This window comes from Nyctibius grandis, chromosome 19 (assembly GCF_013368605.1).
Source record: "Nyctibius grandis isolate bNycGra1 chromosome 19, bNycGra1.pri, whole genome shotgun sequence".
Lineage (NCBI taxonomy): Eukaryota > Metazoa > Chordata > Aves > Nyctibiiformes > Nyctibiidae > Nyctibius > Nyctibius grandis.
Window position 1 is genome coordinate 1,724,267 of NC_090676.1, and position 68,113 is coordinate 1,792,379.

A 68,113-nucleotide genomic window follows, 5' to 3' on the forward strand; every position below is an offset into this window, starting at 1 on the left:
GGCCATGGTCCATCCTGGGGGAGACAAACTTTCTCCAGGGGAGGTTCAGGTTGGACATTAGGAAGCATTTCTTCTCAGCAAGGGTCATTAGCCATTGGAAGGGGCTGCCCAGGGAGGTGGTGGAGTCACCATCTCTGGAGGGGTTTAAGAAAAGCCTGGACATGGCACTTAGTGCCCTGGTGTAGTTGCCATGGTGGTGTCAGGGCAATGGTTGGACTCGATGATCCCAGAGGGCTCTTCCAACCTGATGGATTCTGTGATTCTGGGATTCTCTGGTTGCTGCCAGGCATGGAGGGACCCTGGGAGCAGCCGGGGCGGAGGATGGGGTTAGCAGCAGCGGGGTAAGAGGTTGGAGAGGGCCCGGCACCGCAGTGCTGCCTCAGCCCTGCCAGCATCCTCGGCAGGGGGCAGGGAGCAGGCGCAGGCAGCATCTCCTGCCCGCTGCTCCGTGCTGGTGACGGGGACAGAAAGGGCCAACCCCAGCGCGGGCTCCCAGCCCTCGCCAAGGCGGTGCACACCCCGGTGCCTAAACCTGCTCCTTCAGGGCCAGAGCCCCTTCCTCGGCGGTGCCACCCGGCTCCGAGCTCGTGACCTGGTCCTGGATCTTAAAATACAGCGCGTCGTCGAAGCAGAGCCGCTCGGGCGGCCGGGCCAGGCAGGGCAGCCGCAGCACGGCGCCGGCAAGCAGCCCCGTGAGCAGCGAGCCACCGATGGCCACCGCCAGCCCCGCCGCCTGGCACAGCGCCTGCCTGCCTGCCCTGCGGTCCCCCCACCGTCCCCCTGCCACCTCGCTGGCATTGCCTCCGACGGGGGACACCTGGGAGAAGCGGGACCCCGAGGTGTCCTCGGGTGCCACCAGGATGGCCACGGCGCTGGCTGCGGCGCCGAGGATGCCGGGCAAGCCGTGGAGGTTGTGGATGCCGCACTGGTCGTGGAGCGTGAGCTTCCTGGCCAGGAGCGGGGTGAGGAACCTGAAGCCGAGGACGCACGCCACGGCCGAGAGGCTGCCCAGGGCAAGAGCGGCCACCGGCGGCACGGCCATGTCAGCCACCACACCGATGGCCACCCCGCCGGCCAGGCTGCCGTTCTGCAGGTGGCCGGGGCTGAGCTTGCTGTCCCTCTCCAGCAGGCTGGAGGCCACCACGGTGGTCACGGCACTGGCACTCATGGCCAGGAGGGTGTTCAGGATGGCGCGACGCTGGGCATCTCCTGGTTGGCAGAGGATGGCCACGAAGCTGGGCCAGAAAACCCAGAGGATGAGCATCCCCACGAGGGACAGGAGGTCGGAGCGGGGTGTTGGGGTCTCCTTGGGGTGCACCGGCCACTGCGCTGCCCCGAACAGAGCCTTGGACACGCTGAGGCCAAAATAGCAGGAGAAGACGTGGATTGTGATGGTGCCCCCCACATCAAGGACACCCAGACGGGTGACGATGGCCCACTCGCTGGCGAGGTAGATGGGGACTTCACAGGCGGCCATGACGAGGAGCTGGCAGGGGCTGGTCCTCCCCAGGACGGCTCCCACGGAGATGAGCACTGTCACGGCGGTGAACTCGGCCGTGAGGAGGTTGTGGAGGTCCAGGTGGACCTGGCCGTGGTGGAGGTGGTGGAGCAAGCCCTGCAGCACCAGCGCCCATTGCGTGGAGAAGTTGAGGAGGAGGAAGTTGTGGGCGAGGGCGCTGAGCCCGTAGCGGGGCAGGAACGCCAGCAAGAGCCCCAGCCCCACCACCAGCATCACCTGGATGTCCTGGAAGAGGGGGAAGATGCCGTAGAGCTGGTTGACCATCAAGTTGGCATCCTCCGCCTGCGCCGAGGGCTTGTTGTAGGTGACAAAGAGGGCGAAGAAGAGGAGCAGGGCTCCCTGGAAGAGCCCCAGGGAGAGGGGCAGGGGGCGGTGGGGGCTGGCAGGGGGTGGCACGGCCATCCCAGGGTGGACAGGAGGGGACGGTGACCGGTGGGGCGGCTGGGTGTGGGGCGGCAGCCTGGCAGCGACCGCGGGGTGAGCTCTGCTCGCTCCTACGTCAGGATTTAATGGCCACGGTTAATTTTTAACCAAAGATATACGTTTATGTGCTGGAAAAGGAGGTTTCTCCCCTGCCTTGTTCAAACACAACGCCCATAAATTACCCGTGTGCTCTTGTTTGGCCGCCATAAAATGAGAGGGTTTGAGATTTTTGAAGGGAAACAAGAAAAACCTGCCATGGGGCAGAGCGGGGAGGAGGATGATCTATGAGGAGCCGGCCAAGGATGCGGGTACCACAGCACGCACCCCCATCTCACCCATCCCCATCCCAGGAGCGATGCTGGGAGCTCAGACCCCTCCAGTTCCCGGTCTGGCTCTGCCACATCCCACCCAGGGATGGCTCCAGCACCGCCACCACCACCCCACGCTGCGGGATGATGCACGTTTTGCTCAGCAACTGCCCGGATTGTTGCGAAGCGCCATAAAACTCCGAAATCGGGGCCGAAAAGCTCGTTTTCTCACAGGTTTGCGTTGGCTTGAATGGCTGGAAATTCATTAACAATTAGCGCGCGAGAAAAACAAAGCCCAGAGCAGCCAAGCAGCTACCCCGAAGTTTCTGGGTTGCTGCTTAGTGTGACATTTTGCCAGTGAATGTCTGGAAAAAAAAAAAAAATATTAAAAAAAAAAAAATATATGAGAACCACAAGAACAAAAGGCAGAAGGGTTGGTAAATATTTGTTCCAGAGAGAAGATATTTTTGTGCTGTCCCTGATCTCAACACCCCTGCCGCGGGCGCTGGCTCCGCGCCGCTCTTCGTCATTGTTACTGGAGGATGAGGCAGGCGAGGGCGCAAAATGGGAAACAATTGTTGAATAATCTGCGCGAGGCTCCTCTGCCAAACCCTCCCCGGCCATTTTTCAACCCAAAGATGCTGGAAATGGGGGCAACGTTAGAGGAGGAGGAGGTGCTTTGAAGACAGCGCCTTTGGGAGCTGAGGAGGGGTTGTGTTGAGCCCAAGGCATGGCCAACGGGTGGTGAGAGCTGCGGGGGGTTGTGGGATGGGACCAGGGATGCTTTGCCTGCCGTAATACGTCCCTGCGGCACGGCTGGTGGTGCTAACGGCAGCAGATGCTCCCATGGGGATCCCTCGCCCAAGGAAATGTGGGACTGGGGTCCCTGCGGTGCCGTACGGCTCTCTGCGGTGTCCCTGGGGTGGCTGGGGATGGGGTGGGGTGGGATGGGATGTGGTGGGATGGGTGAGATGGGATGGGGTGGGATGGAATGGGATGGATGGGATGGGGTGGGATGGATGAGGTGGTGTGGGATGGATGGGGTAGGATGGGATAGGATGGGATGGGATGGGGTGGGATGGATGGGATGGGGTGGGATGGGGTAGGATGCGGTGGGATGGATGGGATGGGATGGGGTGGGATGGATGTGATGGGATGGGATGGATGGCATGAGTGGGCAGGATGCTCCCATTGCTCCTTCCCATGCCCACACCGGTGGCAGAGCCCGACCCACCGCCTGCAGCTGCTGCTGCTCCACTGGGGCAGTGGGGATGAGGGACAAGGGGACGCAGGCGAAGCCTCCCCCACCCCTTGCTGGTATAAAAAAGGCCAAGCAAGGCGATTTTTCTTTGGTTGGCGGCAGGTGAGGTCAAACCCCCGGGTGATGCTTGGAGCTGGCAGCGCTCCTGAACCAGAGGAGCTGGGCTGCTCTTAAAGAGTTGGGGGAAGCGTTTTGGCCCTGGCTGAGCAAGGGAGCTGCAGGGGAGCAAGGGCAGAGCTCACCCCGGCATGCCGGGCACCGGGGTGCTGCGCGCTCGCTCCCCTCCTGCTCCCCTGCAGCAGCTCAGCCCTCACCTTCCTGCTTCGGTCTGGGGCCTTTTTAAGGTGAGGCTAAATAAAATACTGAAGGAAAAAGCTTTTGAACAAGTCTTTTAAAAAACCAGAGTGGTCTGAAGACTGCAAAGTTACGGCTCAGTGCCTCCTGCGAGGAGGAGGAGGAGGATGGAGGAGACGTGTTCTCCTGGAGCATCCCGGTGCTGCCAGAGCTGCTGGAGAGGACAAGCATCACGTCGGGAGGTTTGGGATGTAAGAGCCCTCCTGGATCTGGCTGTCACCTCTGGCAAGGCGGGGGGGTGTGGGGACACCGGGAGGTCAGGGTGCCCTCACCGGTCTGGGGACGGGGCTGTTTTGGGAGGTGACACGGCTCCTTATCTTGGCTGGCAGGTGACAGGGAGTCGCAGGCTCAGCGGGACATCCTTGGCCACATGCTCTTTTTCCACCTGGAAATCTTGCCCTGGCAGCACTCGGGATGCTGACCCAGGCTCCCAGAGGGGCAGAAGCCAACGGAGGGGCTCCCCCATGACCTGCAGCCCCTCGCATCCCTCCCACCAGCATCCCCGGGGCTGCTGCATCCAACGTGGGCCTGGGCTGTGCCGGCACACGCGGAGACCGGGGCCAACCACCACCGCGCTCCTTTACCGAGCCGTTGGGTACCACCATCCCTTGAGGAAACAGCCATCCCGTTTAGCCTCCTCGCTTCCCAAACCAGACGAGGTGCAAACAGCAGCGATGCCCAAACGCTCCCCAGGCCAAAGACCCCGCTGCAGAGAGGGGGGAAACCCCGCCGGGGCACAGATTATAAAATAACCTTTATGGCACCCATAAAAGAAGGTCGAAGTTTCGAGAGGTCGCTGGGAAGGTGAAAGTCCCCCCCCAGCCCCGGAGCATCCCCAGGGGTGACAAATGATTAACCCCACGGTGCAGGGTGTACCGGTGGGGAGGACCCGGCATGGGGCAGGGGGAAGGTCCAGTCCCTCCAGTAACATTTTCCAGGCACGGAGATTTTTCTTTCGGCACCGAAGGAGCGGGGATGGAGGAAGCATCTGGCTAGGGACCGGGCGGTGGGGAGGGGACCGTTGAATTCCACCCCCCGCATCCCCCTTTCACTGTGTGGGCAGTTGTTTTATGGCAGGAGGGCTGGGGAACCATTTTAGCATGATCCACACTGAGACTGCTCGAGGAGTTCCCCGCTGAGGGCTGGATACAAAGAAAAGCTGAATTAACCGAGGGTCATATAAGGCAACAGGATCTGACAGATCCGAGCCAATATATGCTGGCAAGAGCCAGTCCATGGCACTGTGAGAAAACACTCCTGCAAATTTAACAAATCCCCATGGTCTAGAAAGTCATGTACAAGAAATTACTAATGAAGGGATCTAGTCATATCTGGATTTCCAGACGTTGGTCATGCTCCCACCGCGTTCTGCAGGCCATATAAGTACATGGATCTGCATGCCGGGCGCTGGAGAGCAGCAGGATTGTTCCGATCGTCTTGTCTGACCTCCTGCGTCAGCCGAGGGCTCCCGGCGAGCAGGGGATGCTCAGCCCGGCCGGGCGGCAGCGGCCGGATCCCGCGGCTGCGCCGGGCTGGGGTTGGCCGGAGAAGGTTTGGGAACGCCGTGGTGGCACTGGAGGGGTGTGGGTGCCCCCGCGCCGTGGCGATGTGCTGGTGCCTGGGGATGGGTGCTGGGGAGCCGCTGCCGGGCAGGGGGGAGCAGGAGCTCCGGCTTCATCCCCGCGGGGCTGCGAGGCACGGAGCGGTGCGGGGGGACCACCAACGGCACCCCCGGCATCACTCTCCTCCCCACCACCTCATCCTGAGCCTGGAGCACCCCAAAAATCACCATTCCCTAAAGATCCATCCCCACCCAGCTACGCCTGGATCCCACTGTAGGTCCTACACAAACACCCGCGTCGTGTCTAAGCGAGCTGGCAGCGAGTGGTTTAAAAGCCCCCGGTCCTGCTCTGACCCCAGTTGCTGTCAGGCAGTGGGTGGGGGGGTCAGCCCCCCTCCACCTCCAGCTCCTCTCGCAGCCGGGTCCTACCGGGGAGGGGGCCACAAAGGCGACCAGACGTCACCGCGGCATCACGCGCTCCGAGCATCCTTCTCCATCTTGTTAGCACATTGTGTAACACAACATGTGGAGGCGCAGGGACCGCACACGCATGCACTCCCCGGCAGCCCAACCGGGGGGAAAAGGAGGAGGAGAGAGGGGGGGAAAAAAGAAAAAGAAAAAAAAAAAAAAGGAAGCAATTTAAGCTTTGAATCTTTCTCTTTAAAATGTTCTCATGGCTTCATTAGAACTCGCAGCCACAGAGGCTTTGAAGAGCATGGTATAAGGAGTGAAACATCTGGAAAAATTAGGATTAATGAAAACATAATTCCCAAGACTAAAGGAAAGATTAATCCTGCGTTACCACTTGTGTGTTCCACAGCTTTTCCCCAGCTCGTAACGCTGAACTTATTAAATCGCCCTGAGCTGAGTTTTCCTTTTTCTCTCTCCCTCCCCTATTGAGCCCGATGGAAGCGCCTGATGCCAAATGTAACGATAACCAACTGTGCCGCCCGCCCCGCGCCCAGCCGGGCACCCACGGCGGGAGGGGGGGCCTTGGGTGGGGGTCCCGTGGGGTGGGGGGTCCTGTGGGTGCTGGCGGGGGGGGGGCTCTGCGCTGGGTGATGGGTGCCCCAGCAGGGCGGCACCTGCTCCCATGTGTGCTCCTGAGCAGGATGGGACCCGATGGGCTCGTGAGGTGGGGGGATGCTGGGGGGTTAAAGGAGAAATAAGGAATAAACCGCCCTGCTCCGCTGTCAAATGCTGGCTGGGCTGGGAGCGAAGCGGGCCCGAGGTGCTGGCGTCTCTGGGTGGCATTTCTGCAAGCACGAGGCTTGTCCTGGTGCTGTACCATGCCATGCCATGCCGTGCCATGCTGAGCCATGCTGTGCATGCCATGCTGTGCTGTGCCATGCCATGCTTAGACATGCTGTGTCGTGCTGTGCTGTGCTGTGCCATGCCGTGCCATGCTGTGCCATGCTGTGCTGTGCTGTGCCATGCCATGCCATGCCATGTCATGCTGCTCTGTGCCCACGCTGGCACCACCCTCTGCTCCAGAAGCAGCTGCCTTTTGTTGCTATGGGGCCGGGCTCTGAGCAAGGCACTGGGACATGCCAGCCCTGTGCCAGCTCGCTGCGCTGGGCTCTGGGCTGCGGTGCCAGAGAGTACCGGGGGCTCGCACCGGCTGTGCCAACCCCCTGCCCCGGGGGCTCGGGCTGCTCTGCAGCAGAGCTCGGCCAGCTGGGGAAGGTGCTGTTGGGTGACAGACCCTTTGGTCGTGTAAAATACCCCAGTGAATTGTTATTGACTCAGGGCAGCGAGCGGTACGTGAGGAGCATGAGGAGCAGGCGAGCGCCAGCGTTAGGTTTGGGGGCCACTGCAGCCCCCACGGGGACCGGGGTGCTCCGGAGGGTCCAAGGAGCCACATGGGATGGGGACGCGGAGCAGCACCCGCCCTGCGAGTCCCTGCTGGGGTATGGGTGGGCTCTTGCCAGCTGGGTGCTCCCCAAGACCTCGCTGGGGGGAACCAGAGGTGGTCTGTACCCCCTCCGTGCCTGCTGCTCCTGCTGTGGCCAGCGCTGCAGCCGGCCAGGGCCAAAGGCGTTTGCCCTATGGATGGGGGGAAAGGGCTTGTTTGCCCCATACAGGGAGGGAAAAGGGCTCATTTGCCCCATGCACAGAGTGACAAGGGCTTGTTTGCCCCATGCATGGGGAGAAAAGACTCGTTTGCCCCATACAGGGAGGGAAAAGGGCTCATTTGCCCCACGCATGGGGAGAAAGAACTCTTTTGCCCCATGCACGGAGGAAAAGGGCCTGTTTGCCCCACACACAGGGCAAAGAAGGGGGCAATTTGCCCCAGTCACCCCCCTGTAGAAGAAGAGGCTCCCAGGGGACTCAGAGGGACCCAGCTCCCTCCTTCCCACGCTGCCGCCCCGCTCCCGCTTGTTTTCCAGAGAGGAAACCGGCAACCCTGCTACATTTTTTTTCATATATTTATTTTTTAATATTTTTCCTTTTTTTCCCCCCGTGCATGTGCGGCAGGGCCCAGCTGGGGGGGCAGCGGGGCCGGGTGCCGGCGGGGCGGCGCGGGAGGTGCCCGTCACTCCTGGGGGGACAATGCCGGCGACGGGCTCACGGCCGTATTGTGTGAGCGAGGAGGAGATGGATGAAGGTCACATCCTGCCTCTCTTCCGATGCCCGGCACCAGGAAAAAGCTGCGCTTTGTAAATAGAAAAATAAACAACAAACTCTTCCCCCCATTTACCACCTTTCCCCCCACCCCGAAGAAAACAACAACAGCCCCGGCGGTATCGCAGCCACCTGCTCGGGGAAGTGATTTTTCATATAGGCAGGAAACGGGGGGTCTAATTAAATCTGGGGTCAAGAACATAAAGGGAGAACGGGGTTTATTTAGGAGCCGTCGAGCGGGGCCGGAGGGGCGGGAGGGGGATGCTCGGCAGGGCACGTGGCTCCATGGGACAGTGTTTTGGGGGGGCTGAGGGGGGCCAAGGGGTATTTTGGCCCTGGGGTGGGTTGCAGGGCATCGTTTTCCTCCCACTATCGGGTCACCCTTGGTCCCCTCCTCCTGGTGCTGCAGTGGCAGCTCGGTCCTCGCTGGGGCAGGGATGCGCTGGGGGAGTCCCCACCGTCCCCCCCTGTCCCCTGTGGGTGGAGAAAGGAGCCCGGGGAGCGTCACGCTCAGACCTACAAGAGTGTCCCCAGCCTTCAGCGAGATCATATGAGGTTCCTGTTTCACAAGACGGAGGATGGCATTTCCATTGTGCTCGCCGGGGATGTGTTGCAATGGGGCAGCCGCTTCCATCCTTTGTCCTCCTCCCCGCAGAGGAGGAGTCTCAGCCTCTGCCAGGGTGACCCGTCACACCCTGCCCCCCCCCAGCCACCAAATTCAGCTCCGCTGGCTGTGGCAGCTCTCCCTGGCGGGTCCCGGCCGTGGGCATCCAGCTCCGAAGGTGCCTCCTTGCTGCCATCACAGCGGGTGCCCTCGGCCGGGGGGTCGCCGCCGGGCACAGAGACACACCACGAAGGCGATGCCCATCTCAAGCCGCTCCCAGCGCTGACCCCGGGGTGCCCCGGCCGCCTCCGCTGCCCGCTGCAGGGCTCCTGCCTAATTTTCACAACCAATTAACAAATGAGGGACTGACCCCACCAAAGACCAACTGCGGATCGCTGGGCGCTGGCGGCAGCCCCGGGATGATGCCACCACGGCCCCACTCCTGCCCGCAGCGGGCAGCTGCAGAAACCTTTGCCTTTGGGTTGAGTGCTCCCAGCCCGGCCCCGCTTTCTATTCCCCAACTCACTGAACATCAAGTCACACAGCATTGTCACAAAAAGTAATTAAAACCCAACAAAAAGGCGAGCAGCAGCGGGGAGAGCTGCATGGGAGGAAGCTGGGCTGGCCGTAACCCTTCACGGGCAGGCGGTGTGGTGTGCGGGGCTGTGGGGTGGGCAGGGGACCGGCATCCTGCATCCCGACGGGGAAGGGGATGTGACGGGCTCGAGGTGTCCCACACTGCAGGCAGGATGGGGACTGGTTGCCCATGGGCAAGGGGAGGACTCATGTCCTGGGGGTTTATAAACCAACGGGATTCTCGCCCAGGCTTTAGGGATGCTGGAGTGCCCCGGTCCCCAAGTCCGTGATGAAGGATGGGACATGCAACCTGGGGACCACCCAGCCCAGGGGCTGCCCAGCCTGCAGCAAGGTGTCAGGTCCCTTCTGCCACCCACAAAGGGATGCAGGTGCCACCCCCTGCACCCGGTGGGCGTCCCCTCCCCGCCACCAGCATCCCACCGCGGAGCGGGGTACCAGGGGCGGCGGTACGGGGACAAGGACGCGTCCCCAGCCGCGGGCCTCGCTCCAGCTGGGCGCTGTTTTGTAAGGACTCCTGGGCCTCTGCGGCGCAGAGATAAGCCCAAGAATTCGCCGTCGGTTCCAAATATCCCGTCCGCTTCCTCCCGCCGTCCTCGCCGCCGCTCCAGCCCGCTTGTCTCATTTCCGCAGCACCGTGCTGGGGGGGAGCATCCTGTTTTCCCCCCAGCCCCGGGGCGGCGGCGGGGGGCTGCGGGGCGCAGGAGGAAGGGCAGGACAATGGGCGCAGGCAGGGACGGGCAGCTGCCCACCTCCGGGCTGGGGGGTTTCTTCGGTGGCCCGGGATGGGGCTGGGAGGGAGGGGGCAGGCGGGGGGCAGCGGGGCTGGCAGGTGGCAGAGGGGGGAACGTGGGTCCTGGGCTGAGCTGAGATTGCGGACGGGATTTCTTTCCTTTCCTTTTATTATTTCTCTTTTTTTCTTGAAGGGTTTTGCTGTAAATCAACCCAAGCTCCCTCCCGAGCGTCCTTTCTGCGCCGCGGTGGGTGACACCAGCTGGAGGAGCCCCCCCACCCCATCCTGGGCTTCACCCCAGCGTGAGAACAGGATGGAGCCGGGTACCACCGACACAGTGGGGCAAAGCCCTGGGTGGGGGGATCCTGCCCTCCCCAGAGAGATGAACCCCCCCCTAGACACACTTTTTAGGGTCCCCCCAGTAAAACCACCCACCGCACCCCCCCAGGCGCTGCGTGGGAGAGCAGCATCCCACCTCCCAGGGCCGTGCGGCGGGGCGGGGGGCCGGGGTGCTGCTCCCCCATCCCGAACCGCAGCCGCAGGAGGAGAGGGCTCCGCTTTGGGTCTTGGCTCGCTCGGGGCCCAACATCCTCCCGCCGCGGGTGGGACGGGCCGGTGGGCAGCCCCGCGACCCCCTGCTTTCGGGGAGGGGGGGAAGGCTCTTGCCCCCCGGCTCCCGGGCCGAGTGTGAGTGTTTACTCGGTGCCTTTCTCACCGCTCGCAGCGTGGCAGGAGTTATTCAAAGGCGGGCGGAAGCGAGCGCAGCAACTGAAACAACAATGAAAAGGAAACGGAGCTCGAAAAATTCTCCGTTCATAAATCAAGTGAACTGCAGGTGATCCCCGGGCAGGAGCGAGCCGAGGAAAAGCCACGGCTCGGCGCGGCCGGCGGCCGGGCAGACCCCAGCCCCATGGGCAGGGATGGAGGGGGCACACGGCTGGGATGCGCTGGGGTGTTCTGGGTGATGCTGGGGTTGGCGTTCTTGTCCCCAGGGCTGCACGGTGGGGACGTTGGGGCAGGTGAGGTGGAGGCATCGCTGGGTTATTTTTTATTATATATATATATATATATAAGCAAATTTGGGTGAGAGGGGTGACGCTGCGCTGGGTGGAGCTGCTTTCCGTGGCAGGGCTGGTGTCGTATGTACATGCACACGCACACATATGTACACACACACACACACGCCAGGGAATCGCACAGGAGTGCAGCCAGCCCGGGGATGGGGCACAGAGCCCGTGTCACAGCCGTGCTGTGGCTCCTTGGGGCGGGCAGAGCGGGGCCATGGGGTTATTGGGGTGCTCGAGGGGGTGCAGAGCAGCCCCCCGGCTCCCTCCTCACTTCCCGCTTGCCTTTTGGGGTGAAACACCCCCCTTTTGAAGCAGCTGAGCCAATGGTGTGTGGGCACACGTGGCTCCAGCCGTGGCCGTGCCGCGGGAGATGCTGGGGTTAACGGGAGCCGGTCCAGGGCTCTCGGTGGCTTTGGGCCACAGCTCCTCGCTGGGATCTCGTAAAGGCTTTTTCCTCCTTAGGAAAAGGAGCTGCCGTCTTGGGACAGGCTCCTCGGCGCTGGCAGCAGCCCCATGTGGGCAGCGGGTGGGCATGGTCAGAAAACATCTACTCCCCCCCACCGGGTCCTGCAGCATCTCGCTGTGCCTGAGATGGGGACCAGTTTGGACAAACCCAGGTGTCCCCTCCTCGCTGTCCCCTCTCTGCCAGCCCTGGTGAGCTGAGACTCAACCTTGGGGACACCGAAAAGGCGCTCATGGCTTTGGGCCCGGTGGATGGCCCCAAGGACCAGGCTGGTGACAACAGGCTGAGCCTTACAGCAGAGGAAAGGATCTTGTCGTGGTCCCCACCCTGGGAAAGCCAGGCAGGATTGCATGTCCCCCTCTGCCACCATCCATTCCCCCCTTCCGTGGTTCCCCTGTCATCTTCTCTTTCAGCAGAGCTGGAAAACCAGGAGACCACCGTAAATAAATCCTGTGTCTTTAAGCCGTTTTGTACAGTACAAGAAAACGCACTCGTTGAATTACAGCTTTTTAATCAAATACATGTAACCATGTCACTTAAAGTGCTCGCGAAAAGCAGGGGGAAAAGAAAAAAAAAGCCCAACACAATTGGAAGAGCACGATATTAAAACCAGCTGCCTGCTTACCCCCACCACAGTTAATAGTTTTTGAATGTTCTGAATGAGAGAGAAACCAGAGCCAAGCTCCACTTTCATGTCCATCTTTCTGATCAAGCCCTGTCAGACGGGGGGAGCCGGGCAGCCTGGCACAGCGGCGGGGGACGCGGGAGAGCTGCGCTCGCCTCTCCTGACGCTTCTCCCATCCTCTGGGGCTTTCTCCCCGCAGGGATGGGGATGTGGGAGCCTGGGGTCTTCCTGCAGCCAGAGCAGCGCAGCCCGGCTGGGAGCCAGCCTGGAGATGCGAGCACAGGTTGCCCAAGCCCCGCGGCGGCGAGGGATGCTGCCCGGGGACATCGCCATCGCGTTGCGTCCCCACCGCTGACTCCAACCCAACGCTGCCTCCTGATGCTTCCTCCTGCAATTCAGCATCGCCGCTGCCGCAGCTTGTCCCCCGCGGGTGCCGAGGCGCCGCGGTGCCCGCAGCATCCCTTCCTGCCCCATGCCACGTCCCCATGCCCCGTCCCCTCAGGGCACACATGCCGGGACCACCTTGACGTCTACCTCCAGCCTCGCTGGCCACCGACCCCCCCCCGGCACAGCCTGCCAACCACCCCGAGCTGTGCGGTCCCCCCGTAACATGGACCAAGGCTCATTAAGTGTGAGGCAGAGACCACCAAATATGTCAAAACACACTTAAAATTTATTGTTTCATACCATACGTTTGAGTCTCTTGAATGCCGGCCAGTGTTTCTCTCTCTCCGCGATGGGGCCTATCTGCTGTCACCGACGCTTCGCGTACATGTAGACCCCGCTTGCTTTCTGTCTTTTTTTTTGCCCCCCCCGCTTCTTTCTTTAAATGAAAAATACAAACAATTGATGGAAAATGTACATTTGTTCCATATGGGATGGTCGGAGCGTGGAGAGGAGCCAGGAGAGTCATTTTTAGGCAGACTCCTCTCTCCAGCGGATGGCTGGATGGCTTCCCAGAACGGCCCCGCGCGGCCTGGCCTGACTCTCCTGACGAGCCTCAGACAGTCTGTGACGCTCCTGCGCTGGTGGGGGGGGATGTGATTCAGCTCCCTGCTGGGCTCACCCCCCCGGGGGCTGCTGAGCCCGAGAGGAGGGAAAGGTTTCCACCGAGACCCCTGCAACGTCCCAGAAGGGCTGAGGTTGGATGTGTGGGACGTGATGGGGAGACTTGCTTTGCACGGAAGGTTGAATTAAGTTGGTTGGGTTGGTTTAGGTAGGCTAAGTTGAGTTGGTTGCGTAGTGTTGGGATAGGTTAGATGTTGTGTCGGGTAAGGTTGGTTAGGCTGGGTTAGGTTCGTTGCATTGGGTTGGTTAAGGTAGGTTGGATTGTCTTTGGTTGGGTTAGGTTGCCTTTGGTTGGGTTGGGTTGTCCTTGGTTGTGTTGGGTTGGGTTGTCCTTGGTTGGGTTGGGTTGTCCTTGGTTGGGTTGGGTTGCCTTTGGTTAGGTTGGCTTATTTTGGGTTGTGTTGGGTTGGATTAGGCTGCGTTGTGTTGGTTGTGTTGCGTTGAGTTGGGTTGTGTTGGATTGAGTTAGGTGACCTCTGGAGAGCACTTCCAAACTTTCCCATGATCCTTTGGGCTGTGAGTGCATCTCAGCATTGCTGGCTCAGCCCAGAAGAGAAGCACAAAGTGGTTCTGAGGGATGCCTGTGGGGGTCAGCTTGGCTGAGTGCCACTGGGGACATCAAGCCCCCACACTCCCCCAGGACTCATGCAATGAGGACCAAACCTGCCTCCCTTATGATCTGGAGGGAACCCCAGTATAATGTTGGGTGAGCGGATGGGTGACGTGGGGCCAGGGGCTGGTGGTGGCCCCAAGGAGCGGGGAGGAATGGGAGGGCTGGTGGGGCAATGCTGGGAGCTGGGGGACCACAGCCAGAGCTCCACCGGTGATGGAGAGGCTGAACCTCACAGCAAGGGAAATGCTAAACCCACCAAGCTCCAGGCTGCACAGCCTGCCCAGGGCACACGAGGGACTCCTTCTGCCTTATTTTCTTTTTCTTTCACAAAACCTGTCACATTTACCACCCCACGGCCCCAGATCCCTGACAGGAGCCGCCCTCCTCTGCCTGGGGCATCGCAGCCATCATCACCCCGCACTTCTCTGCCGCGGAGGAAGCGGGGCCTTTCCTGTCCTGCGAGGAGCGGCAAGATTTTCAAACATTTCCTTTCCCAAACTGGGCCGTGAAAAAGAAAGTTGGGGAAGGTTTGGGCCCTTCTCTCCTGCTCAGGCAGGAAAGGTCGCGCTGGGAACATTTGAAACCTCCCTTTGCATTTCAACCTTTCCCCTTCGCTTAACCTCTCCGACACGGAACGCTGTTACATCTCGGAACACTTTGCTTCCCATCTAAAAAAACCTGGAAACTTTTCTTTTTTTTCCCCCAATTTCTCGAGTCAGGAAATGTTTTGGAGCCGTTTCCCACAAATAGGTTTGGTTTTGATAAATCTTCATTATTTTTTTTCTTTTCGATGGAAGAGGGAAAAAAAAAAATCCCATCCATGGCTGTAGAGCAGCTGCCTGGTGCCGCGGGTGGGGGACCAGCACCGGCAGCGGCTTCCCGTTCCCACCGCTGTCCCCACCGCAGGGACGTGTGGCCGTGAGCGCCCACGACACGTGGCCCCAGAGGCTTTAATTCCCCCTGGGATGGGTTCATTGAGTCTGCACGTCCATGGGCATGTGTCGGTGTTCCTTCCTCTCCGGTGTGCTTGGGGCCAGGGCGGCTTGGGTCTCGCTGCAACTGGTCCCACTCGCCCCAACTGGTCCCGCTCACCCCAATGGGTCCCGCTCGCCCCAACTGGTCCCACTCACCCTAACTGGTCCTGCTCACCCCAACTGGTCCCACTCACCCCAACGGGTCCCACTCGCCCCCCGGCTCTGCCACGGCTTCAGCCCCGGAGCCGCGGCTCGCTGGGCCGGGCCGGCTGGCACATGCTGTTTTAATATTTGGGTGATGTCATCGAGCACTCTATAACGCCGTAAAAAACCCAGAACATCTATAAACCTGACGAGTGAACCTCCAGCAGAACACACACACACACAGATGCACACGCATGGACACACGTGCATGCACATGGATGTGCACACACACACGTGCATGCAGACAGATGCCCACACACGTGCACGCACACGGATGCACGCACACGGATACACACACACATGGATGCACACATACAGACATGATGCACATGCAACTGCACACATGTATACACACATGTGTGTACAGACAGATGCACACGTGGATGCACATGCAGATACACAAAAAGGGACACACACACGTACATACACGTGCAGAGGTGCACACACGTGGTTACACACATGCACACACACACTGAGATGCGTGCATACAGCTACCCAGGGATGCACACACACGTGCACACACACAAATGCGTGCACACATGGTTACACACAGGGATGCACATGCACACCGATGCACGCATGCTACACACAAACGTGTGCACGCACACACACGCTTGCACACAGATAGGCTGGTGTGCACACACATGGATGCACACACAGATGAGCACACATGGATGTGCACACACGGATGTGCACACACGGATACACACACATGGATACACACACACAGATGCACACACACAGATGCGCCCCTGCCCGGGGGGATCTGCTGCCCCACATCCCTGGGGACACGGAGCAGATGCCACCAGCCCACGAAGCCCAGGCGGGGCCGGGCGATGCCTCCCCGCACCCCTGCCCCTGCAGCCCCCGGGCGAGGCGCCAGGATGGGCCTGTCAGGTTTTACGTGGACCTGTCAAATACCTTCTCCATATTCCTGCCGTAACGACCTGCTAAGAGCCCCTCTCTCCTCCTCCCCGGCCCAAACCCACCAGGCCCCGAGCTTTGGAGAGATTAAGTCATAAAAATCGGAAGGGGCTGCGCGGTAACAGCCCCGGCCTGAGCCATAACGGCAGTGAGATCATCCCCAAACTATTCCAGCCCCGTCCATTTCCAGTCCCCCGTCACACCTGAGCCACTGGCACGCGGCGAAATGAACCGCTGGTGGATGGTTTCCTGGGGAAAGGGGGTGATGGGAAGGATAAAAAGGCTCTCCCGGTGCGCAGGGCTGGGCCCGGTCCCTGAGGGGTGCAGGATGTGTCCCGGCCTGCAGCGGGACCGCGGGCATGGCTTGAGCCCATCCCATCCCCGGCTGGGTTTTCCACCCTGTGGTTGGCACTAACCAGCCCCGAGCTGAGCAAACCCACGGGGACAAATGGCCAAAGCCAAGTGAAACTGGAACAGAGAGGATTTAGCACCAAATCGAACGCAGCTTATTAGCGGCGTGGTTAAAGCTCGTCAAGGAGCCCGCGGCCCTCACAGCGTCTGCCCTGACGGAGCAGGACTGGCCCTGGTGCTGACCTGGGTTTGGGGAGGGCCAAACCCTGTCCTGGCCACGGCTAAATTGTGACGCTGCAGCTCTGACCCCGCGGGAAGGTGCCTGCCCAAACCACCACTGGCTCCGTACCAGCCGCACACTGCCTGCTCGGAAGCCAGGCTGGAGGAACGGCCCCGGTTTGGGGCACTTCTTGATTAATTTAACATCAAAAAAAGCGAGTTTAGGTGAAAAAGGCTGTGCGAACCACCGAGCGATGGGGCAGGCCGCATCCCCCGGGGTCTGGCATGGGTCTTTCTGCCCACCGTTATCTGACCCACTCCTGTTTTCTTCCTCTCTCCTTTTCCTTCTTCCTCCTTTCCCCACGACCTGGGGTAGGGCTGACCAGCGGGACGGGGCAGCCGCGCATTGTTCCCGGCCCCGATTGCGATTAGGCTTTATTATTAATAAAAACACCCCGGGCTGAGTTCGGCAGGAGGGTTGGCAGGGCCCTGCCTGCTTTTGTGTTGAAGCAAACCGGGGCTCTGCTGGCAAACGCCGCGTTGGAGCGATGAGCGCCCGGGGGGCTGAAATCTGGCGCTGGGGCTCGGTGACCCATGGGGCTTGGTGACCCAGTCCCGGGGACGCTGGGCACAGCAGGTCCCTGTAAATCACCCCAGCACCAGGGTGATTTTGCAGCGATGCAGCAGCCGTGGTCCCAACACGATGGTGCATTCGTGGGTGGGAGCGACCACCCACCACCCTGTGGTTCTCAGTCTGGGTACCCTCGGTACCTGCGGCAGCGTCCTCGGGCACGAAGCGGGAGACCCCCGCTCCCCACCCAGCCCCACGGCAGAGCTATGTTTGAACCAGTTTGCAGAGTGGGTGCTTTGGGAAAGCTCCTGCTGCACCGGTGAGCACCCAAAACTGTGGCACGCCGGACCCAAATTGCTCCAGCGTGAGGAACCGCAGTCAAAAAACCACCCCGAGGCTTTCTAGCCGTCCTCTGATATCAGAGGCGAGCTGGCACGGGCTGAGCCGTGGGGAAAGAAGGGAATTTCTGCTCCAGAAAAATGACTTCACGTTTCCTCCGTGATGCGATCCACTGCCGGCTGCCCCGGCCCCGCGGGGCGGCCGGGCAAGGGCCGGCGTGCGCGTCGCTGCTTCGAGCCGCGGGAAGTGATCGCATCCTCGCCTGGAAGGTACCTGGAAGCTGTGGGCTGGAAAATAAGTCAGGGTTTTATTTCCCCCCCCTCTCCTTCATCTCCTTCCTCCCCAGGTCGCTCCGGGGAGCGGAGCCTAGAGCCGGCTGCTTCCTTTCATAGTCATCGGCGGCGGCACAGGATGCTTCTCATTTGGTGTTGTGTTTGTTTGCTGCGGCGTGGGTTCTGGCACCCGCCGGGCGCCCGCCAGCCCTCCCGTGTAGGTAGTGAGGTCATTTTTCCATGTATTCCCCCTTTTTACATACTGTATATGGAAAGACAATGAAGCGCCTTCCTGGCGTTTCACGGGAACGCGCTGCCAGCCCCCAAAGTGGTCCCGTTTATTAGCGCTTCGCATTAAACAACAACAAAAAAGTGAGTCAGGATTTAGTCCTGTTAACACTAATGTGACTTTAATTTAGGAGAAGCTCGAAAATTAATGTCATTTGTTAAATATCCATTTCCCCTAAAAGGCAATTCTTTGCCAACAACAACAGCAAAAAAACTCTTCTTCTAATTGAGGGGTTTTTTTTTAAATACCCTTTTTTGGCGATATCAGCCTGGTTTAAATCACTCGGCGTTCAAGGAACGGATGCCACCGGGGTTTTATGCAACAGATTGTCATTTCTTCATTTCAAATTGAACAAAATAACACTGTAAATCATAAAGTGATTCACAGGAGGGGGGTGAAGCTCCGGCAAAGCACCGGGGCACGGTGAGGGCTCGCGGGGCAGGGCAGGAGCCGGGAAGGAGCCGGCGAGGGCCGGGAGGTGGAAGGGCTTCGGCACATGGGCTTTTCTTCCAACTCCGAGGACTAGAGCGAAGGCGTCAGAGCAGCCAGGCTCTATTTTTGGGGGGATTTCACGGGAAAACGGGGTGAACCATGGGGACCATGCACCGATGCGCCGGCAAAATAATAACCACACCAAGGCTCGTTTCGGAGGAGGATATCACATGTTTTATTAGATTTTTAATCTGAGAACAGCTGCTTTTCCCGCAGAGCACATCTCCGGGCGGCGCGGTGCCGTGGGGTGGCCACCAGCACCCCATCCTGGTGCCGGCGCTGCCGGAGCCGCCGTCCCGCGCTGAGCCGAGCCGAGCCGCGCTCGCAGAGCCCGAGGCGGCTGCCGGGGCGGGCGGGCGGCAGCCTGGAAATTAATACATTTGCCAGGTTGTCAAAACATTAATCAACGGATACAGAAATCTGGAAATGGTTGGGACAACATGTATTTGCGGAAAATATGTGTTCACACAACAAGCACACAAGATGGGAACAATTATATGAAGATGTTTTAATAATTAACCAGTATAAAACAGTTTGCTCTCCATACAGTTCTAGACAATAAAAGTGTTTGCAGTCATATTTTTCTTTTGTACAAAATTCCAGTCAATTGTTCCACAATATTTACTTTGTCATTCCCTTTTCACAAAATATCTCCTTCCCTCCCCCTTTTCTTTTTTTTTTTTTTTTTTAAATCCAGCTTTGCTACATAAATGCTTTAGATCTCATGGATATCCCTTGATTTATTTTTAAAAAGTCTAATAAAAAAAAAAAACACCCCGAAAAGACATTAAATACCATTTTATATATAAAAATGCTTAGTAAAAATATAGTTTTGTTGCCCAATTAAAATATATTGCTGAGAATACAGTAAAAACTGTCCTAAAGCCCACCCCGAACGGGCGCCGACTCTTGAACGGCCCCGGCAAAGTCTTCCTAAAAGTTTTCCACCGCTCCCACAAGTTCGCCTGCCCTTGGGTTAAATACTGGGGGCAGGTCGCCTCGGCTGGTCCCGGTGGTGGTTGTTTCAGGCAGGATTTACTGGAGATGGTGTAAAAATGCCCCTTGGAGCTGGTGGGAGCTACAGCTCTGCCCTGCCGAGGGCTGGAGCGGGGAGCGCGGCGGGCTGGTGCTCGGGGGAGGCGGCTAGCTGTGGTATATAGGTATACGGTATATCAGTGAGTTCAGCACGGTTTTTCTCTAAAAAAACAAAAAAAAATACCAAAACAAACCAAAAAAACCCCAAAGAAAGCAATGCATTTAATGAGATACTCTAAATATTATGGAGCTCGTGGTTAAAGGAGGATGGCTTTTTGGTTTTTAGAGGAGAGTCGGGGCTCTCCCTGTGAGAGCATCGGGCGGCGGGGCCAAGCTAACCGGTGATGCAGGGGCTATAGTAAACGGCGCTGCTGGCATCCGACAAGGCGGATATCAAGCTGCTCTCCTCGCAGGAGATGCTCCTAGGAGTCACTTTGGACAGGGAGACATGGTAAGGGAGTCCCGAGGCTTCGGGACGAGTCCTGCTCATGTTCAAATACTGGTCAAACTCGTTGCGGTCAACGTCTGTCCACAGCTCGGTTTGGTTCAAGTGCTCCACGCTCTCCATGTGGTGGGCTTCGGGCGGGGGCGAGAGCTGGCCCAGGTGGGCGGAAAGCCCGTTCTGAGTTCCCGAGCACATCTGGTTGTAGTATATGCTGGAAGGATGGGGAGTCCTCATGGCGTCGGCCAAGTGCGACGGGGTCTGCGCGTAGGGCACGGCCACGTCCCGCCCCATGCACTTCTCCTGGGGAAACTCCATCTGGTGATGGTGGTGGTAGCCGCGAAAGGGCATCATGTTGCAGTCATCCTGCATGTGAGGAGGGAAAAATGCCGGCTCGGTCTGTTCCAAGACATCCAAGGGAGACATCTCAGGAGTTGGCAAGCCATAGTTTTCAATATCCGACCCCATGGAGTGGAGTTCTCTGAAGTGGTTGAGTGGGGGAGGCTGGGGGTGGCCCGGCTGGCTGCCGCCATGGTGACTCATGCTGAAGTTGTCACTGCAAGGCTGGGAAAGGTTATGCAGGAGGATATTGGGTTCCATCCTCTTGATTTTCTTGGCTTGCTTCTTTCTCCTTGGGCGGTACTTGTAGTTGGGGTGATCCTGGAGATGCTGGATTCGCAGCCGCTCTGCCTCTTCCACGAAGGGACGCTTGTCGCTGGCGCTCAGCGCTTTCCACGACTGGCCTGGAAGGGGAAAGCGAAGCTCTGTGACACCGGCTCGGCCACCTGGCACTGGCCGGGGTGCGGGGGCACCTGGGGAGAGGGAGCCCTTGGGGTGGGAAGGGCTCCCTCAGCCGGTTTGGCGCCTGACCATGGTCCTGGTGCTGGCACAAGGAGGGGCTGGGGGATGGCAGCCCAAGCAGCGCTGTCCCAGCAGCAGGCTCGGGCTGTGCCCAGCGCTTTGGCGCAGTGGGGGAATGGGGGTGCAAAGCCCCGGGGGAGCTGCAGGAACCCCTCTGCCAGGGCAGGGGATTCTGCCTCCCGCTGCCCCTCAGCACAGCCTGGTCCCCGGGGTGCCTGCTTCCCTGCACCCTGCATCCCAGCCCCGCTCCTCCGCAGCCCCGTGTCTCCGCATCCTGCTGCCCCGTCCGGCCATATCCTGCTTCCCGTAGTCCCGCATCCTGCAACTCCATCTACCCATATCCTGCTTCCCGTGTTCCCACATCCCGCATCCTACAGTCATGTATCCCGCATTCTGCAGCCCTGTGTTCCCGTATCGTGCGTACCCCACAGCCCTGTACCTCTGCATCCCACAGCCCTGTTTCCCTGCATCTTGCATCCATGTAGCTTTGGATCCTCACATCCCACAACCCACAGCCCCGTATTCCCACATCTTCTCATACCATATCCCACAGCCCTGTAGCGCTGCACCCCACAGCCCTTGATCCCACAGCCCTGCATCCTTGCAGCCTGCAGCCGGCATCCCTTGGTCCCATATCCTTACAGCCTGCATCCCGCAGCCCTGTACCCTTGCAGCCTGGCTAGCACAGCCCTGTATCCTTGCATCCCGTGTCCCGCTGCCTCATACCCTTGCAGTGTCCATCCCAATGCCCTGTACCCCTTCATCCCGCACTCCCAGCCCTGTATCCCTGCATCCCAACACCCCATACCCCTGCAGTATATATCCCCAGCCCTGTAACTCCGCATCCCGCTGCCCCATACCCCTGCATCCCACATCTCCAGTCCTCTAACTCTGCATCCTGCTGCCCTGGACTCCTGCATCCCACAACCCCAGCTCCATATCCCTGCATCCTGCTGCCCTACACTCTTGCAACCCACACCCCCAGCCCCATAACCCCATATCCCTACATCTCCAGCCCCTTATCCCCGCATGTCTGCATCCCCAGCTCTGCACCCCCAAAATCCCCATCTCCATACTACTGCATCCCACAGCCCTACACTCTTGCAGCCCACATCCCCAACCCTACACCCCCGCAGCCCCAGCCCCATACCTCCGCATCCTTGCATCCCCAGCTCCGTACCACAACATCCCACAGCCCTGCTCTCTTGCAGCCCACATCCCCAGCCCTGTACCCCCGCATCCCCAGCCCCGTACTCCGCATCCACAGCCCCATACTCCCGCATCCCCGCACCCCCAGCCCCGTAGCCCTGCACCCCCAGCCCCGTACCCCCGCATCCCCGCATCCCCAACCCCATACCCCCGTACCCCCGCACCCCCAGCCCCGCAGCCCTCCTCCCGCAGCCCGTCCCGCTCACCCAGCATCTTGCTGAGCACGGCGTTGTGCAGGTCGGGGTTCTGCTGCGCCAGCCGCTTGCGCTCATCCTTCGCCCAGACCATGAAGGCGTTCATGGGCCGGCGGATGCGGGAGTCCTCGCCCGCCTTGCCCTCGGGGCGGCCGGCCGGGGGGCTGTATCCATAGCCCGGCTCGGGGCTGGGCGTGCGGCTGGGGGCCGCGCCGGGGGCCGCGCCGGGGCCGGCGCCGAAGGCGAAGCCGGGCTCGGGGCTGGGCGTGCGGCTGGCGGGGGAGGCGGCTCCCGGGGGGCGCGGGTAGGCGAGCCCGGGCTCAGCGGCCGGCACGGCGGCGGTGACCCATGAACAGTCGCCCCGGGGTTGCGATATCTCCTCTCGGCAGTAGTTAGACTCAGATATATTCATTCCAGCTGGACAGCACTTTGTGTCCGACCCGACCGGGTGCCGGAGAGAGAACCGGGTCCCGCCGCGTCCCACCGGGTCCAGCAGCCGCCGAGCAGCCCCGCCGCTCGCCTGCGCTTCGGGGGGATTTGGGCTCGGCTCGCTTGCTTTGGGTTTCGTTTCTTTCTTTTTTTTTTTTTTCTGTTTTCTTTTCTTTTTTTTTCCCCCTTTTCCCCCCAAAAAAAACTTTTGGGATGATGCTGGGCTGGAAAGGGCAAAATATAGCCGGGCTGGACCAATCAGCGGGACGGAGGGGAGGAGGAGGAGGAGGAGGACGAGAGGGAGAGGAGGAGGAGGAGGAGATGATGATGAGGGGGAGGAGGAGGAGACGAGGGGGAGGAGGAGGAGATGAGGGGGAGGAGGAAGGGGGGCGTCCCCAGGCACCCGCAGGAGCAGCCACCCGGGGAGGGCCGGGTCGGGACCGGTGTGGACGCTGCTGCCCAGTTCCCTTCCTTCCAAGGAGGAGGGTTATTAATTTTTTCTCTGCCCTCTTTCTCTTTCTTTCTTTCTTTGCAAGTCCCTTCTCTGGCTCCTTGCGCTCTGCCCGCGCCTCCCGCAGCCCCACTGGGAAGCGTTGGGATCTCGCTGCCCGGCTGCCTGTTCGCAGGCGCACAGGGATGCTTGGGGCTCTGTGTTTATTTGTCTTATGCCTTATTTCGTGTGTGTGTTTTGGCCAGCGTTCCCCGGCCGGGCTCGGGAGCAGCCCCGGGCCGAAGGCAGGGGCGAGCCCCCTTCCCACTGCGATTTTCTGGTGGGAATTTCAGTGCCGGAGGGAGAAACATCTCCTTGCTTTTAAGTGCCGTTCACATGAAAAGAAACGTATTTCCAGCCTAGGGACGGTTGAGGAACGGTGGGTTCACCGGCAGCTGGGTGACCGTGGCCAAAACCTGCGTCCCGAGCTGCGCCGCTGGGGCTGGCACGGCCGCGCCATGGCCGCACACGCCGTGGGCACGGCAGCACATCCATGGCATGCTGCCGTCGGAGAAGCAGCGTGTCCCTCACCGCCAGGTCACTGCTCGGCTCGCCCGGCTGCCCTCCAGCCGAGGTTTGCAGTGCCAAGAGTCAGGCGAGGTGGTCGGAAGGTCCTTCCTGCCCTTGGCACGGAGGAGTTATGAACTGTGGGACCCGTTTGCAAGCCAGGAGATCTGCTTGCACACTGTCCCTTCTCCCTGACAGCCCCTGGGCTACCGGGGTGACATGTGAAATGCCTCAGCTCCGGGTATCTGCCTCCAAGCCCCTCCGGCTGCAGACATGCCCGAGACCCCCAGCCTGAGATGTGAACCTCAGCGTTAGGAAGACTTGGGGCACCGGGTTGCGCAAGAGCCCAGCTCCCAGCCTCCTCGCAGCGGTGGGGTGTTGCATGCCATGGTTTCTGTGTGTCTGGAAGTGATTTGAAAAAGCCGATCTGCTGTTAACCCTAAACCAAACAAAGGCTTAAAAAAAAAAAAACCCCAATTTTAAAAAAATCTTGTCTCACTCATTCTTCAGTCACCAGCCAGGAGCGACAGAGGTTTCGGGCTAGATTTCATTTGCGTTCCTGGAGCCTCTTATTAATATTTTGCAAGAGCACATCAGTACCAGTCCACGGGAGAGCCCGTACGGCTGCAAGGGGCCTCCTCTCCGCTCTCCTCCGTCCTGCCCCGGCTGTACAGCCCAGGAAGGTGCCGGAGCATCGCCGTGCCAGAAGAGCAGCCACGTGCCGCCATCCAGTGACGAGCCCCCGGGCCGCCGGAGGCTTTGGCTTTTTGCCCCTGTCCTGGGAGCAGCAAGGGGGGAGCTGGGGGCCCCCCCAGCCCAGGGCCTGTGGCTGCTTGTGGGGTGAAGCGAGCAGCCTTCAGGGCAGTCAGACTGGGCAACCGCTGGGGACATCCCCCGGCCGCTGATCCTGACCCTTGTCCCAGCCTTCGGCCGAGCAGGCGGCGCTTTCATAGACTCATAGAATCATTTCCCTGGTCACATCCACCCCGCGGCCTCCCACGTGGCCCCAGCAGCATCCTCGGCCTCCGGACGGGCTCAGGGCTGCCCTGGAGCTGTGGTTGGACCTGGTGCCACCACCAGGCATTTGGGATGTGGTGGGGATGAGCTGCAGCAGGGTGGGAGGGAGGAAGCTCAGGTCTTCCCAGGGCTGGAAACGGTGCTAAGAGCCAGGGTAAACCCTCCTGGGGGAGGCAGATGCCTTGTGCCTGCTGCCCTTGCTCTGTGCAACCGCTCCCAGCCTGGGCCTCCTCCGCACGGGCTGGCAGTGCACTCGCCATGCTTTCCTCATGCAGAGGAAGACCCCTCATCCCTCTGCCTCGGCCTCCTGCTGCCATGAGGGACCCAACCTCCTGCCTGGGTCTGGCAGAGCACGAGCACGGTGCACACTCTGCCTTGCAGTGTGTTTGGTGTTGGTGCCACGTCCCGGCACAGGGATGGAGGGGAAGAGCCAGGGAGGGTGGCAGAGGGGGAAAGGAAGGGCAGGGCTGCTGGAGGAGGAGGGATGAGAGCTGTGAAGCAAGGAGAGAGGGGAAGGAGCTGCGAGGGGGGTGGAGCAGCGTGCCAAGCACCCAAAAATGCCTGGGTGCAAAAATGCCTGGGTGCAAAGCACCAAAAAACGCTGGACCGACCCAGGAGGGGGACAGGGGGGCAATGCCACACCGCTTCGCTCCCCCTCCCCACTGCTGGCATCCACCCTGGAGAGCAAAAACACCCTCACCCAGCTGGGGTGCAGGGTGAAGCACACGGGGTCTGTGCCCAGCTCAGCTGTCCCGGAGCAGGGGACACACAAAACCCCCCCTCCTTTCGCCCCGCTGTCCTGGGGACATGGCTGTGCGGCATGGGGTGCTGGGGACACAGGGTGCTGGGAACACGGGGTGCTGGGGACATGGGCTGATGGAGACATGGGGTGCTGGAGACACGGGGTGCTGGGGACATGGGTTGCTGGGGACATGGGGTGCTGGGGACACGGGGTGCTGGGGACATGGGGTGCTGGAGACACTGGATGCTGGGGACATGGGGTGCTAGAGACACGGGGTGCTGGGGACACGGGGTGCCGGGGACACGGGGTGCTGGGGACATGGGGTGCTAGAGACACGGGGTGCTGGGGACACGGGGTGCCGGGGACACGGGGTGCTGGGGACATGGGGTGTTGGGGACACGCCGGCCCCGTCTCCTTGCCGGCTGCAGCTGCGGCAGCGCGCAGGGAGGAAGCGCTGGACATCCCTGGGCAGAGATAAGATCGGCGTGCGCGACAGCGGGGTCACCTCTCCCCGCGCCCTCCTCGCCGGGCCTGGCGTCTGGCGAGCTGGCCCCCGGCCTGGCACACAGCCTCAGGAGTTGAATATTCTTTTTCTTTTTTCTTTTTTTTTTCTTTTCTTTTTTTTCCCCCCCTCATTTTATTGGGCTGGCGGCTCGCCGCCCCCACCCCGGCCCCCGGTTTCCCTTCCTAGCATCCCGCGCAGCCCAGCACCACACCTAACAGAGGAAGCGTGCTGGGGACGGCAGCCTCCGCTCCCCGGCACAAAGGCATTTTCCCTCCCTGCCCCCAGCCCGTGCCTCTCGCTGCCGGTTATTCCTCCCAGCCAGGTCCGATGCCGAGCTCCCACCCGCCTAAAAATAGATGCGGCACCACTTGGACCATCCCAAGGGGGTCTCGGGGCTTTGGGGGGCTCGAGGAGGGGTGGTGGGGATGGCGAGAAGGTAAGAGCGAGCGCTGCTGGCTGAGCCTGATGGTTATTGCTGCTGCTGGCTGCGAGTGGCTGCAGGAGCTCCAGGCTGGGCAACCAAATCCAAGGGATTTACCCCCAGGATTTACCCCCAGGTAACAGAGGTGGCAGGTAGGTGCTGGCAGGGCCCCCGCTACCCAGCAGCAGCAGCAACAAAGCCCCGAACTTTGGTGGGAAAATTGCTTTTTATTCTCACTCTGCGGAGGGTGCAAGGCACAAGGGGAGCGGCCAGCGGGGCAGGGGCAGGAGCAGGATCCATCCCCCGGCCTGGGTGCGGGCTCTGCACCCTCCTGTGGTGCCCAGCACCTTCTTCTCTCTCTCTCACACGGCCCAGCCTCGCTGCTAGGTGTATTTGTGCCGCTAATGAACTCATCACCACGCAATTACCAGCGTGGGGCTGGTGCTGTGATGTGTCCGATTGGATGAACGAGATATTTCCCAGGAAGAGATTTATTATTAATTACAGCTAATAACATCTTGAGGCCACGCCGCAGAGGTACCCGGAGATGGGCATGACCTACACCTGCACCCGCTGCTTCATCCCGAAGGAGATGCCCTTTACCAGGGACGGCCGAGGGGAGCGGGGGGACCCGCCCGGGGCTGCTCGGTGCCACCGCGGGATGCCAGGGCCAGCGGCTCCCCTGGCACCCCAAGAAGTGCCCCCATGCCGGCGGGTCCCCTGGGGCCGCTGCAGCCTTGCTGGAACAAAGGCTTCCCGAAGAAAGGCGCTTCCTGGAGAGCAAAGGCCTCGGGGCTGCGTGTGAGCCCCGCCGGAGGCTGAAGTCATCTGCTGGGAAACGCTCTGCCTTGCGCTGGAGCCTCCCTTTTTCCAGGGCCCAGCTCAGCGCCTGGTTTCCTCATGGACAAATAGTTCAGTGGGTCAGGGAGAGCTGGCAGATGCGGTACAGCATGTGTGTTAGGAGCAGCCTGGCAGCAGCCGTGTGCTCCTGCAAGGGTGACATGTCCCCTGTGTCCCCAGCCGGGGACTGGACTCCTTCCCACCCGAGTCGGGGCGGTGGGTGGGCAGTCAGCCCCGGGAATGGCCGGCTCAGCTGTTTTCTGTTCATTTGGCCTTTTTCATAGAATCAGAGAATCATTTGGGTTGGAAAGGACCTTTGAGATCATCGAGTCCAACCGTTAACCCAGCACTGCCAAGGCCACCACTAACCCATGTCCCTCAGCACCACATCTACACGGCTTTCAAATCCCTCCAGGGATGGGGACTCCACCACTTCGCTTCTAGCTCCATCTGACAAGTGAAGGGCACTGGGCACATAGTGGAAGGGTGCCCTGGGCCACAGTGGCTCTCTGCCCCGGGAGCGTGTTGGCCCGGGTGCCCGCTGCCACCCTGCCCCGCTGCCACCCACCCCGGCAGGTCCCCGATGGCTGCGGGGCTGAGCCGGGAGCGTGGTGGGGACGGTGCCGGCCAAATCTGGCAATCAGGCACCGCATCCAAGGAAACAGAGAAAGTTGTCTTGTCTTTTCCAGCTCTTTTCAATGAGCAGAGGGCAGCCGTGTTTACACAGGATTATAACTGGAACGACAACAGCAAAACCCATCATGCGAGCAGTGAAACCCGCAGCTAACCCGAAAAAGCTGTTGCTCCGCACAGGTGCAGCCGCTGCAGCCTCCTGGGTGGTGGCCAGAGCCCTCGGTCCTCACCGGGGCTGTCCTGCCTCCCCTTCCCCTGCCTTTGCCCCCTTCTTGCGCAGCCCTGGCTCTGCGGTGATGGTCCTGCCAGCTCGGGGTGCCGCACTTCCAGCCACATCACCCCGGGTTCACTCCCTGACCCGCTCCCCCTCGAACCCGGGGTACAGCCCCCACGCCCCGAAGCTGCTGCAAATCCCACCGCCCACGGTGCTCACAGCTGGGCTAACGCCGGGGAAAGGCTCCGGGACGGAGGGCTGAGCACGGGGCTGGCGTGCTCGGGGCACGCGTGTGCGCGCTCGCTGGAGCCGCTCCCCCGGCAGCTGGTTGCGGCGGTTCCCATCACAGAGAGAGCCCAGGCTTTTAGGAAGGAAAGTCTTACACTTCTACCAACTATTTCAAGACTCCCATAAACACATTTTTCGTTCAGCCTTAATGAATTACCTCAATGCAGAGCTCCTCATGCCAAATACATGAACACAGAGCGCAGAAAAGCCGCCGAGCAGCAGATTTGGCTGCCGTTCAGCTGCTCCAATGGGCACAATTTCTTTTCTTGATTATAGCAAGAAACTGCGCTCTGCCCGTGGCACCACGTCCTCCCAGGAACAGGCAGCTGGCCCGTGGCTGGGCTGTGCGGAGCCCGGGCACGCCGGGGTGATTCGCTGCTTCCATCGCTCCAGTTGGCAGAAATTGCTGCTCGTTGGTGGCTGTGCAGGAGATGCAGCCAAGAACAGGGATCCTGCTCTTTCTGCGTGCCCAAGCTCCTGCTCAGGGCAGCCCGACCTCCTCTTGCGTGCTGGGGAAAGGAAAACTGCAATTAGGAGGATTTCTGAGCCTGGCTTTTCTGGGGAGGTGGGTCAGGGTTGCCCGTTTGTGGCCCTGCAGCCACATGTGTCCACAAGCACCACGGCCGGGTGCAGCTCCACCGTGGCCCCTCTCTGTGGAGCTGTGAACCCCCACCCATGGCCTCGGCGAGCATGTCCCCTGCTTTCCTCCAGCAGCGACAGCCCTGCCACGCTGGGGACTGCCAGGAGGTGAGGTGCCCTCCAGGCAAAGTGCAGCCTTCCTTTTGCAGAAACCTTTCTTGCCAGTTCCCGACCTCCCCTCCCCACTCATCCCTTGCTCTTGGAGCATCATTCGACTGAAAGTACCACGGATAAACGGCCCTGTGCTACATCACGCCAGAGGATGCCACTTTCAAGCAGGGGAAGGGAATTAAGGCAGGCAACACAGCGATCAATCCTCCACCGCTTTGTGTCTCAGTCCTCAGGAGCACGTCAGCAAGGGCTGAGCTGATTATTGTCTCTCTGCTCCCTAAAACAAAACCCCAACGGCAGACGAGCAGGGGAGAGGGGCGGCCGGGTGCACCCCTGCACCCACCGAGCCCCGCGGCAGGAGGGTCCCCTGTCCTCTCCCTCGCCGGGAGGGCTGATGCAGCAGCGCAGGACGGCTCCATCTGGGAAAGGTTTGCTGTTCTCAAGAGCTGCTGTGGCTCCCGACATGTTTTAACTTAGTGCGAGGCATTACCTCACCGGCCGCCGCAGATGGCAGATGGCTGCTGGCTGTGCCGCGCTCCCCTCTCCCCTCTCCCTGCTTCATCTGCAGCCCCTGAACCCAGCACTTTCTGCTCGGGTTTTCCACGCACTGGCCAATTTGCTCACAGGATCCTGGGGAGGAGGCTGCCGGCTTTCTGAGCATCACCCCAGCCAGGCCTGGAGGAAGGGGAGCCCTTTGCAGCACCCTTGGGGGAAGAGGAGCCCTTTGCAGCATCCCTGGCACCAACAACCTTCGCCAAAGCTCGCAGCCCCCCTCCTTGCACACGGGGTCTTGTGGCCACCTCTCTGCTTCGTCAAGGCTTTCACCACCCAGCAGAAAGGATGAGGATGTTGCTGAGAGCAACCTCGTCTTCACAGAGACAGGGAAACCCCCAGTGCCAAACCCAAGTGGAACAGATGAGTTTGGGCTCAGAGGCGAATAGATGCTGCCGTGGCTCTGTGCCTCAGTTTCCCCAGGGCACAGGGGAACAACTTTTGCTTTTTGGTGCTGTATTGAGGACATTAAGGGAAGGGAAACAAGCATGAGTGTGCTGCATTTGTCGCTCAAAACCCCAACAACTGTGACATCATCCCCCTAAATTGGCCTAAAAGTGAGATTTAAAAGCTTGCCACAGGCAGCATCTTTTTCTTTGCTTTCTCATGTCAGAGCATCCTTTGTGCTGCAGCTCGGGGAAAACAGCAGCGAAATCCCTCAGCGACAGAGCTGGGGCTCGGGGATGCTGCGAGTGCCTGCGGGGGGTTTGGGCGTGGGGATGCAGGGTGGGAGGAGGAGGATGACATGGACCCCCAGGGATGAAGGCTGCGCCGATGCCGGGGATCCCTGTGGCTGGTGGGGCGCAGGGGGCCGGGGGCAGGCGGTGGGGAAGGGCTCCAAGGGAAAGGCTTTGTTCGCCAGCCAGCCGGGAGCGTGCGAGGGCCTCTGGGCTCCAGCGTTTCTCCTCCACTTCGCTCCTGCTGTGCGCGGGAGCCGGGCCAAGGTGGGGTGGAGCAGGTCCCCGAGGAAGGCAGGGGACGGCCGCGCGTTTAGCCCTTAAATTGCCTGGGAAAGCGGCTCTATCTTTCCATCTCCCTCCAGGGCTCTCCTCTCGCCCAAGCCGAGTTTCCCAGGCTGCTCACCCCACCACCTCCACCTCTGTCCTCCTCCGAACGACCCCTCTTGCTCGTCCTGTTCAGCCTCGCTGGGATCTGAAAGCGCTTGGGAAGGATAAGCAAAGGCTCACGACAGAATAGCCCTTCGTGGCGTGCTCGAGCTGGAGAAATAAGGTTAAAGGCTCTTATCTGATGGAGCCGCAGCCTTGCCAAAGCCTGTTGCTATCAGCTCGGGACACATGTGCTATTGGCAAAGCTTCGGGGACACAATAATACAAACAGTTTTCATTGTCGAGTCAACAATGATGGGAGAAGGAGCCTGGTGCTATTACCGGTATAAAAGGCGCGCTGTAGGAAAGCTCAGGACAGGAGGATGCCGTCGGGATCAACAGCGGGGTTTAGCAGATTACGGTTCTATTTGTATTCGGGAAGGAGAAACCTTCCACCCGCGGTGGGCTGGAGCCAGAAGGATGGAGCCGGGGAGGGGGGTTCAGGCTGCAAGGAAAAACTCTTTGAGCAGCGCTGGAAGCAGCTGCAGCAAAGTGTTGATGGCAGCGGGTTTGGGCAAGGGCAGGAGGCAGGTTTGCAACGCGTCAGCCCGAGGTTGTGCTCTGCTGGCTCACGAGAAGTCACCCAGGGAAAAAATCCGTGGCTGTAAATGAGTGAGGAGGGTTTTCAGGGCGAGGGAGGCTGAAGCGGTGACAGCCCAAGGCTGTGGGATCCCTCTACACTCGCTCACTGCAAAGTCTGTAGCTTTGAAATAGCCCACGTGTGCGCAGGGTGGGTGGGCGATCGGCACACGCTGCAGCCCGCCCCTGCTGTCCTTTGGGCAGACACAGGGACGGTGGGGACAAGGTCCGTGCCTCGGCGCCAGCCAGCATCCTTCCAACACCCATGTTGCAGCCTCCTGCACTCTTCCTCCGCCACCTCCCTGGGTCCCTCTCAGTCTAAACGGGGGATTTTTGGAGAACGCACCCTCCCGGGCTGGGTTGGATGAATGGGATGGGAGGATGAGTGGGATGGGGGCACCATCCTGCCCAGGGCAGCAGCCCCTCCGAAGCGGTGCCTGCAGGGCTGCCACATGCCCATGGCTCTGCCTGCTCCAGCCCTGGTGCTGTGCCATGCTCCTGGGACCCGGGCAAGGTCCTGATCCATGATGCCACGCACTGGTGAGGGCACAGAGAGGGTGATAAAGGGATGCAGGACCCAAAGCACAGGACAGAGGGTCTCCAGCCACCCGGCTCGCAGAGGGCAGGGAAGGGGTGGTCAGCAGATGGGGCATGTGGACCAAGGCACAGTGCCATCCTACACCCTTGGAGGTGGCTGGTGAGGTGACACGGATCATTGCCTTGGTCATGCCCATGGTGGTGAGGAAGAGAACGCAGGTTTGAAGCTGTCGTGCCATGGTGGAGGGGGACAGTGAGCATGAAAGCCCCCACACCATGGCGGGGCTGGAAAGCCAGGCAGGAGGTCAGGAACTTATCGGCTGCTGCCAGGGGCCGAGCGGGGCCGGGGCGGCCGTTCCCACCGGGAGCAATGATGTCAGGCGGCGGCCGCGGCCGGGAGGCAGGAAGCCCGATGCAGCCAGCGAGTCTGTCCTCCCCGGCCTTCCCCATGGGTGTTCGTGAACAATGCACCCGTGCCGGGGTCGGGGACAGCGCGAGGCTGGCCCTCCCGCACTGGGGACGCCACTGCCAGCAGCCCCACGCAGCCACCTTGCACCCGTGCTGGCATCCCGGCTGCTGCGGCGTGCAGGGTGCTGCTCCCCACCCACGTGGGCTGTGGGATGGGGTTGGCATTGCACCTTTTGCACGGGGATTTGGCGTGTCTGCTGCATCACTGCCAGGTCTGGAGGGAGGAAAACGCGGCGTGCATCGGCTGCAGCCTGCACTGCTCCGGCCCCGCTGTGCTGCCGTGCCCCTGCGGGCGCAGGCAGGGCTGCTGCTGCACCTCTCTACATGGCACATCTGGCCCCAGCAAGAAACGTGTGCGGGGCAGGCAGGCTGGCAAGCCCCGGAGAAAGCCCCTGGAGAAAGGATGGCCGTGCCAGCTGCTGGCCTGGCCCTCTCCCACTCCCAGCTCAGCTGGGGCAGGGTAAATACCTGCCTGGAGCATCCAGCCATGCCCGCCCGGGTGTCCAGATATTCCATGTGGAAGTAGCGACAGCGATTACTCAAATGTGCCGAGGAAAACCCCCGGCAGAGTGAGGCGCTTAGTGATGCTGTGAGATGCAGGAGAGCCCCTCTGGGCTGGGGGTCTGCTGGGGCGAGGGAAGCCCCATCTCTGCCCTCCCAGCCCGGGCAGCTGGGGCTGGATTTTGCCCCCTGGCCCCGTGCACCCAGCAGGCATTAGGAGCAGGCAGGGTGACAGCAACCAAGCGGGGGGCTGTGAATGGGGTGTCCAGGACTGGACAAAGCGCCTGGTGGTGAACACCCCGAGGGAGAGGGACTTCCTGAGCACGGCCAGCTAAAGGATGGCCCCAAGGACTCCAGCTCGGCCTCTCCCTCCACCCCACCCAGCACACCCTTGTTTTCGCAGAGGTGCCTCCGTGCTGGGGACGCAGCGGGCTGCGTTTGCCAGCGGCTGGCAGGGATGTCTGCGCTGGTGCCGACAGGCTGGCTGGCATGTTTTCCCCCCAGGGAGGCTTTAGCAGGAGCTGTGCATTTCTGGGAATTGTGTCGGGCAGGGAAGGAGGTTATTGTTCGAGCTGCAAGTGTGCGGCGCGCTGATGAGATCAGGGCTCGGTGCTCGGCGGTGGGGCAGCTGACGCTGATGGGGCGATAAGCGGGAGGAGGCTCTTATCTGTGGCTCCATCGCTGCGGGGAGAGCTGGGGAGCAGAGGGCACGGTGAAACCCCGGTGACCCGGCTCTGCTCGGCCTCGCTGTGCGGTTAGCATGGGGCAGGGGGGAGCCACAAATGCAGCGAGGCAGGGAGCACGCTGCCTTCGCCCTCCGGCACACCGCGGTGCAGCCGCCCGCCCTGCTGACTTCAGCCATGCGGTCTCTTCCTCCCAGTCTTCCCAGTTCACCCCCTCAGGTACATGAATCCCAGACCTGGCCCTAGGATAGCTTTTAGATCATGGGAGCCCTCGCCATGGGGGGACCCTGCCCCGCACGGCTCCCTGCAGCCGTGATGAAGGAGCTTTTGCTCCAGCCGTGGATGGAGGAGGCCAAACGCTGCCTGTTCGCTGCCTGGATTTCACCCTCGGCCTCGCCGGTGGGCAGCGGGAGGTGTGTGTCCGTGCAGCCACTGTGTGGGCACCGTCCTTGTGTCCCCGTGGGGGTGGTGATGGAGGGACCGCCACGGCCCCCAGCCCACGGCTGGGATGCTGAAGGCCTTGTGCTTTGGCAGGGCAGCCCAGGGGAGAGGGATTTCTGAGAAAAGCCCTCTCTGTGCTGCCCCAGCCCCCTCGCTGAGCCTCTCCTTCCTCTGTCTCTGCCACCCGATCCCTCTCTCCAGCCCCTCTGAGGTCTCAATCCCAGCCCTGGCTGCCCCGCTATGCTCTTACTCCTCTGCAGGACACAGGTCCCGTCAACCCCAAACTCTGTGGGAGACAATATCAGAGCTCTGTTGGCAAAACTGCTGCGAGGAAGGGGCTGGGGTGGGTGGTCAAAGCCCTTTGCACTCCCTTGCTGTGGGCGAGTGGAGAGGTGCCATGTTAGCCCATGAGAAGCTAACCATCCTCCTCCTCCTCGGGAGGATGCCTTCCTCCACAGGCCATGGCTTTTGACACAGAACAAGTCACGAGAGCCCGAGGAGGATAGACCTGCTGCCACGGAGGGGCACTGCCATCCGGAGAGCTTTCCCACCGCCCTGGCCTGGAGATCGCACTGGCGAGCAGGGACAGCATAGGAAATGCTACATGGGAAAGCCCTGTGTGAGAGCCCAGGAGCCCCTGCCTTCCCACCGCAGACTTATCGAGGCACCAGTTCAGAGTGGCGCTTTCCATGGGCCAAAAGGGAAGTGCATACACACCAGACTTCTCGGGGTCAAGGATGCTGGGCAAGCAGCGAGCCGAGAGGCTGCAGGGGGCAAGGGAGGGAACCGGGGCGTGGGGAGGGAGACACAAATAGCAAAATGAATGGCTTGAACTTCCTATGTTTTATGGAGGCGAATAAAAGGAGACAGAGAGGGGAAGAGAAAGCAGACCTGAGTGCTTGCACACGCTCTCACGCACACAGGGGCCAGCCCAGACCCCAGAGCCCGTCGGTGGCCAGTGTGGCACAGGAGCCTGCACCCGCTTGGCTGGCACGGCTCTGGGCCAGCTGCTTGTCTGGCCCAGCATCCCCCGAGAACACCTCGTGAAGCGTGACAGGCTGCTGCTTAGCACTTATTCCTCCCCCTGTCATTATTATTTTGAACAGCAGCCAATATAATTAAAATCGTTAGAAGGAGGAGGTTTAGGGAACATCCAGAATGTCTCAGAAGAGCATCTGCAAAGCTGGAGGTCCAAGCTCCACCCTGGTGCTCACGATGAGCAGGGCCCAGGGGAACCGTCATCTCCTCCCTCCACGCTCCCCGGTTTGCAGGGTGGCAGAGGCTGGGCTGCCACGCGGGGTGGTCCTGGCCACGCTCCCCTCTGCAGCCAAATCCTGCAGCCCTTCCTGGTGCAGGACTTGTCCCAGGAGGTCCAGATGGCAGCATCCCCAGGCACGGGCTGCTCACCAGCAGCTCCAGGACAGATGTGGTGGGAGGTTGTGGGGAGCAGAGGACACAGAGCCTCTGTGGGCTGCTCTGCTGGAGCGGCATGGATGGAGCCTGCGATATCTCCTGGGAGCCGTGCTGATTGCTGTTGCATTAGGAGGGCCTGTGCCACGAGATGAGGTGTGGAGAGATGCCTTTCTCAGAGGAGAAAACAGGATGGTCTGCAAGATAGAAATGCAAGTCATTGGGCCAAATTCTCCAGGTTTCTCAAGTGTTTGGATGGAGGATTTTAGCCTCCAGGGTCAAATGTCCCTGGTGTCAGGGCTAGGAGACTAAGGGCATCAGACAATTGCAGCAAGGAGGGGAACAGAAGGCAGATCCCTGCCTCTGTTCTGGGGCTGGCACAAGCTCATGTCTAGGGGATCGGTTCCCCTGTCTCTCTCCTCCGCCTCTCCCAAATCTGAGCTGCCCTGGGCTCAGGGAGGAGCAGCAGAATAACCATCCTCAGGGTGGTCAGTGCTAGGGACGGCTTGGCCATCAGTGCAGGAGGGTGGCTGGCCGCAGGCATCCTCGCCAGCAATGTGTGCAGGCAGCAGGAGCCCTGCTGCGGCGGCTGCTGTGCCAGGTGGACACGGCCGAGAGCCAAAAGCGAACCACCCCACAGAGCCAGGAGCCCTCTGCTGCTGCCGAGGCAGGCTCACGAGGATGGAAAGGAGACGAGATGCGTCAAAACCCCTCCCCAAAACCAGTGCTGCTCTGGCAAAGCCTACGGCAGCTGCTCCCATCTCCTGGCTGGCATTTGCGGTGCTGGATGAGGGCTCGGGGTCTACCAGCTACTTGCTGTCTGCTGTTCCCTGGATGGGGTGTCTTGCTACCCGCTCAGAGCCCAGCGTGTCGCCCAGGGACAGCCAAACTTCCTGACCCTACGAGCTGTGACCCCCAGGCTGAGATCCTGGAGACCTGGGCACACCTGATGTTGGGGGGTGTCTCAGGATAGAGCTTCCCTGGGGGTCTCGTGGTGGGTAGGTGGGCAAGGCTGGGCCCAGGAGAGCCTCTCATCTCTGCCTTCTCCAAAACTGGACCAGATTGAGCCTCCAGTGGTTGGGAGCAAGAGAAAGGGTGGGGCTTGGTGGCCGATCCCCAAACGAATGATGGTGACTCGAATCTTCTGGAGATGTTGGAAGCAAGGAAAGCTCATCTGACTTGATCCAGTCCATCCCTTGGGTCCAAATCAGCTGAGAGTCACTTGGGAAACACTGTAGCCCAGTGGGAAAACCAGGTGACATTTTGTGGGTTTTTATTTTGCAGCAAACTCTGCTCCCGGCTCCACCAGCTCTGCCTGCAGAGGGGAGCTGCCAGCAAAGCACCACGTACAGAGCCTTTCACGGACCCTCTTTGTGTGCAGGGGTCAGCTAAAGCCCCCTCCCAGCCTCTCCCTGCACCCAGCTCCAGCGACAGACTCGCCTCTGCTCTGTTTTTAGCACATTCAAGTAGCTGCTTTCACAAGAGGTAAAAGAAAGTTCACGGATCCGTTGACAGATCAGCCCAAGCGGGAATTTCTCTGGGAATTCCTGCAACAGCAGGTTGGCTCCTGCGGAGGTGGAGTTTCCTCTGGATCTACCTCCACCCAGGCTTGGGGAGCGCTCCGGCCACCGGCTCCACGCTCGGGGGGCTGGGCTGAGCGACGCCACGGCTGCTTCCCAGCCAAGGTCAGCCAGAAACCCTCCCCGCTCTGCAAACGCCTGTCCTGTTAACCCTTGGGCCGAGCCGCAGGCTGGCAGGGTTAGGGCTGCAGAGCTGGCCCGTGCCCGCAGGCGTGCAGGGGCAGGGGGCATTTCTCTCTTCCACCCAGCCGGGCTGCAGGCGTGAGGATTTCATGTTGTTATGTTCCTTGGGGACCCGCTGCCAACCAGGCAGTCGTGGGGCCTGGGCGAGGACGGTCCGTGGCGGCGGGAGGCCGGTGTTGGTGGGGTGACGGGTTCCTCGCTCGGAGGCAGAGAGCGACGGGGTGACGGCGCTCAGCGTCGGTGACTGTGCGCTCTGGAATCTGAGACACGTCCCCGGCCATACTTGTGGTCAGGAACCATCTCCGCATTGCAGTGATACAAACCACATTCACAGTGGCAGCAGTGCCGCTCGAGCGCGCCTCTGACGCCAAGGACCGGCGTGACCCGACCCCACACACGGGACAGGCAGCTGCCCGCTTCCAAGGACCTCCAGAAGGTCCCCTTGTTGGGACTTGTTTCCTCCTCTCTTTCGCAGAGGTGGGCCTCTCCAAAATGGCACCCCCTCGCTTCACAGCCAGATCCTGCCAAGGGATGGAGCCTTTCCAGATGCTGCAGAGGCTCCAGACGGCGGGTTGGAGGGAACTCGTGTTCGCAAACATGGGGCCAAGCCAAGAAGTTTCAAGGTAGCTCCGAGTGTCATGCCAGGGAGAGGGTCTGGAGCTCAGGTTTGGTCTGGGGCCACCTCTGCTGGTTTGGGGATGAATTGAAACGTGTCTCGCACATCTGGGGAGCAGCTCTTGCTCGAGGGGATCACAGAGGTCTGTCCAACTCCATGTGAGCTGCCATAAAGCATGGCAAGCTGGCAGCTTTAGGTACCTAAACGGTAGTTTTGGGGGACAGAACCCAGGAGAGGTTTAGCACTGATCTGTTCACTACTCCCCACCTTTGTGTGCTGGGAAAGCTAAACTCTGCCCTCAGTGACTCAGTTGCCACAGGACAGAGCAGGGTTGGAGCTGGGCTCAGGGAGCCCTGGCTCCCAACACCTAATTCTGCAGCCTGAGGCCACACGTTGCACATCTCCATGCTTTCACTTGATCTGCAGACCCGCCGAGGCAGGACACGGCCGCTCTTTACCAGCACAGTCAGGGCTCTCTCCGAAACATCCGCGCTTGGCGAGGGCTGCAAAGCCGGCTGTGCAGGAAGAGGCAGCGAAGTTCTCCCTCTGCCAGGAACCAGCTGGAGAGAGCAACAATATTCAGCAGCGAGTCCCATTGCGCAGCACCGGGGGACGCACAGCCCTCGCACAGGGCACGAGTGCCACCTACAGGGGGGCTCTGCGCCCCGGCCTGGGCACCCCCAAACCATCCATCCCCTCTCCACCCTTCTGGTAATTAGTGCCATGTCCCTAAGGCCGTGCTGGCCTGGCTGCAGGGCCCCATGTCTCCTTTTAGCCAGGCAGCTGGGCTCACCGCAGTGCTGAGGGCGACCTGCGGTGGGATTGCAGCCACGGGCGATGTTCCTGCGGTGCTCAGTCGCTGCTGGAGCTGCTTCCCAAGCCCCACAGGGCTGCTGACTCAAGTCATAGAATCATTTTGGTTGGAAAGGACCTTTAAGACTATCGAGTCCAACCATTAACCTAACACCACCAGGTCCACCACTAACCAATATCCCTCAGCACCACATCTACTCGTCTTTTAAATACCTCCAGGGATGGTGAATCCACCACTGCCCTGGACAGCCTGTTCCAATGCTTGATAACTGTCAGGCAGTGCTGCCTGGGCCGCTGGGCTCCACTGGGCTCAGCTCACCTGCGGCGGGAGGTGGGGGCAAAGCGGGGCCCACCTGTGGCGGGGGCCTGGCAGGTTATAAAGGGCAGGATGCCCCACTCCCTGCTCCCACCCAGGCTGAGCTGTGTGTGGGGTGCAGCAGTGCTGAGGCCTCCTTGATGCGCAGCCCCCCCGGAGCCCCAGCTCGGTGCCCCCTCGGCGGGGATCCCTGAGGGATGGGGCGGCTCCACCCGGGGGAGGCTGTGCCAGGCTGAGGGGGGGGCGGCACGACAGTAGATTGGGACACGCGTGGAGCCTGCGCTGGCTCGGGGAGACCCTGAAACGGCAGCGCGGGGGACACCACGGGAGGGGGAGAGCTCGGGGCTCCCCGCTGCGGGCCGCCATGGCGGCGGGGCTGAGGGGCGGGGCGGGCGGCGCGCGGGGCACGCTGGGAGCCGCAGTCCGCCCGCGCGGCGGGAAGCGGCGGGCGCGCGCCCGGGGGACTGCGAGTCCCGTCGTGCCCCGCGCGCGCCGCCCGCCCGGCCCTGCGGCACCGGGGGCTGTGGTGGGCACCGGGCAACCGCCGACAGCCACCCCCCCCCCACCTCCGCCCCCGTCCGGTCCCCGGGACCGGCAGCCGCGGGGAGCGGCGCCATGGGCGGGGAGGAGGAGATCGTGCGCATCGCCAGGCGGCTGGACAAGATGGTGGCCAAGAAGAGCGCGGTGAGTGGCGGCGGCCGGGCCCCCGCCGCCCGGGTGGGCTGAGGGAGCCTCCCCCCTCTCCCCGGTGCGGCAGCCGGGGCCTCCCTCTGCGCGGGGCCGCCGTGCTGTAGGACCCCCCGCTGCTCCCTCAGTGCCCGCTGGGAGGGGGCCTCCCCCTTCCCCAGCCCCCATTTTGGGGCCTCCCTCTCCGTGCCGCCCCCCCCCCCGTCGGTACCGTGGGGCTGCAGAAGTCCCCCCCCGCCCCCGCCTCAAGGTGGGGTTCCCTCCCCCAGACCTGCTTGCAGCGGGGTGGTCTCCCTCTCCGTTCCCCATCCGTTGCGGTGGTGTGGGATCAACCCCGTTATTACCGGGGGCCGACGACACGGCTCCATGTTTCCCCCTATAGTGTTTGGGAACCCCCCACCCCAGGCCTCACACACCCCCTTCCCCACAGCTCAGCACCCTGGGGCGCACCCTGGGCTGTTCCCTCCCGGGGAGCATCCTCAACCCTCCTCCCCTGTCCCGTTGGGAGCCCTTGGGAAGGGGGATCCTCACGCATCCCCCTCAGCACTGGCCTGGGGCTCTGTTTTGCCCTCAGAGTAAACCCCAGTGCCTCTGTGTTTACCTCCTGCATCCCTGTCCTGTGCAAGTGCCACTTCTGCTCGCCCTCCCTTGGTGTGTGGAGGGTTGGCCTTGCCGCTGTCTGTGCACTGGGGGTCTCGCAGGGTGTGTTGTAACCGGTGTGACTGTCTGGGGGGATAAAAGCAAGTATTTTCCTGTCTGATGGGATATGTCAGATGGTGCTCTATGAGTACAAACAGTGTCACGCGAGTGCCAAGGCAGCAGGCAGGGTGACAAGGGTTTGTGATGGAGGTAGGCTGTACACCTGTGTTTGGGGTGGGGGAGAGGGCTTTCGGGGCCAAGGAGGGCTGTGGGGAGTGGGAGGTGATGGGCGAGGAGAGGAAGGGGTTAGGGGAATGTGGTGTTTGGCTGATAGGGTGCAGTTGTCATGTGAACTGGATGCTGGACCTGCTCTGCCAGCCGTGGGTGAGCGCTGGCACTCGTGTAGCTGTTGTAACAACCCAGGGAAGTGTGCTTGGGCTAAGCTGCAGCCTGTGATGTCTGTTCCTGTTGGTGGCAGGTTTTCAACACCATTGTTGAAATAGGAAAGGAGCAACTGTGCAGAATTTGCTTCCAAGCTTCACTGAGAAAGAGGCAGCTTCTTAAATGAGCGGTATGCAACGTTTCCTCTTGGTTGGCGTTTTATATGGTACTGAACCGTAGCGTGTTTATTGTATATTGGCTAATTTGCAAACTCTTCCTGCAGGATGGTTGCCTGGAGTACCTGTTTGTTGCTCTAGTTTTTGCGTGGATCCTCATTTGCTGCCATTGTGCCAAGTGGCTTCATTTCTGATAACGGAGACAGGAATCACCCAGTCGTTTTGTATGTTAAGGGCTGGATTTAATGGAGTCCATTTGGCCGTTGGAGGAACGGAAAGGTGTGAAACTGCCCGAGTGGGAAGTCGCCCGTTCTGTGTACGGTAACATGTGGTTTACGCTGGTGTGAGTTGCTTGTGTGCACGCTGAAAGCTTTGACTCTGCTTTGATTTGGCTTTCTCAGCATCTGTTCTGTAGGGTGGCACTGGCAGCTGGATTGCTTCCTGCGATGAATCAGAAACGGCCCTTCTGCGTAGGCGGGGGCAGGATCCGAGGACAGGGTCTGTCAGCGCAGGCTGCTTTGCTTCTCTACAATCGTAGGCTCTGTAGGTCTGGTGCTGCAAGTGGGCTTGGAGTGGTTGGTGTTGTAAATGAGCTGTTAAATGTGAACACTAGAAGGCCTTGTTTGATAGAAGGGGGATGGGAGGAAAGAGCAAGCTGAACGGAGACGGGCATCCTCCAGGCTGTGATCTGCTGAGTGCTGCTGAGGGGAGACTTGGCTAGTGCTTCTGTCCCTGCCACTGCTCTGAGTGACTACCAATTCTAGGTATCTGAAGATTGCCTAGTCAGATTTTTTCTGGATCTGGGTTCCATCTCATGCAAGGAAACTTCATATACTGACTGTGAAGTGACCAGCTCTTCAGCTTCACTGCTCGATGGCTTTGCTTCTGGTATCAGCTCTTGTCCTGAGCAGAGCGGGGTACCAACATGAAAACTAGGAAGTGGCTACGTTAAGTTTCATGCTGTAGATAGAGGATACTTTTAGCTCTGCCTCTGGGCAATAATTCTGAGCTTTAGGTGGGTGACTGAAGTTCTTGCAACTCTGCTAAACCGTTCTTGCGAGCTAATAACATCATTAATCAGGGCCACAAAATAGTGAGTGTGGTAGGAGTGCTCCTGGAAGCTAAGTGGAGTGCTGAGGGGACAGCTGTGATTCAGAGTGTTTTTTTTCAGGTGTTACAAATGTTAATCTTTCCAGATAAGGATAATAGGCTAATGCTGCAGTTGTACCATACAACAGCAAAGACCTGTAGCATTCCAGTGCTCTTCTGGTTTGCCCATTCCAATATCTCAGGTGCCTCTGGATTGCAGGATCTACTGTCTGTCTGGAACAGCAATCCCAGCAGTAATCTTGCTGATGTTTTAGAGAAGGCTTGTTGGCGTTTTTCCCTTTGAATTCAGCTTTCTGAATTCATTCTCAAGCTGTTGCATTTCTTTACTGAAAGCTGAGGCACTCATTCTGTTTCTCTTTTCCTCTCCAGGATGGTGCAATGGATTTACTGAAAGAACTGAAAAGTATGCCTATGACTTTGGACTTACTGCAGGTGAGTTGCATAGTTAGGGTAAAAAGCTGAAGTCTGCATCTGGATGACTCCAAAATGTTGTCTAAATAGATTTCCTTTCACTTCTTGCCTCACTCAAAGTATCAAAATAAACATTAAATCCAGAAAATAGTACTGAACCTGGGTTTTGGACTGGCAATTAAATAGCTCTGGGCCACCATGTGCTGCCTGAAACTTGGGTACAGCTGATGAGGCAGATGTGGGTAACTGCTCCCATCCTTTCTTAGGTTTTACAAAGAGGAAAGACCAGATTAAAGTAGCAAACAAAGGGCAGTCATGGGAGGAGTTCTTTAAGTTTTTGTAATGGTGATATTCAGGACACTGGGGAGGTGTGAATGGGATTACGATTCAGAGATTAAGATATGCGTCTTGGATTTTTTCACTCTAAGCTTGAATGTCACTTATAGGGGTGTAGAGAAGGTGTTTGTGGGTGAGTGGATGTCTCTTCTGATCAGTTTGAGTAAGCTGGAGAGTGTCATCTCGCTCTTCCAAAGTTGTATGGAGATAGTCATTCTGCAAGTCCTTGGATACTTCATATCTTGGTCATTGCTTTGACTTTGTCATGCTTATTTCTGATTTTGGTTAGTAACAAATAACGAATGTGTTCTTGAATGATTCATTTGAACGTTCACTTGCAGTCCACCCGCATTGGGATGTCAGTAAATGCACTGAGAAAGCAGAGCACAGATGAAGAAGTGATATCGCTTGCCAAATCCCTCATCAAATCTTGGAAAAAACTTCTAGGTAAGAAAATCAGCATGTTCCTGTCAGATCCAACTTGTGAAGGAGCTGGCTGCAGCAGCAGGCTGGGTTTTTCAGGAGAGCTTATCTATTGATCTACATAGAATATTCTAGCAAATCAGCCTTTACAGTTGCACCCTTTGTTTTTCAAGTTTTGTCTTGCATTCCTCTAGATTTAGCTCCTGTTGTCAACTCAAGAGCTAGCTCTGCCTTGAAAGAGCATTGAAAGCTTCAGGAGTATTATTAACATGTACCTGTCCATGTAATAATTAGCAGCATTATTTGTAGAAACAATATCTGCACTCTGAACCCTGCACCCCCTCTTGTGTGCGATGTGGCATTAATACAGCGTCTGCTGTCAGCCTTGTGCGACGGCTCGGAAAGAGAAATGCTGGGATGCATTTTGGGTGATGAGTTGGGGAAGGACCTTAGTTTAACACCCTGTAGACAAAGTCACGTGGAGTGTTTCCTGCTGGGGAGGCTTTTGTGGTGATGGACTCTGATAAGCAGAAGCTTGTAATTCTGGCTGAGAAATCTTAATGCTGATATAGCCCAGACTAATGTCAAAACTGCAGATGGAGGGTTTACAAATATGGTCTGGGTGGTTACTTGTGTGATAAAAGAATGGGGCATCTGCAGTGCTGAGGTTGGAAGGGCAGCTCTACCCGTGTCCTGCTAGCGAGGCTGTGTGTCTCCCGCTTTATGCTAGTGGCAAAACGTGAAATTCAAACACTGCTTATTGTTTTAAACAGATCTTTCGGGCAGCTGGGTGTAAAAAGAACAAGAGCGATGTGGTGTTTGAGGCAAAGTGAAACGTGTGGCTGGCTCGAGTCTGCACCCCAGGGCTCCCCATGTCTTGATAGGCTAAATGAGCATTAGAAGCACAGTTTTCCTGTCCTGCCTGGGCCTGTCGTTTCCCCATGAGGGTTGATGTGTATTGGCTGGGCTGAGACAGTTTACCTCTGGGTCAGACTTGTTCTGCAGTGTAATGAAGTCCTCTCCAGGGTTGTGCCGTTGGCTTTCAGCAGCCCTTGGGAAACACTAGAAGCTGTATTCCCAGAAGGACTAGCCCGTACTGGCCCTTCAGGTGGTGTTGGCTGGCAATGCTGCTTTTAGTGGTGCTTTAGAGAACTTGATTAATCTGGACTCAGCAGCCAGGGTGTCTCTGAAAGAAACTTTTGTGATGAGGCATGTCTTGTGAGGAAGCTTATCTCCTAGGCAGGGAAGGTGATTGCTCTTCAGCTTGGTGAGGAATTTTTCTGAGGTTTTGTTTGAATTAGTTTCTACTTAGAGGCAAGCAAAAGGTCTGTTGGAGAGCATGGAAGGCCATAAAGGCATTTTCTCCTGATTCTTTTTGGAGAATAATAACTTGCCTTAGGCCAACCCTCTGTAGTGTTAAGACATTGATTAGTGTATGCAGGGTTGTAGCATAAAGACCAGTTCTGAGCCCTTTAGCATCCACTTCTTTTCTTTTGAATATAGATGCTTCTGAGGAAAAAAGTGAGGAGAAAAAGAAAAGCCTGTCCTTGCCAACATCTTCCTCGAAGGAGACTGGTAACTCAGGAGACCAAAGGTAATGCTTCCCTTTAACCAAAGATGATACTGTTACAGAACTTGAATTTTCTTAAGACACCTTACATTAATTTTTAAGTGTCTGAGTTGTGAATTTTGTGTATTCAAATTCCTGGTCAGAAACACCAGAAGTGTAGATTTCTTCAGAGGTTATCTGTGTGGTGGTGTTAATAAACTGTAATGCAGAAATACACATCTACAAAATACAGTGGCTTTAGTGAGGTTTTTTTAATTCACATCTTATTTCATGTTTTCCTACTCTTGGTTAGGGTTAGGGTGTGTGACAGTAGTATGGTAAGAGCAGTAGGATGGAGTCTCCCAGCTGCTGTCTCCTTTTGTCCCACTGAGAGATGAGGGTTGGAGGCCAAAGAGCAGTCAGTGATAGCAGAGAAGGGGTTGCTCTGGAAGCTGAGAGAGTTGGTTTGAACAGTATCACCAGCCTTGTGATCCAAATACCTTCTCTTCATGGTCCTTATACTCTAAAGTGCGGACTGGTACTGCCTTCCCCAGGGTGTGGACACAGGAAGGATCTGTTGTAGGGCTGATGAGGGTAGGAACTGAGTCAGTCATGGGTAAGAGCCTTTGTGCATGCCCCTACTGATAAAGGGAGGCAGATTTCCCTCCAGGGTAAGGGCAGAAGCCTGTGTGGAAGTACTTGTTGGCTGTTCCTAATCAGGAAAGGGGAAGGCAAGTATTATGAGCTTGGCTGGTACTGCTCAAGCCAGGAAGCAGTATTGCAGTTCAGAATAAAAGGGAAGCTTCTGATTTACCTGTGGAAAATGGACCTTGGGGAATGCGGAGCCTGGAGGGCAGGAAGTGTCAGACATTCCCTGGGCACAGCAGCAGCAGACACTTAATGAGCAAAAGGAGCTGGGCCTGCTAGGACATCTGGTTTGAAGGCTGAGGCTTGTAGTAATTTCACTTGGAACAGGGTTCTGGCTGTAGGTAGAGAGGCAAAACCCCCCTGTCTCCTTGCTTTGTCAGGCAGTTATCCTGGGCTATGTGGAGTGGAGCTTTCTGGCTTGTGCTGCTAATGCTCCCCTGTGCCTTGAGGATGTGCTGCAGCTACTGCAGGTTTTTTACCCTTGATGCTTTCTGTGTGTATTCAGCCTCCATCTTCTGAAGGGCAAAGCATCCCCTTGGTGTGAAGGATAAACAGAAGCAAATGGATTAGCGTAGCACAGGCTAGCAGAAGTGGTTAGCTCCTGGTGTCAGTCTGTTGAGCCAGGCTCTCTTTATAGAGACAAGAGTGCTTATTCTCCAGTGCTGCAAAATAAACTACTAATCTGCCTTGAAAAAAAAAAAAAATAGCAGCAAAGAGACTTTGTTCTTTGAAACACAGGCTGTGATGAAGGAAGTCTGACTAGTTGCTCAGTGTGTGATAGCTGGTTCAGATGAGGCTGCTATCAAGACACCAAAGAGATCAGCTTGTGTTCAGATATTTCAGCCACTTAGTCTGATAGATTTTGGCTAGGCCTTCCTCTTCTGTCAGGGAGAAATACTTGAATAGCTCTTGGCCTGAAACTTGTCTTGCTTTCTGGAACACAGATGTAGAAATCCCTCTGTAGTGACTAGAGAGCTAGCACTGTGAGACCTGCAGGCTCTGAGCCAGCCAGCGTGGAGCTGGCACCTGTGAAGTTATATGCTGCGTTACTGTAATCCAAAGCATATTCTGGTGTGCTGTAGTATTTTAGACCATTAGTGTAGTACATTTTAATGGGCTATGTCTAATGTTTCTCTGTCTCTGGCAACATGAGCTTTTTCTTTTCCAGGATTCTCTAAACTGCCTTTATTAGGAGGTTTGGGATCTGTGGCCTGAATTCAGCTCTTCCGTGGGATTTTCCTCCAGCACAGCCCTGAGTTCTGCTTGCAGTCCCTGGCTGTTGCTTTCCCACCATTTTGTTCCAGCAGAGCCTTTTTTGAGTATAAACTTCTGTTGCCTGGGTAGATTTACAAGCTCTTTCTCCTGTTTAACAGGAACAGTGTGAACCACAAGGATTTCCTGAAATAAGTCTTCTAGGTGTGTTTGAGGTCTATTTCCCTACTATTCTAATTATAAACTAACTTCTAAAGCTTAATAAATAACTTTCTGTGCACTCTTTGGAATGGCTGAGAAGTCTGTTTCATGTAGTTTGTGAGTGATCAGTTGTCATCTCGGGGCATGGATGTGTATGGAGGTGAATGTGTCTTTACTCATCAGCTAACAGAAGTGGGATAACTGCATCTTGTCTAGCTTTTTTTCAACCTACAGGGGATAAACATCTAAATATTTAAGTCAATAGCATTTGCAGATAGAACCTTCCTGAAAATCAAGTATTACCTGTGCAAATATTAGCTTAAAGACCTGACTTTAACTACTGAGTGTGGTGAAGGTCAGTATTGAGTGTTTCTCTAAGCTCTTCTTTGACAACCCTAAAAAACCTCAGGGTAAGACATTCCCACTGCTGCCCTTGGGGGTATCTTCTAATTCATAACTCACCTTTACAATTTGAAACTTACTCTCAATCAAAACCACCTTGCTAAGACCATTTCTTCATGCTTTTGTTTTTAGCAACCACGGAGGATTTTTTTACCACCTTTGTAACAAGTTTTTGGGTATTTCAGGACTTGTCTCCTCTAAGTCTTTCCTGCTGCAACCACTCCCAATTCCTTCAGCCTTTCCTTTTGCTGTAGGTTTGGTTTCTAGACTTTTTGCCTTTGTCCTTTGGGAAGTCTCATGTTTCCACACTGTTTTATGCAACATGATCAGCTGTGATTTTGAGGCTGGTTACTCCTGAGTTGTGTATTCTTTGCTACATACACCCCCACGTGCGCTGCCTGTCATCAGTGTGTAGCTCCTTAAGCACAAAAGTACCTGATGGCGATTTGTACATCCCAGATGGGAGAAGATCATCATCTAATCGATTATTTGCAAGCTCTGAGGTGTTTCTTCTGTTTGTAATATGTGCAGTGTGTAAATCCTATTGAATGTTTTGAGCTGGTTGGACACAAATCAGCTCCTTAATAGCCTCCTGCAGTGCTGACCAGTAAAACTAGCTGGTAAAAAGTGTTTTTATTCAGAGGAACATGGTAAGCTCGCAATATCCCCCTCGTAGAGCGCATCTGTTTCATCTGAGCAAGAAATTAATCTTCTGCTACCGTTTGAGCTGAACAATTTGCTGAAAGAGCACTGGTGGGTGCTTCTTAAAGGGTCCTGGCGAGGTTTTGAACTGCGGAAATCCAGTAGCCCTAATGATGATCTACAGGCTTTGAGGCACTGCGGAGCCAGACTGGATTGGAACTTAGCAGCAGCAGGCTGTCCCAGGATAAGTCCCTGAAGTTGGCTGCCTCGGTTTGTACAGCAGTAGATTCAGAAGGTTTCCAGCCTAGTGCTGCTTTTCTGTGGGCTGACTAATTCCTTCCAGGACAGTGTAGTGGAAGTGCCTGTGCAGATTTATTTTTGATGGCGAAGAACTGGCAGTAGTGACCCAGCTTAACAACAGTTGTCAAGCCACTTAGATCTTCAAGGAGGTGTTGCCAGTATGGCATGGGTGAAATATCAGGATTTATCTTGTTTTTTTCTTTGTCTCTTACTGCATTAATGTTACCAGGCATTGGCCATAAATACGGTGTATTTTATGGCCCAAACACCAAAGTCAGGGCAATCTCTGCTGAAAAAATTGCTGTTTGCTGCCTGGATTTAAGGAGTGGGGAAAAAAAAAAAAGCTCTATAAAATCATCTGGGAATCATAATAGCCCAAATCTTTTACCAGCAGTATTTGCAGGGCTAACTAACTCTATGCACAGATGTTGGGCTTCATGGGCAAGATGTCTCAATGCTGTGGACGTACAGGAAAAAGGAAGATCCTCCTATGTGTTACGCTTTGTTGTTGTTGGGTTTTTTTAATATTGGAGCTGAAGGAGCCATTTTCTTTCATTTCCTTAGCACAGCAGCTCCTTCTTCTGGAGGCTTCTCTGATTTCTGCCCCCGAAGGCAGCTTGCTGCACTCCTTGTTGGCTGCAGAGAGCTAGAGTGCTTTTTTGTTTAGCTGTTCTCTTCCCTGCTGCTGACATGTTGGTAGTAAAGGATGTGAGATGAGGAACCGGCTCCAGCACCAGCTGAGATTAACCTTCCTGGTGCCTTCTGCTCCCTTTCTGCTGAGAGAAGTTATGGACTTTGTGTCCTGCCAAGTGAGAGAGGAATAAAGTACCGTGCATCTAGGCACTACGTTACCAGACCGAGAGAGCGTGGTTGTCTGAGGAAGTCCTGAGTACATGCGAGTTACTGATGGTGTCCAACGGCTTCATAATATTTTCACTTGATGCCCAGTGGTGCAGCAGTTGTGATGTGTTCAGTAACAGAGGCTGCTCCATGGATGAAACCCTCCATGTACAGCCAGCGGGGTCCTCAGGAGAGCTCGTGTCTGGGCTGATGGTGTTGGTTGTGCTATGTGCTCATTTGGGGCATGTGTCTCTGCGCTGTTTTCCTCTGACTGCTGTTGTATTATGATTAACAGGATGCCTGACCACATACCTGCTGATCCCTTCTCTGCTCTCAGAGACCCAAACTGAGACATTCTGACAGATGAAGTTTCTCTTTTAGCTCCAACAAAAGGCAGGAGCCTCCGAAGACTCCGACCACCCCCAAAATCACCACCTTCCCTCCGGCGCCTGTCACCTGCGATGCTGTCCGCAACAAATGCAGAGAAATGCTGACAACAGCTCTACAGGCTGATGGTAAGTGCTGGGGGCAATGCTGCATTGCCTAAAGTGCTCCACAGCTCCTGGTGCATCCTGACAGAGACCTCTGCATGTAGGTCAGCACCAGCTCCTCTTAGATGTCCTCTTCTGGAGTAGCCTTGTCAAAGGATTATTGCCACCGGCTCAGTCTAGCTGCTGGTCACCACTTTGTCAGACTGGTGGCGTTGCAGGGCTTAGGGACACTTGCTATAGGGTCCGTAAACCTGGCTTGAACCAGAGCAATGGCTGTTAAGAACACGGGGTCTTCTGCTCTGCAGCCTGGGGTGGTCTGGCCAGGAGTTTCATCTTCAGGTGTGCAGGTATTTGCTTCCCTTTCTAGGTGTCAGTCTTGTCTGATTGCTGTAAAGTGAAGCTGTCATCTCTGCTTACCCTTGGGGCACAAAATGAAGCTGTAACTCAACACACAGAATTTTTTGGTAATGGTGCTTATGCCAGTCACCATCTGCTCTTAGCTTACCCTGCCCCTGCAGACTGGAGCCCCTTAATTACCGTGGTCCTCTGTGTGAAAGAGGAGAGGGGCAGAGTCCTGAGCTGAGAAGAGACATGAAGGCTTGACTCTGATGTTGAGTGCTTTTGGGCCCTGCCAGATTGTTGGTCTGAGTAGAGCTACTTCTCATTGACACCAATATCTGATGAGACTCAGTTCCTGCCTGTATATGTTTGATTTCAACTATACCAACAATATATTGGAAAACTGTGTTTTGGGGGCCAGGTTCCTGTTAGCTTTGTCTGGTGCAGCCCATCTCCTAGAGAGGCAGAGGGCACAGACTGGCTGGATTGGTCTGTTTTCATCACTGCCCTTTTCAAAAGGGTCAGAGGGTGGCTGGAGCAAAGGCCAAGATGCTGTTTGATGGAAAGAGCATGTAAATCAAAATAGCAACTATCTAGATTTATATCTCAGGAACACTGAGCCTGGGGGCCCCTTGCCTGGTTGGAAGTCATTGACCTTGTGTTTCTCCTGTCTTACAGATGACTATATTGCCGTGGGTGCCGACTGTGAGCACATAGCAGCTCAGATTGAAGAATATATCCTTACTGTACGGGGCTTCCTCAAGGGCCTGCATGCCTCCAGGCCATGAAATTAAAGTGCTCGGAGGAAAAAGGGGACAGTCTGTCTTTGCATAAATGTTCTGCTGCAACTCTGCTTGTCAGGGCTCTGGGTCTGGTTCCAGCTCTGCTTGGGTGAGTCCTGGGTCACTAAGGAACCACCAGTGTGGAGTTGGGAGCTCAGGGCAGACCCCTCGCTGGTGTCATGGACACTGTTATTCCCTGCTATTCATGAGTGGTGTAGAAAGTGCTTGGAGGCCTCTGGGTTGATTGCAAACTCCTTGACTGCCATGTACGCATCTACCAAGATGTCAAGAACACCGACATGAAATACAAAAACCGAGTGAGGAGCCGCATCTCAAATCTGAAGGACTCCAAAAATCCTGAGCTGAAAAAGAACGTGCTGTGTGGGTCGATTACCCCCGAGCAGATCGCGGTGATGACCTCGGAGGTGAGGAAGCCTGAGGAGCAAGGTTTGCTTCTTACAGGGGATGTGTCCTGTGGTTTAGCTTGAAGCAAGGGGCTGATCTGCTGCCAGAGTGCATGGGGAGTGAGCTAGCAATGAGGTTTGCAATGTGGAGAGGAGTCTGTTGGGCCTTCACGTCATCACGGGGGCCTAGGTATGAGCCAGAAACCAGAAATGAAAGGCTTTCTGTCTTAATACCTGTCTGTTAGGCCACCCTGTCCTCTTGACTCTTTCCAGTGTAGTGGGTGTGGTGGTAAAACTGGACAGATATGACTTTATTGCTTTCTTTTTTTGAAAGGAAATGGCCAGTAACGAGCTGAAAGAGATCAGGAAAGCCATGACGAAAGAAGCAATCCGGGAGCATCAGATGGCCAAGACAGGAGGGACGCAGACTGACCTCTTCACCTGTGGGAAATGCAAGAAGAAGAACTGCACCTACACCCAGGTTAGTCTTCCTGCTCCTGCAGCCTCCACACTGGTGACTTCTGCACAGGACATGATCCGTCATGGTCACAAGCTTAGTGCTCTGTGACAGGCCCTGCAGCATGGCACAAATTTTACCACTGGTGGAGAGAACCTTTGTGTGTGCTCGAGGCTCTCTAAAATGTGCTGCTTGTGCACAGAGGTTTTACACAGGTTTCCTTGGAGCTTCTGTAACTTTTTTTTGGCTCGTTTGTGTAAGAGCAGGGGTTGTGCAGCACCAAGGAAGCTTTCAGAAGTACGGCAGTGCTGCTGGCTGTGCAGCCTGGGGGAGCTGCACGTTGAAAGCAGATGCTGGGAACGTGGAGATTCAGACAGAGAGTGGGTAGTGCAGAGGAGAGAGACTGCAGGAACCGAGGCAGGCACATTGGTGGTGTTAAAAGTGCAAATGTAGAATGTAGATAAGCTGTGACTGGACAATCCCAACTTCTTTAAAATCAAACAACATGAAAGAGGTGAAACATAAGGAATAAACGAAGCAGTGATGTGAGCAGGCAGAGGGGGTTTTTCTTCTCAATGGACAGCTGCTGGAAGCCTTGTGCACTGCCAGTGCTTTTTAGTTGCCGTGTTTGCGCCAGGCGTCTGGAGATAAATGTGCCTCTGCTGTGAGTCAGTGTGTTAGAATGTGCAGATACCCAAAAATGCACCAGCGACCGCGCGACTGCCGCTGAGTGGGCGCGCGCAGACTGCACGTGCGAGTGCCGAGAGAAACTCCTGCGTGTGCTTGGACGTGACGTGCAAACAGAGATGAGAGCCAGGCAGCTGACCAGGGGTTTTCCTTTGGCTCGGCAGCAGCCTGGCGTCCCGTGGGCTGGCTCAGGCGAGAGGCCTCGTGCTCTGAGTGCATCCCAGTAAGCTGGAAGCGCTGCCTGGGCTGCATCGCTCGCCCCAGCAGCACGTGGGACTCTGCTTCCACCTGAAGTGGGCTGGACTCCGACTGCCTGGAACTGGGGCAGGTGACAACATCTTCTAAATAGAAATATCAAAAGGTTTTCTGTATTTTTATTAGTTTTTCAGTGCAGTCACTGTTTGGTGACTGAGATGTTGTCAGTTCCAAGTTCATGAAGCCAGGCAGTAACGGTGGGTGAGAATTGCAGAATGTAGCTATCCCACATGCTTGCAAAACACGCTTAGTTTGCATCATGCAAATACTGTGACTCTTGCATATTGAGTAATTATACATGCCGATCACCATAATTACTCCTTGGCATAGTTCTGTTGTCTGACTTGCGTGGGGAGTGCTGGTATTTTCAGTGTAGATCTGCCTCGTGGTATTCAAATCCTGTGAAAATCTGATTTTTAGCAAAGTATGTGTTTCTGGCAAGAGCCAGTCGGAGGCAGCAGTCACATCTGGGTTAAATATCAGAGCTCCTTAATGGCTCAAATACAAACCAGACTGGAAATATGCAGAACCTGGTAACCCAGAGCATGTTCCTGTGAGGCCAGGACGTAGGATTGGGCTGTAAAAGGGAATGGCTTGAGTGCTTTTTTTTTTTAATGTGTTGCTGTGGAGCAGGTGCTCGATGGGCTGAGGGTTTTGTCCCTTCCTGGGGGACAGCACGGGGAGGTATGTCCACCTCTGGAGCCACCCACAACGAATGGGCAGCAGAGGGGATGAGGAGGGAAATCCACTGCCCCAAAACATGTTGTTCTGGGTCGTGTCAGGCTAGAGAGGGGTCATGAGATGTGTGTACAAGTGTGTATCTGTGTGGATAACAGTAACCAGACTCACTTTCCTGGGAAGCTCCTTTTGCCCTCCTGAGCCTCAGCCTCATTGATTTCTGACAGTGTGACCCCAGCATGAATCCCTGGTGGCCAGAGGAGGCCCAGGAGCTCCCCGTGACCACCCGTGGGGCCACGTGCGATGCTCAGCTCTCGCTTCCCTCCTGTCCTCCCCCAGGTGCAGACCCGCAGCTCCGACGAGCCCATGACCACCTTCGTCGTGTGCAACGAGTGTGGGAACCGCTGGAAGGTAGCACACCAAGGATATTACTGGCACTGAGGGGTGTTAGGGTAGCTGCACCCACGATGCTGCAGACGCTTAGCTGCTGCCCTCGGAGGTGCTTGCCAAACGCTGACTGGCTCTAGCAAGTGATCTTTCCTCCCAGCACAGAGGCAAGAGCTCCTGGGTTCATCCCATCTCTGCAGACCAGCTGGGGTCAAGTCTCACTTTCGCATTCCCTGCCTCCTTCCTCACATCCCCTCTTCTGCCATGACCAGCAGCTTCACAGTGCTTTCCATGTTCCCTCTGTCCCCCCCGAGAGATGGTGGCGATGGCATCATTCAGGATTTAAAAACGGCTCTTTTTATGCTGTCACAGGGCTCGGGGGGGAGCAGAAATCTCGCGGTCAACGGTGAGCGGGAACAGCACCGCTACCCAGTGCCAAAGAGCCACAGCTGAGAGATTCAAACGGGAGCTCTTGTTTGGCCCCTGCTCCAGGGGCTGAGCCCCTGCCTCTGCAGAACCCCCGAGCCCTTGCCAGCTTCAGAAACAAAGACCATCACCTGGATCCCTCTCTTCTCCTAGGCAGCACGCGCACGACCCGCAGCTCCCCTCGGCAGCCAGGTTTTCTAATCGGGGTTTAAACTCCCTTCTCTTGCAGTTCTGCTGATATGTGCCATGGCCCGCCAGCGGCAGCCAAACGCAGATCAGAGCGCAGCCTCCCTCCGCCAGCTCCCACGGCAATTGTCTAGTGTGTCCCAAGTGAGTTTGCGTTGTCACGCGCTGAGAGAGCAGCAGGGGCCGCAGGGGAGAGCCACGGCCGCGGGCTGACAGGTTGGCAGGAGAGCTCACTAAACACACCTAGTCCTTATTTTTCTCATCTAAGCGAGTATGGTCACTTTTTCTTCAGAACTAATATTAAACATTTTTGTCAGTTTCTGACTTTTATTTCAACCGTGTGCCTGCAGCGCTTTGCTTTTGCGGCGTGGAGAGCTTGACAGAGGGTCAGTGTCCAGGAGGATGAGGACTGAACAGTGCCTGGACCACCAGAAAGAGAGAAGCCACTTGTAGGTACACCCTCAGGGCATGAAGTTGTTCTTAGTCAACTCATGAAATGTAAAACATGGGCCAAGTCCTGGGGTGGCTGGGTGGGTGGTACTGATCTTCCTCACCTGGCTGAGGGGACCTGTTGATGGAGCACAGCTTGTGGGGCACAGACCAGATCACAGAATCCCAGAATCAACCAGGTTGGAAGAGCCTTCTGGGATCATCGAGTCCAACCATTGCCCTGACACCACCATGGCAACTAGACCATGGCACTAAGTGCCATGTCCAGTCTTTTTTTAAACACATCCAGAGATGGTGACTCCACCACCTCCCTGGGCAGCCCCTTCCAATGGCTAATAACCCTTTCCATCCTGGCAGCATTCATTTGATTTTGCAGCGATGCACACCTTGTCATCCCAGGCCTTTAAATGCCAACTGCACAGGCTGCTGCAAAGATGAGAACGTGCTGCCCAGGTTGTAACACACTGAAAGCAGGGAGACACCAGCCACAAAAAAACCTCCAAACTGTTGATTTTGGAGCAGCAGGATGGAGGAAGGTGTGCTAGGCCCAGGTGAGGTGAGCACTTCCTATCACTCCATCACTCTGTGGAAGGAGACCCTTGTAGCCAAGAGCAGAAGGTCGGGGCAGTCACAGGGAGGGCCTGGCAGCCTGTTGCTGTTCCTGCTGCCTTGCAGAAGGCTGCTCCCCATGGCCATCACGCAGGGAACATGGGAACAGTGAGTCTTGCTACAGGGAGAAGTCACCAATAAAGGAGGTGGAGGGAATCCAGTAGTCCATGGGAGTGTTCAAAGGGTGTCCCAGGCACTTTCGTGCTCGTGTGTGCTCTGCTCTTAGCTCCATGGCTGAAAGGCAGCCTGATTTTCAGAGGGGCTGGCTGGCGAGCTCAGGAGGAGGGGGAAATGCTGCAAATCCAGGCAACTTTCCAGAGGCTTGGACCTGGAGGAGGTAGGGAGCTGTTAGCATTTAGCTCTAGAAACAGATGAGGTTTGAAGTGAGCTTGGAACCAGTGCTTGGAAGAGGTGAGACAAAGGATCTCGCAGCAAAGCAAGTTTCAGGTGCCATGTCTGCAAATCCAGCCCTGGGAGGGGGACCTGCAGGATCAGACTCTTTCTGGCAGCTAACTACAACCTGGTGGGGAAATTGTGTCTGTCCTCACAACAGACTTAAAATCTCTCTTCCTTCTTCTAGCCTTTAACTGGGGTGATGCAGCATTCAGGGGACCCCAGTGTGGCCTCTGAGGTTGATGCTGCTCGGGAGCAGTCCTGTCTGCTGCAGCTCTGACAAGCAGTGCAGGAGCATTTGCAGTCACATCTATGGTGCTGCTGCCCTGTTCCAGAGGGGAAAAACAAGTATTTCCACTGGCTTTTTGGCATGCCAGCCAGCAGACACTCAGCAGAGACCTCGGAGATGTTTAGCCAGGAGTAAGCAGCCACATGAAAGCGATGGAGAACGTGCTTGCAGCCCCTCGGAGGGCTGGGCTCTGCTGGAGGCAGGGATCCCAGCAGCATCCTTCGCTCAGGGCTTGCACTTTGTGGGGTGCAGCCAAGTCTCCCAAGAAGGAAAAGATTCAAAGATGCTGACAACTCATTTAAACCTCATGAGTCTTGTGGCAAACGGGATTGTTCAAGCCAGGCTTGGGAGGGAACAGTGTCCTCACAGGATCTGAAACCGAAGGTGGCCAAGATGCTCTGGCTCGTGTGCCGTGACCAGGGGCCAGGTAATTACCAGTTGTTGTTGCCTTTCTTCTGGTATCACTGTAAGGAGTTGAGCTCGGGTGCAGCTTGCTGATGGTCCTGAGTGAGGTAGGGAGAGCCCCAGGCAGAAGGAGCCCCTCTGAGTCAGGGAAAAGTACCGTGTCTCTGGGTATTTTATGTGCCAGCATGGGGAGCCGGGGAGGGGAAAGGCACTGGATGAAGAGGTGTCTCAGAAGCGAAGCTTCACTTACACGGTGTTTAAAAGCATGAGGAGTGGGAGACTAGATGAACTGGTGACAGTGGGGTCTTCCCGGGGCTGAAACCTCCGTGGTGCACGGAGAGGCTCTGACCCTGCCGCGCTCTTGAACGGCTTCAGGGATGCTCAACCCCCAACCCTTGAGCTGAGGCCACGTGAGGTATTTCCTTTACCAAGCCCCCAGAGCTAAAACCTCCCCAGTGCTGGGTGGGGGGAAACCTGCCAATACCAACCCCATAACAATACCGACATTCCTGAGCAAATGAACTCTCTCTGGTCTCTCTCAAAAATACATTTTCTTGAACTGTATTTCCAGCTCAGCAAACAAACCTAAATTTACTGACATGAATTTCCACACAGTTGTGCCACGAGGAAGGAAATGGGAAAAAAAAAAAAAGCTGAGAGAATTTTTTTTGTTTGTTTAAAAAATATCTTCAATAAAAAGCACCAGTGCTCTGGTCTTTGAAAGGGATGAAGAGAGAAGGAGGGGAAAGGGTAGATAAATAGGAACCGGGGGCTGCTCTGGGTCAGCAAAAGCAAAGGCCAGGCTTGGTCTGCAGCAGGGCTGAGCCAGGCTTGGCTTTGCCTCAGGGTGGAGGGCAGGGGCTCTCGGGGCACCAGTAACCCAGTCCTTGGGCCAGGCAAACCCCCACGGATACCGTGTCTCTTCGCTGTGACATTTCCCATCCTGTGTGGAGCCAAGGGACCAGGGCAGACCCCTGGGCTTCTCCCTGCCAGTGGGGCGGGTGGGGGCTGGCCAGGAGCCTTCACTTTTGGGGGTCCTGGTGCCTGTAGGAGGGCAAATAGCGCCTGCATGGGTGTCTCCCTTCCCTGAGGCCCCTGAGCCGACGCTGCAGGATGCTCTGGGTTTGGGGGTGACAAGCGTGTGGTGTCCTGGGGCCGGACGGGTGCTGACACGTGTGATGGGGGCTGGTGGAGGGGCAGCTGTAGGGTACCCCCTGCCCACCTGCCGAGCACACCCTCACAGCCCCTTCTGGCCCTTCCAGAGCCCCTTGGGCAGCCTCGGAGGCGCCCAGCCCCAAGGCCCTGGGGGCTGCCTGCCCTCTGCTTTGTCTGGCCCCCGTTGTCCCCCAGTCGGGTGGTAATGTCACCGGGCTGCAGGGCTGCCCCCACCCCGTGGGCTGCTTCAACAGGCGGAGCAAGGTAAACCTGACAAGTCTTTATATATACAGAGACGCTCATCAAACCCCCCTCCTGCCCCTCGAGTCCCCCAGTAAAAGCCAACCGAAAAAAGCATTTAAAATAAAAAGTAAAAAAAAAAAACCCAACAAAAAAACCCAACAATTGACCTCCTCCCCACCCCAAAAAACCCCTACCCAGTCCCCAACTGGGTCTCAGGTGGGAAACGGGGACGTGCTGTGTCCCCAGGTGTGGCAGAGAGGGGATAAAGTGACCTCTTCAAAACGGGGCGCGGGTGGAGCCGGGGAGGGGGAGCCGGGCCCTGGTGCCCTCCCGCACGCTCCCGGCTCGCTCGGGCCGGGGACGGGGCAGGGGTTCAGTAGTACGAGCCGGCCCCGGGCTGCACTGCCGCGGTGGCACCAGCCCCGGGGACACTCCTGGAGGGTGGCCCAGAAAACGGGGGTGACGGTTCATAGGTAAAAAGCTAAAAACTTGAGGGGGGGCTGGCAGGGAGGGGAGGCGGCACCGAGCCCCCCGTGTCCCCGCCGTGTCCCCGCGGCCGGCGGGCGCCCTTAGGACTCCGAGGAGGAGCGGGAGACGCTCTGGAGCAGCGATTTGTAGATGGCAGAGTTCAGGAAGCGAGGGTAGGAGTCCCTGTGCATGAGCGTGTAGATCTGGAGCTGCGCGTCGTCGAAGGTGTGCGAGGACGGCTCCTGCATCTTCCGGTTGATCACCTCCCGCACCCGCGAGTCCAGGCTCACCTGGGCGGCAGGAGAGAAACGGGGGGAGGTTGAGGGACCCCCCAGTGCTGAGCCCCCAGCCCCAGCATCCAGCCCTGCACCCCTGGGCCAGCTCTTGTGGGAAATCGGGTACCAACGTGGCACCGTGGCCGGACACAGGGAGCCGCAGGATGCCCCGTACCGGGGTGTCCCTGCACCGGAGTCAGGGGGTCTGGGGGACGGAGCCCCAGGGGGTGTCTCGGGGTCTGCTCAGGCATCCCCGTGTCCCCTCGCTGGGTGCAGGGGGAGCGTGTTCGGGTGCCCCCACCCTGGGAGCTGGGATGCAGCATCTCAGCCCGCTGGTGCCCTCGTGAGGTGCCGACCCCACAGCACAGCCCATCCTGGGGTCCCGCTGCCGGCTGCGTCCTGGGGGGCTCTGGGGGGGGCCACACTGCTGTGCACAAGCGTGAAGCAAACCCATTACCCCACCAAACTCCTCCCCAACCAGTGACCCCCATCCCCAAACTGGGGGTCAGCCGGGATAGAGCCCTTTCCCTAAGAAACACCCCCCCCAGCCCCGTTTTTAGCCCGAGCCACCCCCGAGAGCCGCGGCGGGGGCTCTGCCCGTACCTCCTTGGGCGAGAGGATGGAGATGTAGTCCTCGTAGATCATCTTGGCCTTCTCGTCGATGGAGTGCTTGTTGCACTCGGTTTTGAGCTCCTCGCACGCCAGCCAGAAGAGCATGTTCTCCTCGCTGTACTCAGTCCGCAAGAACTCCCGGAAGACGTTGCGACCCGCCGGGCTCTTCATCAGCTTGTCGAAGCACTGTGCCCAGCCCCGCACCTCCTCCGGCGTGGGTTTGGTGCTGCCGTGGCGGGGAGGCAAAGGGACAGCGTTAGGGGTCCCCGCCGTGTCCCTCCCAGTGCTCATCCCCCGTCCCGTGCCCCAGCGCATCCGCCGTGCTCACGCCAAGGCCGGTCCTGCTTTGGGCTCCGGTTATCACGGAGGCTTTGGGAGGTCGCTCATGGGGTCTGTCCCGGCTCCGCTCAGCCAGGCTGGAGCGTGGGTTTGGTTTCAGCTGAATTTCCCAAGCTGAGACGTGTTTTAGTGCTGGCTTTGCGCAAAACAGGAGGGAGGAACAGCCCGTCCCCTGCAGCGCAGCAGCTCCGAGCCCCAGCGGGGGACAGACCAACAAGGATCTGTCACCCCGACAGCTGGGGGAGGAGGGAGGGAGGGCGGCTGCTCCCCAGCAAATACTCGTTACCTCCTAAAGCAGGGCAGGAGCAATCATCATCAGTGGCTAATTAGCACAGCTGACCCCTAACCCTGCTGTGCCAGGCGCTGCACAGAGCATCCACGGCTGGGCTGTGGGTGGGGGGCTCCTACCTAGCCCCCAGGGAGGGGGTGCAGGGTGCAGAGCACCCCTGGAGCAGGGTGCTGCCCGTCCCACCCCTCCCTGAGCATAAATACACCGTGTCCCACAGCACGGCCAACCCTGCTGCTGCCTCTGCTTCCCCCGCAGCGCTGCGCCCCAGGGATCGCCTGTCCCCTCCTCTCCCCGCGGCTGTAGGGTGCTCTTGGCTGCGGGTCTGGAGGGCAGGAGGAGGCTCTGCCCTTGGGACGTGGCCTGAAACCTGCTGAGGTTCTTGTGTGCCTCGGTTTCCCTTTGCAAGGGGCTCAAGGGTGGGAATGGCAGAGGGCGGCAGCCCGTGGCTCCAGCTCCCAGTTTCTTGGTGGGAACCAGGGACACGCCACTGGAGTCAGCACCAGGAACCCCCGAGTCCTGGTGCCCCGATCCTGCTCCTGTATGTGCACCAGTGGGCAGGATATGGGGCTGGGTGCCATGGAGGGTGGCATGGGGACTGTGCCGTGCCGTGCCGTGCTGGTCCCCCCCACTTGCCCCCGCACTCACCACGCTTCACAGTTTGGGATGGTCTCCAGTTTGGTCTCCCGGGACGCCCGCCACGCTCGCTCCCGGTCCTCGTTCCTAACAGGGAGACGGAAAGGTAGTCAGGGGCGTTGGGGACGCACGCAGACCCCCACCCTGACCCCCGACCTGCCCTGGTCACCGGATCTCCTCCGCGGGCACCAGCACCCCCCACCCAGAACCCCCAGGTCACCCCAGCACCGGTCCAGCCCCAAGGCTGAGCGCAGGAAGGTGGCAGCAGGGCTTGGGGGTGCCGGTGTCCCCTGCCCACCCTGTCCCTCACCCCCGGGGTGCCGGTGGCACGAGGGGAGAGTGGCCTCAGCCACCTTCCCTTGGCCCTCAGGGAGGGGAGCAAGGAAAAGGCGAGGAACCGAGATGGGATCAGGCGAGATGGGGCCCCAAGGACACCGCGGGGGTTTGCACGCGGAGGGTCAGGTTGGACATTAGGAAGCATTTCTTCTCAGCAAGGGTCATTAGCCATTGGAAGGGGCTGCCCAGGGAGGTGGTGGAGTCACCATCTCTGGAGGGGTTTGAGAAAAGCCTGGACATGGCACTTAGTGCCCTGGTCTAGTTGCCATGGTGGTGTCAGGGTAGTGGCTGGACTCGATGATCCCAGAGGGCTCTTCCAACCTGACTGATTCTGGGATCCTGTGCCCTCCTGCTGGGATCTGCGCCACAGGGCTACCAGCACCCATGGGTGACCCCCTTGCAGGACCCTCGCATACGGGGTGCTGCTCCCCGGGCCGGGCGGGCGGTGGGCCGTACCATGAGCAGCTGCAGCAGCAGCACCAGCAGAAGCAGCAGGCGTTGGGGCGGTGGTTGCCGGCCGGTTGCACCGTTGTCGGAGAAGCCTCATGCCGGGACATCGGAAGGGGTGTCTCTGCGGACGCGGGTCCTGCGTACTGGAAGGCAGGAGGGCAGGGGGTGGGTGAGCGAGCTGCTGCCCATCATCCCCCCCAAGTGCCAGCACCCGGAGCCCAACGAGGGGCTCCCCGTGCAGCGGCTTGCTGGGATTTCGCTTTGGCTCCCGCTTGCCACCCGAGACGGTGCCCACCTCACCTGCGTCCCAGCCTCATACACGGTGGACGGGGTTGGGTCGTGCTTCGGGGGCTCTCCTGCTGCTCCCCGCTGCCGGCAGCGCGCGGGCCAGCCGTGCCGCCGAGCCCCCCCGGCTATCGTCCCTGCCGCCTCCCGCGCGGAGCCTGCGGGGAGGGAGAGCAGCGGCCCCGCGTCAGCCCCGCAGAGGGACCCCTGGGGGGGGATCTGCCCCACTCGGGGAGGTGGCAGCGGGCTGGGGCACGGCGGGCAGAAGGGAAGAGCAAGAGAAGGAAGTGAGAAGGGAAGGAGGAGGGGAAGGATGGCAGCAGCATCCCCTGCTCGGGACCCCCCCCCACGCTTCGGGCTGCCACCAAGCAGCGGGGCCAGGCAGGGCATGGGGGCTCAGCGTCAGCCTCGTGCCCCCCTGGCCATGCCCGTGCCGTGGGGGAGCGTGGCCAGACCCCCCTGGTGTGTTCAGGGCCGGGATGGGGAAGTCAGAGCGGCTCCACGGCATCATGTGAGTGGAGGAACCAGGGTGGCGGGGGGGGGGGTTCACAGCTCCCGGCGCTAAACCAAGACTCGCCCCGTGCCAACCGTTGGCCGAGCCCAGCGCTCTGCACCGCTGCTGCAGAACGGTCCCCCTGTGCCCACAGGCCTGACTGTCCCTGCCCATCCCTGCCCATCCCCTGCCCATCCCTGCCTGTCCCTGCCCATCCCTATCCATCCCTGACTGTCCCTGCCTGTCCCTGCCCGTCCCTGCCCGCGCCATCGGCCCAGCCCAGCACAGGGATGCTCCTTGGGCAGTTGGTGCCAGGGCTCAGCACCCCCCTCCTCACGGATGTGGCCATGGCCGCTCCCTGCACCCCGCCGAGGGCAGCGATCACGGCCCTTCCCCTGCCAGAGGGAATGGGAGCGGGGGGCAGCGGGCAGTGAGAGCCCCCGGCCGCCTCAGCCCCAGCATCCCTGTCTTGAGCTGCCCCAGGTCTCATCCCCTCGGGTCTGAGTCCTGCCATGGACTCAGGAAGGGGGCCGGGGCCGGGGTGTGGGTCCCAGCTGGGGACAGGGCTGTCCCCAGAGCCCACGGCTGCCCCCGGGGGTGCAGCCCCCCTGTCCCCAGCACGACCATCGCCCGGCAGCACTTTTCCCTGGCCTGGGCCCTCACAAACCCTCCCGCTGGCTCCCACAGGCACGAAAAAGGAGAGAGTCTGCGTTTCACTCCCAATTGTCCCTATTTATAGCCCCGAGTGCTGGCAGGACGGCCGTGACCTTGTCACCCGGCTCAGCCGCGGGCTCCGCTCCCTCTCGCACCGCGCTGCCCTCGGGTCCATTTAACCCCCCTCGGTTTTCCCTTCCCTTTGCCCCCCCGGACCCACCGCCCTGCTCTCCCCGTGCCCACCCACGGCGATGTCCCGCTGCCGAGCCCCCTCGCCCTGCCATGCCCGGGGCTGCTGGGGGGCCGCAGCCCCACGGCACGGGGACAGCCAGGCTCCGGGCACGGCTGCCAGCGGGGCTGCGGCACTAATTACAGCAACCGGTGACGAGGCTGCAGGAGGAGAACCTGAAGGCTGGGAAAATCCTGAAGCAAAGGCAGCCCTGGCTCCGCAGTGGCCCCACGGGCGGATGAGGGGTGGCCAGGAGACAGGGACATGGGGACGGCGTGTGGCATCGCTCCAGGGGGATGCCCAGGCACTGGTGCTGGTGCTCGGCCTCGGCCCGAGCAGACCCGCAAGCGGCTGAGCTGAAACACCCCGGGGAGGCAGCAGGACAGAGCGGCATCCCCTGGCGAGGGGCAGCCCATCCCCGTGCCCAGCACCCGGCCAGCAGGCAGGACCAGCTCGCTGCCCATCCCGGGTGCTGCCGCACCCACCTGGGGACACCTCGGCTGCACCGAGGGGGACAGGGAGAAGGGACGTGTGGGGCTGCAAAGGCCTCCCTGGCCCACGGCACTGAAAGGCAACGCCCGCACGCTCTGGATTGGCACCGAGGGGCAATGCTGGTGTGCTCCAGGTTGGCACCAAAGGGCAATGCCAGTGTGCTCCGGATTGGCACCGAAGGGCAATGCCAGCACACTCGGATTGGCACCCAAGGGCAATGCTGGCGCGCTCTGGATTTGCAGGGCTGGTTTCCCAGCGCCCTGCACCCCTTAACACCCCCAGCCCACCCCCAGGGCTGGCAGAGGAGGAAGTCCCGGCGGGCGGCGGAGCCTACGAGCGCCGGGGGGAAGGCGAGGGCACGCGCGCGAGGCTGCGAAAAGAGGAAGCCTGACGAAAAGGGGACGTTTCCCCAGCAGAGAGAAGAGACGCCCCAAAAGCCGCCCTCACCCCATGAGCTCCCCGAGCCCCCCGTGAGCCTTTGCCATCGCTGCCCAGTGCCTGGTGGCCGCAGCACCCGGCCTGGGAGCCCCTGGGCACTGGGTGTCCCCAGGCCGTGCCCGCTCACACGCTCGTGACGTCCCTGCGGAGCCCGGCGCCGCCCCGGGTGCCCCCACACAACGGGACAAGCCGAGCGCTCCCCAAAATGGCTTTTGAAGGGAAACCTCCCCTGCCACTGGGCTGCTCCTGGCCGGGACGCTGGGCCAGCCCCGTCCCACGCAGCCGCACACGAAGCCCCCTCTGCCCTGCTCACCCCAAATCACCGTGTGCCAGCTGCCACGGGACTGCCCGCGTGGGCAAAGCCAAGGCGATGGCAGGCACCAGCCACGGGGACAACACCTCTCCATGCACCCCACTTTCCCCAAGCAGCCCGGCTGGGGACGAAGCCCTGAGCAGCGTGGCATCCCCCTCCAGCCATCCCCACCTCTGCAAAGTGGGGCACAAACCAGCGCCCGCCCCAGTGCGGGGGCACCCCTGGCACAGCCCCCGGCGTGCCCACCCGACCCCGTGTTGTGGCTGGCAGGAGGACCCGGGGGGGGACATGGGGGGAGCCGCTGGCACCACATCCGTACCTGCAGCCTGGCCATCACACGGCGGCGGCGGCGGGTGCCAGCCCGGGTGACCCTGGCCGGCTCAGGGGGTGCGTGGGCATCGCCGGGACCGCTGGGTCTGAGGTCAGGGAGGTGGGAGAGAAAAGAAGAGAGAAAGAGAAAAGAAAAGCGGCCGAACACATCCTCTCACAGGAAAGGGAGTGGTAAGGGAAGTGGCAAACTCAACCGAAGAGTTCAGACCTTTTTTGGGAAAGCCCCGGCAGGGCCCGGCTGCTCCGCTCGCCGCGGGGCCGGCTGCCCCGGTGGGGCACAGCGGAGCAGAGCGGGGCAGAGCGGGTGCCACCAGTGCTGAGCCAGCTCATCCTCCAGCTTCCCACCCCTCGGCCGGATCCGGCTGCTGCCACAGGCGCGAGGGCAGCGGAGCCGGGGCTGGCACTGCCCACGGTGCAGCCTTGCAGGGGCTGGCACTGCCCACGGTGCAGCCTCGTGTCGCAGAGCCAGCCCCGACACACCAGCGCTGGGAACCGGCTCTGCGAGGAGTGACGGGCAGGAGCCGTCCCCAGGGTGGGCACGGGCCGGTCCCCAGCACCCAGCTGAGGCCGCGATGGTGCTTTCCATCCCGCTGTGCCCCCGGCGTCCCCAGGCCCCGGCGCTGCCCGCGGGGTGAGGGCACCGGCAGCGAGGTGGGCAGCAGCCAGTGCCCGCGGGTGGGCTGAGCCGGAGCCCCCGGCAGCGCGGTCCCTGTGCGGCGGGGATGTGCCAGCCTGCCCAGCCCGGCTCCCCCGGCCAAGAGTGACTCACAAAGTTGTTGGGTTTTTTTTTTCCTCTTCAGAAAGAAAAAAAAGGAAAGAAAAGAGAGAGAACTCAGCCACCCAACCTCCGTTTCCTCGGGTAAATTCACCCTTGGCACCGCGGCGGGTGGAGGGGTCTCCGGCCCTGGCACCGCACCAGCGACCGGACCCGGTTTGTGGTCTCTGCCGGCGCTGCCCCACGCGGGCTGGCCGTGGGTGGGAAAGGGGAGACGAGGGCAGAAAGAGGGAGGGGGGCTGCTGGCACCCCAGCACGCTCCCCCGGGGCTGGCCCCGGCGCCCGGCCATGGCACGTGCCCGTTATCAGCCGGGCCCAGCGTCCCGCTCGGCGCAGCCGCTTCCCCCGGGACACTGAGCTCTTATCTCCTCTCTTCCCACCACCGCACATCCCGGCACCCAAAACCCAACGTGGTCACGCCGCCACCGTCCCCAACCCCACCCCGTCTGGATGGAACCCCCCCCCATCACCCAGAAGTCACCCCCTGCTTCGGCAGCCCCACCCGCCGCCGCTGCCATCCCCAGGGGCACCCAGCACCGCTGACAGGGCACCCAGCACCGCTCTCTCTGCTCACCTGAACCTCATTTCTTTCCCAGATGAGTTTCCAGGATTCCCATTGCCGCACGGGACAGGCCCCAGCACCCACTGGCCTCGGGGCACCCACGGCCACCGAGGAGATTTTTATTCTGCAGCCGCCTCCGGCCGTGGCACCCCCCGAGCCCCCCTCTGCCGGGGTTACCCCGCGGGCAGGCGCCCGCCGAGCCCCACAGCTGCCGCTCGCCCCCGCAGCCTGCCCCAGCCACCTGCCAGCGGCACAGGAAGTTTTAGGAGCTATTTTTAGACCCGGCTTTTCATTTTTTCCTCACCTCTTTAGCAATCTATTCGAAAAAGACTAAAGAAGTGAGGTTCAAGCCCCCCCGCTCTGTGGGGCAGGGGCTGGGCTGACCCCGATGCTACCGGCACGGAGGTGCCAGCGGTCCCGGGCACTGGCCAGGTCCCGCTGGGACGAGGCGGTGGCGACGCTCACGTGGCTGCGCCCCAGCCACAACCCCACCAAGCACGTTGCTGATAACGCTGGCAGATGTGCCCGCGCACGTGGCAGAGGTGGCGGCGAGCGGATGCCTTCGGGTGAGCTCCTCTGCCCGGCAGTGATTTTTTTGCCGTCTCCTGAGACTGGAACGGCAGGTCCCGGCGATGGGAAGTGGGAGATGCTGCAGCATGTCCCAACACCTCCCCAGTCCTTCGCCCCGCGAGAGCTGACAGCCCCGTGGGTGCCTCTCCTGCCGGGATGAGGATGATGCCAGGGTCCCTCTCCGGGCTGGCCACCTCCTCTGCTCCCTGCCCCTCTCCTCGCCTGTAGCCGGGGTGTATTTCTCCACCGAGCCAAATCCCACCACAAGCCCTCCTGAAAGGACCACATGAACCTCTCCAGGACTTGCTGGAAAGAGGCGAGAGGACTCACGGCTCTGTCCCGGCACAGCCACCACGGCCACCGCGGGCTGCCGGGCGGCACGATGGGCGCAGCACCACCAGCACCCTCCTCTCTGGCCCTGGCTCTTGCACTGAAATGGAGTTAATTATTTCATAGCGTAAAAATAGCACCCGTGACAATCAGCTGGGGGATTTAATAAGGCAAGCCCTGACAATTACATTTCTATTAGTAGAGGTATCGCGGCGTTGTTAAGACAGACTCCTATTAATCCATGAGAAAGGAGAAGGGAGATCACGGTGATCAATACTCAGCAGGGGCTAAACCGCGCTGACGGGAGGGAAGGGAAGAGGAAAGGGAGGGATACAGCATCGGCGTGGCCGGGGGAGAGCTGAGCCGGGCGGGTGGCAGGGTGCTCCTTGTCCCCGGGGTGCTGCCAGCCCAGCACCCACTCGTCCCCATCCCAGCGCACGCCAGCGCGGGCAGCACCACGTCCCCTGGGTACCAGAGGGGCCATTAGTGGTAATTCAGGGGACAGGGATGCTAGGAGGACCAAGGAGAAGATGAGGAATTGCCCTTTCCGAGGAGATGAGGAATCAGACAGAGAATCAAGCCCGGATCGGGATGAAAAGGAGGGCCCCAGCCCCACAGGGGACGCTGGATCGAAGGGGTCGCTCACCGCGGCTCCGAGCGCTCCTCGACGCGGCCGACGGGGGATTTTCCCTCCAGCCCCGGCACGAGACCAAACCCCATCGGCTGCATGTGGAGACCCAGCTGGGCCCGGGGTGGAGGTTTGGGAGCCTGCGCCGGCACGGACGGGACGTGGGTCTGGCCGCACTGGGGACAGGCCTGGCCCTGCTCTGCAGCCACGCTCCTGCCCAACACGCGGCATTGATGTGGGCAGGGCAGGGCTGAGCCCGGCAGCCAGCTCAGCCAGCGGCGGGACCGGCTGGGCCGGGGCTGCGCCAGCGCGACGGCTGGGGACAAGGGGGAGCCCCCAAACGCTGCACCCTGGGGACATTCGCCCACCGTGGTTTATTCGCCCCGCAGCAGCAGGTCCGGCTCCCTGCACGCTGCCAGCCCTGATGGATCCCTTTTGAGGTCTGGCTTCAGGCAGATGTCACACCTCGCTGGTGAGCACCCATGGCTGGGATGTCCCTCCAGCCCCAGTGCCACCACGGGTCCCCAGACCAGCGCTCACAGAGCTGAGCTTTCGCTCGTACCTGTAAGAAAACTTCCACATCAGACTTTGGTCCTATGTTAAAACAGTGAGGGACTGCAGCAGGAGTGTCCCAGGAGGCTGTCCTGCAGGCAAACACCCAGGGCAAGGGGAACTGGGTGACCCGACGCCCTGTCCCAGCTCTGGAGCATCCCAAGGGACACAGGTGACCCCTGTGCTGCGGGCGCCAGGGCAGCAGTGATGCTCTGCCCTGCCCCAGGTGTGACAACCACCGGGCAGCTCTGCGAGCAACTCGTGTCCTCCGAGACCGGCCACGCCGGTTATTTAAAACCCGACCAAAGGGGAAGAAAGACGGCGCGGTTCGGCTCGGCCACCCCCGGGGAGGAGCTGGCAGCGCGGGGAGGAAGGAAGCGCTGTCACCCTGTGTGGCCCCTGTGCCACAGAGGTGGCCCGCGGCCCCGGGGCAGCGCCAGGCAGCCACAGCCGCTGCATCCCACTCCGTCCGGGCACGCTGCTGCCAGGCAGGGCTGTGGGAGCCTGGCCGTGGGTGCCCATCGCAGGCACTCTGGGCTCAGATCTCAGCGAGAACCCCGGTGTGACAGGCCATGGCGATGCCCTTGGCCGAGCCCCAGCGATGCCACAGGGCTCTGCTGTACCATCAGAGGACACAGGAGCTCACCTGCCA

General features: G+C 59.0%; 3 protein-coding genes and 1 pseudogene across 6 annotated transcripts; 1 reads left to right on the forward strand and 3 right to left on the reverse strand.

Moving 5' to 3' along the window:
• Positions 1 to 526: 526 nt before the first annotated feature.
• Positions 527 to 1,921, reverse strand: LOC137672271 (ammonium transporter Rh type A pseudogene; annotated as a pseudogene).
• Positions 1,922 to 18,604: 16,683 nt separating this feature from the next.
• On the reverse strand, positions 18,605 to 22,812 carry SOX18 (SRY-box transcription factor 18). Its single transcript, XM_068416203.1, has 2 exons — positions 22,207 to 22,812; positions 18,605 to 20,673 (listed from the first exon to the last, which is right to left on the reverse strand). Exons 1-2 carry the CDS (start codon positions 22,604 to 22,606, stop codon positions 19,823 to 19,825), a joined length of 1,251 nt encoding a protein of 416 aa, XP_068272304.1. The 5' UTR covers positions 22,607 to 22,812; the 3' UTR covers positions 18,605 to 19,822.
• A 16,499-nt stretch (positions 22,813 to 39,311) lies between these two features.
• Positions 39,312 to 54,184, forward strand: TCEA2 (transcription elongation factor A2). 4 transcript variants are annotated; one of them, XM_068416150.1, is made up of 12 exons: positions 39,429 to 39,499; positions 40,620 to 40,712; positions 40,806 to 41,014; positions 42,178 to 42,240; positions 42,897 to 43,002; positions 44,482 to 44,572; positions 49,154 to 49,287; positions 50,281 to 50,337; positions 50,655 to 50,809; positions 51,123 to 51,269; positions 53,205 to 53,276; positions 53,908 to 54,180. In XM_068416150.1, exons 2-12 carry the CDS (start codon positions 40,706 to 40,708, stop codon positions 53,914 to 53,916), a joined length of 1,050 nt encoding a protein of 349 aa, XP_068272251.1. In that variant the 5' UTR covers positions 39,429 to 39,499; positions 40,620 to 40,705; the 3' UTR covers positions 53,917 to 54,180. The 4 variants fall into 4 exon arrangements, with proteins under 4 accessions (XP_068272253.1, XP_068272252.1, XP_068272251.1 ...); XM_068416149.1 differs by having other exon boundaries at positions 53,205 to 54,184; XM_068416151.1 differs by lacking the exon at positions 40,620 to 40,712 and having other exon boundaries at positions 39,424 to 39,499; positions 53,205 to 54,184.
• A 3,717-nt stretch (positions 54,185 to 57,901) lies between these two features.
• On the reverse strand, positions 57,902 to 61,247 carry RGS19 (regulator of G protein signaling 19). The gene is made up of 5 exons (XM_068416252.1): positions 61,111 to 61,247; positions 60,817 to 60,953; positions 60,037 to 60,111; positions 58,755 to 58,989; positions 57,902 to 58,166 (listed from the first exon to the last, which is right to left on the reverse strand). The coding sequence occupies exons 2-5, from the start codon at positions 60,915 to 60,917 to the stop codon at positions 57,978 to 57,980; spliced, it is 600 nt and encodes a 199-aa protein (XP_068272353.1). The 5' UTR covers positions 60,918 to 60,953; positions 61,111 to 61,247; the 3' UTR covers positions 57,902 to 57,977.
• Between the last annotated feature and the right edge of the window lie 6,866 nt (positions 61,248 to 68,113).

Coding starts and splice junctions, on each gene's coding strand:
- SOX18 (XM_068416203.1), bottom strand. CDS start 22,606: ATGAATATATCTGAGTCTAACTACTGCCGAGAGGAGATATCGCAACCC. Junction 20,674..22,206: donor CGTGCTCAGCAAGATGCTGG/GTGAGCGGGACG, acceptor TTCCCCTTCCAG/GCCAGTCGTGGAAAGCGCTG.
- TCEA2 (XM_068416149.1), top strand. Junction 50,810..51,122: donor TCGCGGTGATGACCTCGGAG/GTGAGGAAGCCT, acceptor TTTTTTTGAAAG/GAAATGGCCAGTAACGAGCT. Junction 51,270..53,204: donor AGAACTGCACCTACACCCAG/GTTAGTCTTCCT, acceptor GTCCTCCCCCAG/GTGCAGACCCGCAGCTCCGA.
- RGS19 (XM_068416252.1), bottom strand. CDS start 60,917: ATGTCCCGGCATGAGGCTTCTCCGACAACGGTGCAACCGGCCGGCAAC. Junction 58,990..60,036: donor ATCCCAAACTGTGAAGCGTG/GTGAGTGCGGGG, acceptor CCGCCACGGCAG/CACCAAACCCACGCCGGAGG. Junction 58,167..58,754: donor CCATCCTCTCGCCCAAGGAG/GTACGGGCAGAG, acceptor CCTGCCGCCCAG/GTGAGCCTGGACTCGCGGGT.